Source organism: Oxyura jamaicensis, chromosome 1 (genome assembly GCF_011077185.1).
Source record: "Oxyura jamaicensis isolate SHBP4307 breed ruddy duck chromosome 1, BPBGC_Ojam_1.0, whole genome shotgun sequence".
Classification (NCBI taxonomy): Eukaryota; Metazoa; Chordata; class Aves; order Anseriformes; family Anatidae; genus Oxyura; species Oxyura jamaicensis.
The window spans coordinates 183,579,153-183,650,103 of NC_048893.1; the positions used below are offsets into that span (position 1 = coordinate 183,579,153).

A 70,951-nucleotide genomic window follows, 5' to 3' on the forward strand; every position below is an offset into this window, starting at 1 on the left:
AAAAATCATTGTATGAGCAGAACATGCAATAGAAATACACCTCAGCTCTCTTCCACCCATCCAAATGTTTTCATGGAATACAGGCACAAATTTCCTTTGTTTGTCTGCTGAACGTCAAAAGTGGACTCTATTCATAAATCAGAAGTTATGTCTAGACATAATGCCTACAGCACTGTGTACAAACACACACGTCCCTCGTATGTGTTTACAAGCATAGGATCACAGAAAAACTGGTATGATACGAGACCTCTGGAGCACTAGTCCATGTAATCCAAACCTCTGCCCAAATCAGGACCAACATCAAAGCTGAATCAAGTTTCTTAGTTCCTTCTCCAGCCAGAGTCTGAAGCTCTTCATGGACTGGGATTCCCCAGCCTCTCTGGCCACCTGGAGAACAGACCTTCTCCCGGGGTGTCTTTCAATCCAGAGAGCTGCCTTAGATATTTCACGTCACCTTTGCTTGCATCTTACCTTCAGGTTTTAGCACACTTACAACAAGGTCAGTAGGAACTTTGCCCGCCTTCATAAGGACCTTTTCCTCCACACACAAGGAGCTTTGTGCTGTTACCTCTTTTCCAGTTTCCAAAAAGTTCTCAATCAGGCCCCTCATGAAGGCCGTCGCGGAAATGGAGCTGTCACGAAAAATCCTCCTTTAAGGATTAATAACTAATCCAAAGTGGTTAAAAGATATGAAACAAAGGATGGAGAAGCTGAGACCGTTTTTCACAATGAAGGAGATAACCACGGGGGAGCTGTGCTGGCCAACATCTTCATAAGTGATTTGGATGAGGGGCGAATAGCAAGGTGGAAAAGTTTGCTGATGCTGCAGAATTGTCGGGGAGTAACAATGACAACCGGCTCTGAGGAGCTGCAGGAGGATTTTAGGCTGTTGGAGTGACTTTGAGGATGAAATGGAAGATGAAATTCAACATCGATAAATGCTAAGTAATGTGCATGGGGGAAACAATCCTAACTATGTATGCTCGGTGATGGGCTCTAAATTAGCTATTATCACTAGGGAAGAGATCTTTGAATAGCTCTCTGAAATACCAGCTCATTACTCAGTGGTGGTCAAGAAGGTAAATAGGATGTCAGGAGTTATTAGGAAAAGAACAGAGAGCAAAATAGAAAACACCATTATGCCATAATACAGATGTACTCAAACCTTGAATACTGCACGCAGTTCTGGTCCCCTGTCTTGAAAGCACGTGCTAGGGCTGACAAACAGTGAGGGGAGGGGAGTAAAGGAATGGAAGGACTTTTTAGGGGAAGTAACTGCAAAACTCAAGTCTGCAGACAGCATGATTGAAGGGGAATACTGTGAACTGTTAAATTATGAACGGCATTTAGAAAAAACAACAATGAAGAAGAATGGTTATTTGCTATTTCTCAAAGACCAGTTAGGTGTGCGGAAGTTTTAAATGAAACAGAAAGGTACTTTTTTTACTTATCTTGTGATAACGACTTCCACAGTTTATGAGAGATATAAAGGCACAGGTGAGCTCAGGTATGGATCAGATGCAAATGACATTAAAAAAAAAAAAATCAAGTTAAAAACAAAGAGGGTAATGCAACCTCCAGCTTAAGGTTGCATTGGAAATATGGGCATTTTTCCAATGGAAAAAAAAAAAAAAAAAAAAGGAAAATTATATTTAAGCATGAGCATATAAGCAGGAATGGATATATAAATATAAACACGTGCAAGAATGCACACAAACAAGTACAACAAGGAAGAACAGCTCTAATTGCTCTGTTCATCCAGTGTTCACCCACCACTAGCCACTGTCAGTCTCTCCCAAGACTGTCCTAAGACCCACTCACGTGCCCATCACCTCCTTGTAGGATCGCTGTCACAGATGCCGAGCACTGGTCTCTGCTTTCAGGTCCCCAGCCGGAGCTGATGCTCCACACACCATCAGTACCTGGTGCTGGGCCGCTGACAGCTGGCTTGAGCTTTCAGGAAGAGAAGCTGCACGAGCGTGTGAGCATCTCTGTTCAAAGAACGGCATCTCTGTGCAAAAAGAAATGCAGGGTTAAAAATGTCATGCACAGTTCCCATCACTCTGTCAGAAGGGAACTAAACTGCAAACTCCTGGAATCTTTTCATATGTAAGAACTTTTTATTTTTTTTATATTTTTTATTTTTTTTTCTCCTGTCCTTTTATTAAGATTGGGAATGCAGCATGAGAAAAAAAAGTTATTAACTACCATGTTTATGGAGGAGCTTGGGTTGGTGAGCTGCTGGAGGAGCTATGGAGAAGCTGCTGATATACGCTAGTTCTTATGCATGCTATGTGAATGCTTTGAGTCTAGCCATCATGTTATGATGCCTAACATGAAAAGAATAGCAAACATTTCACTTTTCCAGGACTGCAAGACTCTGACTGCCTCTAGAGTCAGTGATATGGCCCAGCCCAGCACGGCACAGCCCTCCTTCCCCAGCCCAGCTGTGCTGCTTGGATCCAACATGCAAGGGCAGGATGGGTGCTTGCGACCCAATGTTTTAATGTCATGCTCCTTAGCTTGTGTTACAACCAAAGCGAGGGTCCTGCTGCTGTCCTTCACTTTCACGACACACAATAAACAGAAGGAGCAGGCGTGCGGGGCGCACACGTGTGGACCTGCTCTAATGGCACCGCGCGTTCGTTCCTGCCTCGTGATTCAATGGACAGGGCTAGGAACAGGGAGCATATAAAAGGACGCCACATTTTCAAATTGTCGAGAAATGAATAATGCATCGGGAAGCAAACATAAGCATTATTTCTCTTCTAATCAGTATCATGAAGCATTTTACAAATTAACCACTTTCCCCAGACACTTACCATATTAAGTAGCTCTAGGCAGAGCCCCTATCCGGGTGGACTGTGCCATCTGCATTTAGAAAATTGCCTATACATTTATTAAAGTGAAATTCACCCATTAATTAATCCTGTCAGCATTTTCCCTGGAAACTCTCATTAGCACATTGAGCTAATTACTACAACTAGCAGTACTAGAGGTGTGCGTGTGAGGGTTGGGAAGGAGGGAAGGTTATTTTAACATAATAAAAGATGTAATATTCTTACATTTACATTAAATCAATTAGACGAAGTCAGAATAACTTTGTACTGAGATAAACTTGCCATGTTATTTTTCTCCCATATGGGATCTTTGATTGCTGGAGGAAAAATATATTCAAAATATGACAGAAATCTGAAGCTGATAACAGTTATAATAGCCACAGCTGCATACTGCTACCTATGCAATTACATGATGTTAGGTATATTTTGACCTAGTAAAAGAAAAATGCATTTGTGTAGCAATACTGCTCAGTTCCTTTTCTACTCTTTCTTGGCTCAGGATATTTTCTTACTTGCTTGTATGGCAGCAGCACCTACAGACCTTGGCTGGACAGGAGGGTTTGGATGCACAGAGTTACCTTGACCTGCCCTGTTTCTTCACTGAGGTGAGCCAGGGTGAATGTGATAAGATCTTGACATGTCCAAAACAATAAACTGCATTAACTTGAGCCTTTTGCATTGAGGTTTATCCCATCGGTCGGAAGCAGCTGCACAGCCAGTGCCTGAGGCCCCGTTGATGGACAGTCCTTTTTTACACCACCATAACCATAACCCAAGGACCAACATCACTGAAGGAACATCAAGTGAAGTACAAAGAAAGCTCACCAGGGAGCCTGCTGGCTACCCCAGCGAAATAACATGTGGGAGGGGAAATGGCAGCACAGAAAAATGAAATGCCCTCAGCTGAGCATCTACTGGGGTATATATTACACCAGTCTCAAAAACAGGGGTCCTCTCTTCTCCAGATACTGCAGAGCACAGGACTCATTTTGTAAGCAAGAGACTCTACACAAGGTCATTGTGAAAAACATCCCATCTCAATTAAACACGATTTGCTCCTACTAATTTTACTGTAGTACAAGACTTGTAACTATAATTATCCAAAGCTCCAAGCAACAGTACACAGATACTTAACAGTGATCACATCCACAGCCCCAGTTCTTTGGTACTCTACTGCATATATAACTTTTCTGCAGCCTTTTATCCTTTCAAAGTCAGTAGGACAGTCCCCATGTGTAGAGCAGCTCTTACGCACACGCGCCTTCAGTATCAGACCTTAAGTAATGCTCTGTAATCCCAAAGGCATTCCCTGTTTAATGAGGAATAATAAAAAGTGTTCCCTGCTCAAAAAGACAAAAATACTTTTAACGACCTCAAATAAAAAATGGGTTATTTCAACTTGCTAAGGTTTTTACTTAGCTTTTTTTTTATCATATCCTTCCTTGCCTTTTCATCTTGATAGATTTCAGCTGTATTCTTCTAGCAACAAATGGATTCTCCTGTGGCTAAAATAATTGTATAAATAGGGATGTTAATGCTCCCTTTATCTGATTAGTATAAAGTTAGGGGAGACTGAGAGTTCAGATTGTATTTGTATTATAATTTCTTTAAACTTCTGTCCCTATATAAAGACACTCTAGCAGAGATGTAACATGAAATAGGCAGGATGTGAAGCAGTTCTAGTGTTAAAAATGAAAAGGAGAAAAATTTAAAGAAAAACTTCATCTCTGCCACTCATAGCAGACGACTGCTTATTTAAATAATCAAGTTAAGTAAGATGCATTTAGGAGTATCTTGTTTAATTTGGTTATTTAAATGAATAAACTGCCTGTGAGGCACTGTTTTTTACAGACACTATCAGGTCTCGTTCAGCTCTGGTTCCTATTTGCTGATTTTGATATGGTTAGATCCAGAATGGATGAGCTCATCATTTCTCCCCATGGCTCAACTGTTTTGCTTACATGGGGAATGTTTTAGATCAGATGAGAATCACCCTGACGCGCCGATTGATATTATGTTAACGCCTAGCAGATTAATGCTCTGTCAAATTTGCATATAATGAACGTGGCCCGTGACCCCGTTGTTGAAGTGCGCATCCCCGCGTGCCTGCCCCCAGAGAACAGGACCTTTCCGTATCAACACGAAGCCAAGAGGGGAGGAAAAGCGGGTTCCGAAATTCTTCTTTTCTGCATTCAGCAAAACTACCACTGCACCTGCAGAGTTACCAGGTAGTTACTGGTACGGGAGTGATTATGCAAATGGCGTTATGCAATTTTAGCAGCTGATCTACCACCACCCAAAGACTTGTTCAGTGTAAAGAAGGCATTCCCAGCCCATAGATGCTTCAATAAAGGTAAGGGCTTTTTTACCTGGCAAACGAACGGTGTTGTTCTGCCCTTGTAACTGGCTAACTTGAGCAGCGCTCATTATTTACAGCTTTGCCCAGATTTTTTCCACTGAAACTGTTTTTGTGGAAAGCCTCTATTTAAAACTGAACAGCTTTTCGTTGTTTTTGAGAGGATGCCTTCTGCCTGCGGAATATTCTGCCCCTCTCGTCCCAGTGAGCTGTGTTCCAAGCAAAGCACGTTTCAACCCGGGTATTGGCAGCCTGAATGCCCACCGGGATCCTTTCCTGGGCTCAGCTTACCTGCTGAGGCACAGCTTACTAACACCAGTAATTTGTGCACTTTGTGAAATGCACTGTGCCTAGAAAACCCAGCCTGGGGAGGGCAATGAAGGTAGGAACTACCTCAGGGCATGTCCAGGTACAAGCATGCAGGGCTATAAGTTAATGAACTCTTTCTAAAAAGCCAAGGGAAATATCAGTAGCTTTGTTCACTAAGAAAAAAAAATATATATATATCTTGACTGCCTATGAAAAGCCAATAACTTAATTTCATTGAAAATATCAAGATTTGGAAATTTTGCATGTTTTTTTCCTGTCTGTCCTGTGGTCATTTTATAAATGGATGGGGAGGCCTGTATGGGAATGTGGAAAACTAGGATCTGGAGTGATGTGAGATGACAAATTTTGATATGAAGTTAATGCAGAGAAGACTTGGACCTGCCTTTCAATCCTCTTGAGCCAAGATCCCACAGTAAAGCCTTTGGCTTCAGTGAAATGCTACATTTTTTCCAAAATTCAATTTTCATTAAAACGAAAATTTTCCAAAGGGTCTACAATAAATACTTATAAAAATAATACAATGAAACAGTGGGACAGCCTCTATATACTTACTTAGACATTTGTTGGAGTTACTCTATATAAATCACTTCGCTTAGCTTATGAATGTTTTTAGACATAATTAGAAGAAACCATTTACCTTTTAGAGCATCAGTTAATTATATTTCAAGCTTACAAAATACAGTTGTTTTTCATTACCCACATATGTAACTGTAAAAGCAAAGCAAATGTTACTGTTATAACCCAACATTCCTCTTCAAAGTTTACAAAAGCAGGGTGAGCTAATGGAAAAATAACTACTAAATAAAGCACAAACTGGCCTGGTTCTAGGCCTATTTTATTTTTCCCCCTTTTTTGGCCTTTTAATAAAAGATACTGCAATTTTTCCACTTCATTTTCACACAGACATGAAACAGCTAACAATAACTCTTATCTTTTTCAACAGCACGTTGAAACATATTGGTTGAGATGAATGGCTATGAGATTTGGATGTTAAAAAATATTCCACCTCTGTTGTTCTGTTTCCTTCTAAACAAGTAGACAAACAAGAAGGTTGAGTTCCTGCAGGTATGCTAACCGCCTTACTTGTTAGGACCAGGCACAAATTTCATACTACTCTGAACATGGAAAAACACTACAGAGCTGCAGATCAGTGCGTTATTTTTTCTAAGATGGTGTTATGTTCAATAACTCTTACCAAAGTTCTCATTAGAACATTTTGCAGAACGCTTTTTGACAAACTTAGATAGATTGAATGCATCTTAGCTTTTGCAGTATGAACAAATCCTATTCAGTCTCTCTAATACTACTTACACTTCTGAGTTACCTGATCAGAGTGAATGTGGGAATAATTTGGTTCCTTTCTGAGTAGAATTCTATGTGCTCATGCAGAGCTGGTTTCTGAATTTCTCATCAGAAACCATTACCTCCTGCTGCTCTTGATGGAAAAAAATACGATTCATTTATTGTGGTTCCAGCATCTGTGTTTAATTTACGTAAATAACTTATGGTCTGATACCATGTAAATATAACTGGCATATAAATCCAAATAAATACTAAAATTGCTTAGAATGGAAAGATGTCTCAGCACAATTATAGTGTTTTAAAATTACTAACAAATAAATTCTTAGACTGCCACTCGAATATGTAATAGTTCTTTGAATTTCAAATGGACTGAGCTTGTTAGGACTGTAATTGCTTGAAGAAAATGTAAATATAAAATCCCCAATCCTGCATCAGAATGTAAAAGAGCAGAACCTGAAAATCATTACAGTCCTGCTGATTTCTGAAGTTATTCACAGGAAGATAAGGGTTTTTCATCCAAGCTGAGGTCATAATGCAAAATTCTGGATATGCCATTGGAGTAGATGACCCCCTGAGGTCCATTCCAACTTGACTGAAGCTGTGATTCTACATTTCTATCACAAAGTAGTAAATTCTCTCAGACAGCTGTCCCTCCTGGAGCTAAAATCCTTATTCCTATAACCCTAGTGCATGTGGAGGGAGGACAGAATGGAAGAGGACGAAAATTGTTGGAATTAAACAAGAAGTTGACAACACACTGTGGGTTCTGGAAGTCACCAAAGTACCAAGTCTGGGAACACTCAATTTACACAGGACACTGAGATTTGGCATAGCTGTGAGAGGTTTGTTGGATATGCCTGCTGAGAGTAAATCTGATATAAAGACAAAAGACATAGAATTGTAGGAATGCGTAAAATGCAAAACTCTGGATGATGAGTTTTCCGTATGTATCTCCTAGAAGAATCCAGTCTGAGTTCTGGTTGGGACAGAAGGTGCTGTAAAGGAAGGCGTGGATCAGTATGAATACTGTGTTGTTGAAGGATGACAACTTTTTTTTTTTTTTTTTTTTTTTTCCCTAGGATATAGTTTGTTTTTATTTTATTTTATTTTTTAAGATGTTGACATCTTGGATGGACGTGGTAAACGAGCATCCTCATTATGCATAATGAAAGCAGAAGGAGGCTTTGTCCCTAATTTCAGACACATGAGGTTAAGGAAAACATATCAAAATAAGTAAGATACAAAGCTGCAAGTTGTTTTAGAATTCAGTTTGACAGAAAATAATGCACAGTGAAGTGTTGAAGCTAGCACTGACATTTCAGGAAGAAAAAACCTGGTTCCAATATTCAGAAAGAATAAAATACTGTAAATCATTATTTTCTGACAAGCCAGGTATCATAATTGATAGTTTTCCATGTTCCAGATGCTACACAAAAAGCAAGCAATTGAGCATCAAGAAAGAACCCTCAATCTTTTGAAGGACTTTTATTTTATTAAGGCTGCCAGCCCTGAGATAACAGGAGAGCCCTGGTGAAGTGCTCAGCGCAGTATTTCTTTATTGTTCGTTTAGATTATAGCAGCACCTAACCTGAGAGCACAGCTCCGTTGTGCTCGGCATGGTGCAGACATGTAATTAGGGAAAGACCCTGCAACAAAGAGATTTTAAGTGGGTGAAAAGATGAGAGGAGAGGCACGGAGATGAAATGGTTTATGCAAGCCCACAGGCCACGGCAGTGGCAGAACCACAACCAAAGCTCACGTCCCCTCACCCCCAAGCCAAAGTCACCCAGCCAACATGAACACGAGGCAAAGCATGTAGGGGAAATTTAGGCTGTATGGATCAGAGCTCTTTGGGCCACACTAACTCTTCCTCCCTGCTGCTCCAGCATTAATAAAAAGTCACGATCGGTGACTCTCAATGAGCAAATAACCTTGCTTTGGTGTGTCTGCAGCCTCCACCCACACAACTTTCTTTGTAGTTCTCCTCTCCAAGCTTCCTCACACCCTGGGCCATCTGATGCCTGCTGTTTTCATGCAGCTTTTGAAATGATTGCTTTAAAGCCTGGAGGAGAACCTCAGAAGGAAAAAAAAAAAATATGGCATTTTTACATTTTTTAAAAGATGTTCTTATTCTTCTCACAGCTGAGTTTGGGCCGCAGCTCATGAGCAGAATAGTAAGTGGGAGTTCTTGTGTTTTTCCAGGCCAGTTTTTCTGGGTTGTTGCAAGTCATACCTTTTCTTGTTTGTTTTTTGTTTGTTTGATTGATTGATGTTGTTGTTTTGTTTTGTTTCATTTTGTTTTGTTTGCTGCAGGCAGGTCACAAGGAAGTCACCTCCTCAGTGGAGGGTGGCCTTGTTCATGGGTGGACCAAAGAGAGAAGGTACATAGGCCTCAGCCACCTGAGCCAGATCATGTCCTCATCCCCAGCTTTGGGGATAGAGAGGGCCCCTACTCCCCTTCTTCTCTCCTTCCCTATTCCTTTGCTAGTCTGTACAGTATGCCTCCAAAGTACTCCTTTGGGACCAAACACCACCCACTGGTGTCATGCTAGTATAAGTACCAGTGTCTGTGAGCTGAGCAGACTTTCTCCAGAATAATTCAACCTATACTGAATGTTGTCTCTCAGTTCCCACTGTAACAATTCCCACTGTTCCTCCTAGCTCTGACAATAAACCACACAATACTGAACATCGTAAAAAATATCGATACACCCCAGCATGTCCCCTCTCCCTTGTCCTCGAAATGTCCTGGTTCCAGCAGTTCCTTCTCCTGTCTCTAAATCCCCCACAGCAGCACTCTCTCATCCCGTCATATCCCCTACACAGCCCTCTGGCCAGCCAGCAAGGCAAGGGGCTCTCTTGGACTCTGTTTGATCTGACGAGAGCTGGCTCAGACCAGGAGACCTCCAGAGGTCCCTTCCAGCCTAAATAGTTCTGCGGAGCCCTGTGGGATAACTGGGCAGTCCATATACACACTCCGCCTGGTCAAATGGATGAACAAGGTGCTAGTTTGAGCGTCTTTCCTCTGTTTAATCATCAGTTTTCACAAAACTTGTTAGAAATGTATATTTATAGTTATAACTGTACACTAGCTTTGAGGGGCCACCATCTCTTCAGCAAACTGGGCAGGAGAGTTGGAGAGATTAAAACCGTACTGAGTGAACTTGTAGAAAAACAGATGGACAGGCAGATATGACGCATAAGCTTTTTTCCCTTAGACTAACATGTTACAAATAAAAAGAAAAAATAATAGTTTGTACTTAAGAATTCTTATCAGATTTAATTATATTCTGTCTTCAGATCTCAGTTCTTTACTTTGTAGCAAGATAAAACAAAAAATTCCAGTGAACTTATGAATTAATTTTGAAGAAAAGATAGATTGGCAGAAGATAAGCTATTATGTGTAAACATGTGAAACACCCTACTGCACTTATTCTATCTATTTTTCTTCCACAGTTTTCAGAAAGATTTCAACTTTCCTCCTGTTTGTATTCCAGGAAGCTGAACGAGGACTTCCTGAAGGAGCTATCCACCAAGTGCGTTTTGTAGTTTGTGCTTGTTTACTGAACTGGAGAAAAAAAAACACCCACAAAACTCAAAGAACTATCATGATGTGCTATACACTAAAATATCTTGAAGGGAGATGATCGAGACTGTTCTAAAGAGCATTTGACTTTTATCATCTTTAGAGGGAGATAAAAAAGCAAATAAGATAACCTTGGGAAAAAAAAAAAAAAAAAAAAAAAAAAACAGTCCTTTTTTGTGGTTCTTATAAAACACTTATTCTTGGCAAGTTACATTGAAGGAAAAAAAAAAAAAAAAAAGGCAGCAGCTCCTCTGTCCGTAATGTGCATTTTTTTTAACATTTACAAATTATTTTTGACTTAGCCAGGCAGGGAGCCTACTTTCAACCCTCAATTTGAAAATCATGGAGGCTTTATAAAGTCTTCCACCTGCATCTCTTTTTTGCATCACAGTTCTTTATCCTCTAAAGGATGAAAACCCGGGCATATAAAAACTTTGTTAAGCTGTCACCATCAATAGAGTAAAAAAAAATAATGGTTGACAAAGAAGAAACAAATTGCATCTTCGAATAAGTTTCCTTCATGCTCTTGTTAAAAGCTATAACCTCTGATGTTAACTAAATTTAACCCATTCTGACCCTTGTGGTGGCCCTTAACCTTTTCTTTATTCTGCTTCCTGTGGTTGCTGAAGAAAACTGGCCCAGTCCTTGGAAAAGCGCTCTCTGTTGCACACAAAGACCCAGCCTCGCTGCTAGTCTGTCAGGAGGGATAGAATAGACGGGGAGGTCAGCACCTGTGCTGAGAAGCAGGTGACAGGGAACTGCTTGGACCATTCTAGGGCAAGTTGTAATAGTTTCTACCCTTTAAATATCGCACTGTAGTTTCGGGTATTCAAGGCAGCGAAGTTCACGTTTTCTTTGTGAATGCAGACTTTAAACAAATTAATCTATTGCTGTTCAACTGACTGTAAAATTAGTAGATTTACTGTTGCAAAAAAAAAAAAAAAAAAAAAAAAAAAAAAAAAGAGAGAGAGAGAGCTTTCACTTCCACTTTAATAAGGTCACGGATGTGTCCTAGGCTGCCAACAAAAGCAGCTTTTAAAATCTTCGCAGCTGAACCCAGCAACTTGCAAAGGCTGCAGAACAATGTCTTAGATGTACAGTGGAAACTCCTCTCCCTACAGTCAAGATGTAAAACTAGGCATTTAAAAAACTTGCTACACTGGGAAGTTTTAACTTTAATTGTATCTCGCCACAGGGACACCCAGGCTTGCTTTATGATTACCATTTTAATAAATTCATTCAGCCTTCCTTTTCAGGGAGAAAAAAAAACAGCTCCTTGCCTGGCTTCAGTTAATCAGTTTAAGCAATTTAACGTCAGAGCACACATCTTCAAAAGATTTATTTTAATTCACGTAACAGAGGCGGATTTCTGAAACCAAACAAAACTTTAGCTCTTTCGGCTATCCTGCGCAGAGCTCAGTTAGCAGTGACCATTTATGATTCAACACAATTTTTGGTTTTGCTTTAATTTTTTGCTGTGTTTTGTAAGAAACAAAATAGAGAAGTGTGCGTAATAAACAGCTTTCAAAAGCTGGGGATGAAAAAGGAGTAAATGAGCTGCTGCAGAACCCAGGAATCTGTACCTGCGACTTACCCACAATGTCTGTATCCTTTAAATATGCATTTACTCCAACGTGTTCTGCAGCATAAGGCAGGGCTCAGCTCAGCACAAGAGAGTTTTTCATCCGAGTTATGTGAGAAAGTCTTTTATGAACACTAACAGGAAAATATATACTAAGGAGCACATATGAGCAGCTACAGCCCCTCTCCAAAACGGGGCTGCAGAGCCATGTGGCCATGGTTGCAGCAAAGCGGGAAGGTGGAGGCAAGCCATGCCTGCTGATGCCAGAGAGCAGAACAGAGGAGGAGAATGACACAATCTCTGAGCCCTTCCCAAAGCTTCCACACCAAATGCCCTGTGGAGGAGGGAATTATGCAGAAAAACAGGAAAACAGAGGTGCACAGGGTGCAGATGCGTGGTATTTTGGCAAGCACAGCTGTGCAGGAGGGTAATCACAGATTTAGTAATATGGCTTTGGAAAAACTGCTGTCCCACCCTCTGGAACTGCTCCATGACCAAGAGCCCCAGGCCTTGCATAAAACTAGCAATATCAATAATAAATTCCTGATGAGCTTGTTTGGCACTTGAAATGTTTTGGACAAAGTATTGAGAATGAAAGCTCCAGCCGAGAAAGCATCAAGATGCTCACCATGTGCCAATGCAAGATCTGTCTTCCGCTCAGAGCCAGCAGGGATGAGCAGCCCCCTGCAGACGCACGGTGCTCCAGCAGCTCACTGCTTCTTTCCCAAAAATGAACAATGGAGTTTCAATGGAAATCAGTACCAGAGCCTTGAGTGTCCAGGTGAGCACTGTCATCCAGCTAAGGGCATTCTCACTGCTGGCTGTCACTAACAGCTAACCATACGCTGAGCAAATGGCCACAGGGCCAGAACCACCCAAAAGACAGAAGGACTGGAATCAGTTTCCCACTCCCTCAGGGGACAGTCAAACCCTTGGTCCCCCAGAGATTGGTTGTGAGTGTGAAGGAAGCTTCCCGGTAGCATCTTGAGTCTTGCAGGAGCATGCTGATCACACCTGTGCTGGTGCTCGTGCTGTTCATGAACAAGGGCAAGCAATCCCTCCCTCCACCACCCTTCCTCCTTCTCATACACTTGCACTTGGAATTCTCTGTGGTATGAATTATCTGTGGTTTGGCATGAGGACGAGCAGAACAGGCCTTGATTTGGCACAAAAGAAATTAAAGTGACTTTGCTAACTAGCTTGGGAAACTAAATATCAAATGGATAAAAAAAAAAAAAAAAAAAAAACGCCAGATGCAGATTTAAGAAGGAAAAAAATAATCCACAAGTAAATAAATGACTAAGATAATTGTCAGGGTAGGCAGAGGATGATGTGCATCAGACAAAATAGAAAGAAGAAAGTTATTATTTAATGAACTTATTCTGATAGTGTCTTTCAGATAATTAAGACTGCAGTCCCGACTGTGATAGGCACTGTATAAAAACACAGCCCCTGGACTATTACAGGGTAAACAGACGAGACAAAGGACAAGGAGAGCGAGTACAATGAGCCCCCAGAAAGATCAAGTTAATTGAGAACAAACAGCATGAGAAGGCTGCACTATTTCTTGGCAGACTAAATTTAATTAGAAAGGCATGAAGTAAAACAAACATCAAGCTTAAACTTAACAGAATTAAATAAAGGGTAGAGAGAAGGAATGCAAATACTCCGCTCTGAAATATCTTGCCTTCATGCAGGTAGTTTTTATCACAGTGAGGATTATTAACTTTATTGCTCCTACTAACACTGCTGAAAATTATCTGTCTTGTGGGGACCGGTCTCAGAGAGGCAACAGGAGCTCACTGCAGCCCAGGCCTCTGAACAGCTCTCCTCCGAGGCGTATTGCAGAGTCTGAAGATGAAAAATAGTATCTCCAGGATTTGGATCTCCCAGAACTTCCCCTCATGGTCATTCAAATACCACACTTGATTTCCAGACCATCAAAGGAGCTGCATTTTTTTTCTCCTTATTGTGGAATTTTGCACTCTCCACAACTGGATACTGTAGAATTTCAATGATTTGTTTCAAGAGCATCAAACTGAGATCCCGTTTTGTTAGGCACTCCACTGCTACACTGGATGGCAATCCCCGTTCCCCAAATGCTCACAACTGTAAAGGCGTAAAGTCTGAAATAAATCAAGAAATGAACTAAAGGATGGAAAAAGCAGGAGCCATTTGCACAGCACAAGCAAACCTGCAGGTCTCAGCCTGGCTGTTAACACCAACTACCACCTATGCAGGCAACTAACTGGGTTAATGGCAGGTTTCCATGGCCATTAGTGCAGACAAGGTGTTTTAATGAGAATACGGTCATGTGAATGAATTTCAGATTTTTAACTCCTTTAGTGAAGTTCTATGGTTTTGCACACAATTCAGTCAGCCCCTCCTCACACCTTATTGCTCTCTACAACTACCTGAAAGGAAGGTGTGGGGAGCTGGGGGTCGGCCTCTTCTCACAGGTAACTAGTGATAGGACTAGAGGGAATGGCCTCAGGATGCACCAGGGGAGGTTCAGGTTGGAAATGAGGAGACATTTCTTCTCAGAAAGAGCGCTCAGGCACTGGGACGGGTTGCCCAGGGAGGTGGTGCAGTCACCGTCCCTGGGGGTGTTCAAGGAAAGGTTGGACGTGGTGCTTGGGGACATGGTTTAGTGGGTGACAGTGGTGGTAGGGGATGGTTGGACCAGGTGATCTTGGAGGTCTTGTCCAACCAAGTCACACAAAATGAAAAAAAATATATATACATTTTTCTGCGAGCAGGCAGGCGGCGGTACGAGGCCTCCCTCCGGGCAGCTTCCTGCGGGCTCGAACCCACACGGGCGCGGGGTGGGGGTGGAGGGGGCGGGCAGGCGCACGCGTGGAGGGTGGAGGAAGAGGAAGAGGAGGAGGAGGAAGGGGAAGGGTGACGGGAAGGGGCAGGTGGCCCCTGTGGTCCCGGCGGGCCGGGCTGCCAGGTAAGGGGCGCCCATGGGGCCGGCACCGGGCTTCGGGTACCGGACACCGCGCACCGGGCAGCGCCGGTGCCGTTTTCCCCGAAAAGCCGCCGTTTTCTCCCCAAAAAGCGCCCTTCTCGGCCGGGGTTTGGCGGATCTGAACAGCAGCACGTAACGACGGGGAAGAAAGGGAAGGGCAGGCGGCCAGCAGAGCGGGGCCGGCGGCTCCCGGAGCTACGCGGCTGCTGCCCGGCCGTAGGGGCGGCTGGTGACGGGGGCTGGAGCCTTGGGACGCGGGGTAAAGGCGATTTATTGTGATTTGCGAGGCTCCCAGGTGGAGCTGCTCCTCTGACAGTGCTTTGTGAAATCATGTTAATAACTGGGAGCTTAGAGCAGCCTGACAGGACCCCCCGGGGGCTGCAGGAAGGGATGCTGTCAGTGGGTGTAGCGGTAGGACAAGGGGGAATGGCTTTAAACTAAGAGGGGAGGCTTAAATTAGATGTTAGGAAGAAATTCTTCACTCAGAGGGCGGTGAGGCCCTGGCACAGGTTGCCCAGAGAAGCTGTGGATGCCCCGACCCTGGAGGTGTTCAAGGCCAGGCTGGATGGGGCTTTGGGTGGTCTGTATTGGCTTTGTCCCTGTTGTTAAAATTGGAAGTCTGTTCCAGGCTCCAAAATTTCCCTGTTTTTAGGTTGTTTGTTCACTGGCAGGTCATTTTATTTGGTCCTGTTCTGAACATTGCTTATAAATAGTTCCTCGTGCTTGCTTATTGCTTGCATCTTTCCATGGGTATATGTGCGTACAGACACACGTATTTACATGTATGCACACAGAAACACCTTTACACAATGATATACATATGTATGTATACATTTACATGCTCACACAGCACAGTCATGTTCCTTGCTAGGCAAAAGAAAGTCACACTCTTCCCAGCTTACCAGGCAAGCTTCCTGTATCATCTTTGGCTTTCTCAGTCCTTGCTGCATTTTAACCACGGAATACCGAACCTGCAGATCATAGTCCACAGTTTGCTCCTTGCATCTAAAGCTTTTGCAGCAGTTGGAAAGCAGATGGCTTCTGAGGTTTGGAACAAAATGAGAGGAGCGGTCAGGTGCACCAAGATTCCCAGGGGGATTACACGGACCAGGCAGGAATGGGGAAAAATGATCATGGAAGACGTGTCCAAAGAGCAGTTTCACTATTTTTCAAATTTCAAGCAGTGATGTACTTTGAGGCTTGTTTTGAAAGCATGAAGCTTCATGAGTACTGTGCCAGGATAGGTGGCTGTAAAAATTCATTTAAATTTTAATTTACCTACAGGGATCCTAGACATACAAATTTGTTGCTTATTTTCTCTTCCAAGTATTGCAGAGAAGTCTTCCTTATGCTTTTATTTTTCCCTCTTTCCTGCAAGCTTTTTTCAACATCATTCAAGAAGAAAAATCTCATTGTCAGCATTTTTACTAGATGGTTCTGGTGAAATGTCTACAGTGAATTGCACTTTCCAAGTAATTCATGCTGCTTAGGTGCATGTATTTTGTATGCAAGAAATCTAAAGTTTTGTTAACTGGAAAAAAAACAGCTCAGCTCATTGTAAACAGGATTATGCCACACCAAATGTAATGTTTGTGGAAAGTGGAAAAGGTAATTGATACTTTAAATGCCTGATAAAATGGCATGTTGAAGTTCCAAACCCATACAAAACACGGCAGCAGAGTCAGGCAGTAGATGCTGGGAAGGCTGAGCAATTACGGTGAGGCTGAAGCAATGTGGCTTGAACAGTACTTTCCAAAGAAGAGTACCAGAAGCAAAAAGGAAGCCCTAGTGTTGCATATTTCATGAGAAAAATCAGGACAGAAAATACATGACTTGAAAAGTGTGACAAGCCTTTTTATTTGACAACAAATTCTCCCTTGTAACCATTAGCTAATTTCTCTACACAGATGAGCTGTGTCAGGAGAAAGGAACTAGAAGTTCTGGAGTCTTCCAAGTTGGAATTCAAGCTCAGATGTTAAAATACGAAACAAATTCTACACGTTCTGCCCCATTGTCACATTTTCTCTCTGGTTTAAAGCCACCTTTGTTACTGTAAAATTACTTACAATTGATTGCTCGTTCTGTGTAACAATGCTATGCATCTTTGTCAAAGAGTGGTTTAATGGATGGGGGTTTAGTGGAGTTAGGTCTAATGACAAGTAGAAGAACCTGACTGATGAAGTTAACTTGTTTATTCTTCTTCCCTGCTTTATCAGAATGACTACCTTTTGTGTGATGAAACTTTTATGTCAAGCAACCAGAAATGAGAAGGGATATACAAAAAGATTCTTTGGTACTCTCCTGACACAGACAACACAGAATGGAGTCTTTTCTTCATTCTGCATGGCTGGACCCGACCCTGGAAAGACAACTGTGTTTGGGCTTGCTCAGCCATTTTGTACAGCTGAAAAATCTCACAGAGAACCCAAACGGAATGCAGCGTTTGGAAGCGTTGGGCGGAGAATTCCGCATCGGATTTTGCACGTCATCAACCAGGATGGAGAGAGCTTAGGAAATATGCACCGAGCAGATGCACTCAGACTTATGGATCAGCACAACCTGAAACTAGTTCTGCTTCGTGAGAACGTTGTACCTCCTGTGTACAGGCTAATGACTGGGCAGCAGATTCATGAAGAGCAGCTTAAGCGTGCAGAGAAGAAAAAAGCAAGTTCAAAAACAGGTACCTACATTGTTAACCTTACAGCAATGACCACTGAAACATGCCATACTAAAAGTGGTTTCAGCAGATTAAATCCTCTTACTTGCATTTGTGTAAATCCAAAGCAATGTCACTGCCGTCCATGCTATTAAGGATTTGCACTAGTCAAAATAAAATTTTGGATTAGTTTAGTCTTCTCCAGAGAAGCCTTCTATTGCTTTCTCAGGATTTACTATTTTGGCATCTGCTGGTTTTTGTTTTGTTTTAATATCTATTATTATTTAATACAACTAGATTCTGGTTTTGTAAGACTCGCTGAATTTCTGTTAATTATTAAGGCATAAATTACAGTTTTTACAAATTATGTGCACCAGATACACAAATTTAGTTTCATCACCAGTAATCACAAAACTTTCTCTTCCTGGCCTGCTGCTGGGACAAAGTCTGGAGCCCTTTCTTTTACAGAATAAGAGAACAACTTTTCCAGTATTGAACATTTTGGAAGCTTTTTTGTCTGCTCCAGCAGTTTAACAAAGAGTTTGGGAAGAAAGTTTTAGAAAAGGCATCTGACCTTGTATTGTCTTTTGTTACCCTCAGGTTAAGGAAGGAATCTGTGCTTTGGGTATCGTTTTAGAGCGTACTATTGTGGTAGTGATTTTTTTCTGTTCCAGAAGCTAAAAAATACCATTCACAAGGTAACTACTTTAAAGAATTCTTAAGGAGGAAGAGACCAACTTGTTTAAATGTATTGTAACATGTTGTACTTCCACTTTAATATTGTACTTTACCATGTAAGAAAATGGGCTTGAGATGAAGAGGTGCCTAGTTTTAAGGCTTTCACATTCAGCTACGTAACAAGCAAACTATAGGAATTTGTACCCTACGTCTTTAAGTCCAGATCTGATGCTCACCTATTTGTCTGTTAGGCCTGCATTGTGGGTGGTACAAACAAAATTGCAGTTGAAATAAAAACACTTGAATTTTCTGACCCTGAAGAGACATTCCTGTGTGCCCCAAACATGCAGCCAGTCTTCCTGTTACAGCACTGAATGTGAGGTATCAATTTAGGCACAGCCTAAATAAAACAGCAGTTTGTCATATGCTATCCCAACACGATCTTAGTTCTGTTTTAAACAGGGCTGGTTCAGAAGGAGTTATCCTTTTCTTCAGCTATTGCTAAGAACGACTTGGAGACCAAGACCAAGCAGATAGCACACTGGATTGAAAAGAAGTACCACGTTAAAGTTACCATCCGCCAAGCGCAAGATAGCAATACAGACATGGTAAGTGGACGGTCAATTCCATTACATAGGTGTACTGGGATTAACTTCCCCTCTACAGGACTACCTTCTTTTAATGTATTGTTCACTGCTCAAATAAGTGTAGGTCCCACGAAAGCAGTACTTGCTATGTCTGTTTAAACACTGCAGTCCTGTATACACAATCCTAGTACTATGCTTTATTAAGAGTACCAGTGTAATACTGGTCTTGACTGCAGAGCTTAAGCAGTTGCTATTTCTTTTCAGCACTACCTTAACTGGGCTGGTAAAATTCTCCCATCTACACCTTAAGCCAGCTCACATACTGAGATATTTTGCAGTAAGGTTTTTAGCAGATTCTATTTTAGCTGGATTATTTCAATAACCTAACTGCTCTTGCGAAGACTCATTTGTGCATCCCATGGATGAGGTTAGTTTTCCATTGCTGTGTTCAAAGCTACTGGAATGGCAATTTAGTAGTATAACTACAGGGCCTTCAGACTTGTCACTTGCACAAATGACTTTTTTTCCAACGACTTCTTTTTTCTTTTAGTGTGTGCAGTGAATTGAGTTTTTCTTTGTTGATTCTCTCCAGTAAATTGCTCGGAAAAAAAATTATGATGCCACTTCATTCAAAAAGAACAAAACTTTTTTTGTAGGAAGTTGAATTTACAGGGAAAGCGTTATCATGTGGAAGAACTGGATATGGGAGGGAACACTTCATGCCAGTCCACATTTAGGTTTTCCTTAAATTTAAAAACTTAACTATGAGCTGAGAGTTCAGCTTGATAAACTTAACTGCTCAAACTAGGGCTGAAGTGATTTTCTAACCATGTTAGGGTAAAATGCACAATTTTCCCCCCTTGTTTTCAGTTCATCCTTTTTGATCGGATTTTGGAGACCGTGTCTGACAAAGCCACCTACCTTTCCAAGCCAAAAGCTATCAAAGAAGGAACAAGTACCTGTATTTTGAGACATATGTCTGACAAAGAGTTGCAAGCATACCAGAAGGCGGAAAAGCAGAAAAACAGTACAGTAAACCACGATGGAAGTGAAGATCAGAAGTGAGTTGCCTCAGTGATTTTATGAAGAGGTATAAACAATATTAATTTCTTATTTAAAAAAAAAATAAAGTGTTTTTTTTTGTTGTTGTTGAGCTTTGCACTGGTCATTCCATGAAGAAAACTGTCTCAATTAACCTTTACTGCAGAGTCAGAATTTCAACAGTTGGTATTTCATTCTCCACGGGTTTATCCACTGTCTTGCTCTCTGTCACAACCGCACCTTTTCCTGGCTGTGTTTTAGGAGGAATGTATCCACTCAGACGAGAGGCTAAGCTCCTCTTAGGACGAGAACGCTTTGTCTGGCAGAAATAAATACAGAATTAGCAACATATGTATGATGCAAAGACTAATGAGAGAGGTAGAAGAAAAAGCAATGAAAAGGCTAGCACTACATTTAAAGGAGCTTCAAAAAGATCAAGAATCCCTCAAATTAAATAGATAGCTGGCCTGTTTTGCCACTTGAAATCACATTCTAAAACACTTAATGTTAACCCTCCTCTGTGAGATGACAGGATATGGATGAGAGGATTTCTTTAAACTTACTTTTAATTTCAGCTTTCTCTTTTCAGGATCATGGTCTACTATGTGCCTTCTTAGGCTCTGCTGCAGTTGCAAAGGAAAAAAGAAGGAGTTTAATTTCAGATTATGCAATTCAGATCAGGACAGTGTAAAGATACATACCTTCATTGCAAACACTTTTCCGCAGCCTGGATGATCGCAACAGAATGGCTTTTTTTCCTCATGAAAAGAGAGGATATGGCTTTGGAGGTTAAATACAGTTGTGTAAGTTCTCCCACATCCTTCTCTTGGGCAGCGGCAGACTTCCCTCTCCACAGCATGTGTTTTTTGATGCTGCTTGAGGTAGTCTTTGCGTTTAAAAGTTTTGGAACATTCACTGCAAACTATTGGCTCTGAGGGTGGGGTGGGGCAGAGAGAGAGACATAGAAGCACAATATAAGTTAACAGCTTCTTGCTGGAGCTTAGAATCAAACCCTATAATCAAACCTCTACCACTAAGCTAAAACTCACATGAAGTGTAGGGAACACTGATGCGGAGAGAATAACAAAGTGTGAGTTACCTAGATCCAAAATCCTACGTTATACAATTCCTCATTAACTGGATCACAAAGCAAAGTTAGCATACTGATTAACACTTTCATCAATTAAAGGAAAGGTCTAGCCAGACTAAATCATTTTACCATTGGAGTGCTAGTAAACAAGTTTGTCTAGGTACAATGACAAGGGGGCAAGTTAAGCAAGGATTACTCTTCAAATGAGCATTTTGTTTCCCATTCATTCAAAAGGAAGTTTGGTTTACTGATACATTTGGAGTTTACCTGTATGACTTTCTTTATTATGTTTCAAAAGCTCAGTCCACGTTTTTCCAATATATGAGCAGTTTTCTTTCTTGCATGCATAGCCTGTTAGAGACAACAGCTGTTTACAATCACAAAGGGTCTGGCAAACAGTTCATTTTTACAAGGGCAAACTCCACCTTCAGTGTTTGAAAATTAGAGGCAAATATTCCTCATCTCCTCCCATACTGCACAGTAGGACAGAAGGCAACAGGCACATGTTGTTCAGAGAGGCTGGAGAATCCTGCCCCTGGAGGCATTCAAAACCTGGTCTAACCAAGCATGGATTTGGACCAGATGACTTCCAGAGGTCTTTTCCAACTTAAATGACTTTATGAAGCTCTACCTCTTCTTGTCTTCAGAAAAACTACTTTCTCACCAGCGACATACTTTCATTCAGGTATATAACTGCAATAATGGATTTCTATATAAATATTTGTATTACATATTAAAAAAAAAAAATAAAAGAACTTTACCATACAGTAATACTCAAACCTAAAGAGACTCATTTTATCAAACAGACAAGATGGCTTTTAAACAAACCACAGAAAGCTAATACTGTTCTTTGACTGGAAAAGGTCAAAGAAATGTAAGCAAGCGCCTGTCTTAAGAAATGAATGCAGTACAAGTCATAGCTTTTTGGATATTCTTCCTAGTCACAGCTTTTTATTAACACTGGAAAGCAAGTTAGATGTCAAGAGTACTAAAAGGATGGATAGCAGTGTAGCAGAATAAGCTCAAGCACCTGTATGACCACCTCCTGACAATTCCACTTAAATACCTTTCACATAAATACATTAACAACTTTAAATATGCAAGCCTGTATGGTTTTGCCAAGGTTACGTAAGAAATTTGTGGCAGAACTGGGAACTGTTCCTAACCAACAGGATCAAAACAGGCTAGTGGCTTAACCATTAGCCTGTATCTTCTCTCCAGGATATGGATTATTGACGAGGAAGCGTATCAGGAGAAAAATAAATAACTGAAAGGCATCCTGAGCTCAGTTCAGCCTGCCACAGGTACATCACAACTGAATGCTGCAGTGTCCTGCAATTGTATCCCATTCAAAACAGGTATTCTTACTTCGTCTGCATGGATCACTAGGCCCAGAAAACTTTCATGTCTGTCACACGTCCGTGCATACCATCTGCACCAGAAAAAGTCCTTTTTCTTTTGCTAAAACATAATAGAAGTAAGAAGAAAAAACAAATTACCTTCATGTATCTTCTCGTGCCGTTTTAGTCTACTTGGAGTAGAAAAGCTCTTTCCACATCCTTCATGACTACATCTAGGTATAAAGTATACTGCTTTAATTTCTTGCACTGCATCCACATTTTCTGTTAAGTCAGGCACAAAGTGTGCAAAATAACCCAAGTTTTCCCTTGCCCAGAGATTTGTTCTATTTCCCCCCTTGTAAAAGTAAATTATATAATGCTTCCCATGTGTACAGCAAATTACGCTTTAGCTAAAGAATCAAGCTTCATATCCTTCATACTCCGGCTCTCCAAACAGAGAGACAGGAAGTGGAAGGTTGAAGAGATTTGTACAAATCCAGCAGTCAGAGCAGCAGCAGAGCACCAACAGCATTTTGTACTGGTGACACAGCCACGCTACCGCACTTAAGTGGAACACTCCTGTGAAGTGTGTTCCACGTGTAAGAAACACAGGATTCTTTCAGCAGATCTGTACCAACATGTGATGTGAATAACGGAGTTGTGATGCAGTGTCTCAGACTGGTGTCCAAGGCTCTCACCTTTTTTAAGCCACTGCTCAGTTCAGCGTTAGCCAAGTTCCTACTTTTCACTGGAAAACAGAGGTAACTGCATTTTTCATTACTGTGCAATATTTTATGTTTGTGTTTCACACTGTGTGAATTCAAGACTAGTTTGTTTTTCCTGTGAACCTGCAATAAATACTAACAAAATACATGGGAAGTTGAAGTTACAGTGCACCATGATGGTTGCTCAAAGCAGACAATTGATGAAAGAGCTAGCACAAGAAACATACTGACAATCACGACTACATTCATGCAAGTTTTTTCAGGTATTAAATGCCACATCAATGAAAAGGTTGAGAGAAGGCACATGTTTTCATCCATAGTGCTTAAATGGAATTCTAAAGTTCATTAGTAAAATTATTCACCTACTTGAAGGGAGGTTCATTGGTGTGGTGACACTGGTGAACTTTAAGTTGTTGATGTTTCTTGAAAGACTTGTTACAGCCTTCAAAGTCACACTATTTAGGAAATTAAGTTGTCATTAGAGGCCAAACAATGACAGCCCAGTCCACCTATGTTTGCTGAAACCCCAGTTGCAGTATTTAACACATACAAATTCTGTGTAATAACAGGTTCAAGGATCTCAATACACATCCTAACAGGAGCTTGTTTAGCCTTCATTTTGCAGTACCAGATGTAGTTTAGTTACTCACCACATACTGCTTTTGCTGATTTTCATGCTTGCGTTGAATGTGTTTCTTTAGGTTTGATTTTGTTCCAAATTTCTGATTGCACCCATCAGCTGTGCACCTGCAAATAAACTAAATTATTATCACTCTCAAACTCTGTACACTAAGCAAATACACTTATCGCTGGACAAGAGGCACACAGGAAGAACAACCAAAATTCACAGCCCAAATACAGAAATTTGGCTTAAAGACATGAAAAGCCAGAGACCGTTACCATTACAAGCCACTGGCAAACCTGGTAAGCGGAAGGGATTTTAGTAAAACATGTAGGAATTTCTTACTTTTAATCCATGGCATGCAGCTATTAAGCACTAATATGAACCGACTGCCTTTCCTTCTTTTCCTCTCCCTTCTAGGGAGAGCTCTGCCCACTCCTGTAAGCACCTACATGGATCGGTGCTAGATAGAATCATAAAACCATCTAGGTAGAGTAAGACCTCTAAGATCACCAGGTCCATCCTATAACGGGGGGCTCTCTTGCATTAGGCAGGACAAGTATCCGTGCCCGCCTTCCCACCGAGCCGCCGAGTGAGACCAAACCTACAAAAGGCAACGTGGAAGAAGCGGCGGCAGGCTGCAGAAAGGCACGCACGCTGCCTGCACCCTTCCCACACGCATTTTCTGTTTGGAAACACGATCGTCGCAACTTAAGTCCCTCCCCCGTGCCGCCCCCCGGCTCCCTCAGGATCCCCGTGCCTCACCCCAAGAACCCCAAATCCCCCCCCAAAACCCCGGTCCTTACTCAAACGGCTTTTCACCGGTGTGCGTGAGGAGGTGCCGCGCGCGGTGGAACTCCCTCGTGAAGCCCTTCCCGCAGCCTTCGTGCCCGCAGACGTACGGCCTCTGCAAGACACAAGGCTGGCTCGGAACCCACGCACCCCACCGGGACCGGACCGGGGACAGAACCGGGACCCCCCCCCCACCCCGCACCCGGGGACCCGGCACGGCGGGCAGGGGGAGCCCAGCCCCGGGAGGCGGCTCCTCACCGCGCCCGTGTGCCGGCAGAGGTGCGCGTCCAGCCGCCAGCCCTTGCTGAAGGCGGCGTCGCAGCCGGGGAAGGAGCAGATGAACGGGCGGGCGGCGGGCGCGCTCCCGATGCTGCCGCCGCCGCCGCCGGGCGGGGACGCGCCCGCCGCCGCCGCTCCCTCCACGGCCATGCGGGAGGGTCACGTGAGCGCGCCGCCGCCGCCACGGCCGAGCGACGAAATGGCCGCGGCGCCGCGCGCGTGCGCGGTGCGCCACTAGGGCGGGCGCGCAGGGGGAGCTATGGTGGCTGTGCGCGACGCTGGTGTGGGGCGGGGGAGTCTCACAGAGACAGGTTTCCCCCCCCCCCCCCCCGCTGCAGTCTTCCCAACACCTGCCCTGTAATTTAACTATTTGCAGCCCAGACGGAGGTGTCTCTGCTGTTCGGGACACCATGGTGCCAGTGGCTCATCACCCTTGGCCATGTTCTGTCCCCATGCAGCTGGAGGTCACACCTTGGGGAAGATGTGGGGCTGCACGGAGCTGAGGGGCTCTGATACCTCGCCAAGCCATCTCCATGTTTCCTAACTTGTGCTATTGAATCGTCTGCTTTGATACGCAGCATTTGAGCCACCAAATTTACTTAGGGAGATGCTCACTGTCTGCTGCTACCCCCCCAGAGAGTGAGGGGTATGGGCAGAGAGCCAAGACCTGATGGTGCCAAGGGAACCATCCTGAGGTGAAAAACTCCCAGTCATAGAAATCCAGAATCACAGGATCATGAAGGTTGGACAAGACCTCCAAGATCACCTGGTCCAACCATCCCCCCACCACCACTGTCACCCACTGAACCATGTCCCCAAGCACCACGTCCAGCCTTGAACACCCCCAGGGACGGTGACTCCACCACCTCCCCGGGCAACCCGTCCCAGTGCCTGACTGCTCTTTCTGCGAAGAAATGTCTCCTCGTTTCCACCCTGAACCTCCCCTGGTGCAACTTGAGTCCTATCACTAGTTGTGGGAAGCTGCTGGGCAGAGTGAGCAGTCCCTGTGCAGCCAGCAGCAGATCCCCACAGCCCTGAGGAACCTCTCTGATCCTGGTCATCTGCAGAGGGATCGAAGGCTGAGCCTGTCAGTTAGACCCTCACAAAGCAATGGCAAGAAATGCAGCTCATTTTCACCTTATTTTTGGAAGGGAAGTCAGTCTGAAAAAATCTCAGTTTTTAACAAGTACCAACCCAAACACTTGGTAATAAAAGCTGCCACTTTTTTCTTTTCTTTTCTTTTCTTTTCTTTTCTTTTCTTTTCTTTTCTTTTTTTTTTTTTCCTTTTTGAGACTTTGCCTGTTAAAACGTGCTATTACTTCAGTCTAACACACATGAATAAATAGCATGCAAGGAAGAAAACTTTGGAAAATACCACTACTGGCTATGCAGAGAGCAAATACTCATCACATTGGGTTTTGTTCTACGTAATGCGTTACAGCATTTTGTGAGCAATACACGTACATCAAGCTTTGAAACACAATGGTTGCCCAACTCTTTCTGGGGGGCCTGGTCACCCAGTCAGAGATTTCAGCAGAGTCCTCGGGGACTTTTCACACAATTTTGGATATATTTAAATAGAGGAAGAGTACAGACCCGAGGGATGTTCACTGTGTTATGCTGTTTATGTCTTCTGAGGTGACTACAGAGCGAGGATTTCAGAGTCCTTCACAAGAGCTGGAAAGAGCCGTGGGTTCTGACTGAGGTTTGATCTCACATGTGGGAAAGATCTTCTGTAGTTTTCAGCACTGGAGACTTCTAATATGTAAACAAGTGCAGTGGAGAAAAGAACACCTGAAGATGTAAATTTCCAACATGAGGACCACTTTTCCACTGATAAATTTTAATAATCTGCAAGCTGAAAAGGGGCAAAACGAACCAAACAAAGAGAAACAAACAGAATTGAGGTAGTTTTTCCCCTCAAGAATAAAACATCACACAACTCCCCTTCCCACACACACACACAACCCGGAGGGTAATAATCCCTCAGACTGATTAAAACTATTCCTCTAAGCCATCACAATCTAGCCAGAATTAAGCAGCAATCTCAGGAAGGCTGCACATGGGGCTGGGGATATTCATTTTCCTCCAAAGGCCTTCCGAGTGAATGGGCTGCATATCTTTGTCTACCAAAGGCGTTTTCGTTTTCTCACCAAGTCATTGTGCAGTAGTCAAAGTCATACTGACTGTATGTCTGACAACAGTCATTTCTCCTTATGTTGCACCATTGAAGTCCAAAGATTTTATGTTTCTTTATGAAAATTGCACAGAAATTATTTCAATGTGTACTAAAATAATAATATGTAAGTACATATTTTAAATGTACTTACAGAATAGCTGTGGAGTTGCAGGAATGATTCCCCCACGTGAGCAGCTTTGCAGACTGAAAGATGACTTTTTCCTATACACTTCTTACAAGCTAAGTGCTTGCTGTTTGAGGCACCATATCGAAGGTGGCTTGGTCTGACCCAGTGGAGGTGGGAAGCAGAGTGGCTGTGACTTGGTGACATTAACTGCCATTTGTGTGTTTTTACCTGGTGACCATGACTGCAACTGAACTGTCAGCAATCCTGCAACAACTCCCAAACACCATAGATACCTGAAAGAATAGAAGTAATAAAGGTTTTTTTGGTAGTTGTTTGTTCTTCCACGATTGAGAAGGGAATAGACTACTGTCTGATCATTTCCAAGATCGTAAGGAAGCTGTAAAAGGTAAAATTAATGCCTTGCAATCAAATGTTTTGACTTTAACATTGTATGGTATTTTCAGCTAATGATGTTAAAAGTTCATGGAAAACCAGAAGAAGTATTTCCTCCTACATATTTTTTCAGCTCATCCACAGCATATTGCAGGACAAGGTGTCACAGATAATTCATTATTTGGCTGCAAAAGCTGTGAAAGAAGTTTTCAGTCATTTTTTCCTGATTAGCTACAAGGTTTCAGGATGATGCTCCTTTTTGGCAAAACTGGGAATGCATAGGAATGTTGAGGCACATGCCCTCAGGATGATTTCCAGTGTTTTCAGCTGAATGGATGTCAAAATTACCCAGATGTTGGTGCTCCTGGAAGACATTTAGTGTGAATGCCTTGAATGCCTTGTTGGAACTGTTGTGTCCTTCAAGGCTGACAAAGGGGGAGGTGATGAAGAGACTTCCAGTGAAGCCCTTCTCCTTACATCTTTCCCTCAGTGTGTTCATGAAGTCTGAACACAAAAGCAGGTTTTGCTTCTCCTCAATTTTAAGGCAGTGCATTAATTGAAAGGTACCCTACAGGAACTGTGACCATTTTTGAAGGTTTCAGGCTTGATGAAAGACAGAATGTGGATAATTTGAACAAAGAATACTGCACAGTGAGTGGTCAGTAAAGCTCAAGCTTCAGGAGCCTGGCTGTAGGAAATTAGCTACATCACAACTTAAATTCCAGTTTTTGAAATTTCTTAAAAATTGGGGGATTAACTATGTATGTCTGTCCAAAAGGTAGCAGTGAACATAATGGTTCTTTGCATAAATAAGTGTGGGAAGATTGAAGAAACTCATTAAATGCTATGTTAAGCCAAGCTCTAAACTGAAGTTATTTCCAACTGTACAAATAAAAAACAATATTTGATTAAAATGCTTTAAACTGTATCCAGGTTGCTTAGTACTATTTAAAATAATAAATTTTAAGTTGTTCTAATTGAGGTATACATGCCTCTGTACACAGAAATGTACACTTGTATGCAGAAATGTACCACCGAGGAGGAAAAAAAGGCACGTTCATGATGGGAAATGTTTCTTTCCCTAACACAATCCATAAAATGACATGTTATTTATTTGCCAAGTTGCCACCGAGAAGACAGTCTCCCTCGTGGTATCGGGGACAAATTTGTCACTTGATACCAGACTTGAAGTCAATGCCGCGGAGAGAATAGAAAAGGCTGTTATTCTTAAGCATTTTCATCCCATAGGATTACTCAAAACACAAATGAAAGAAGACAAAAAATGTTAAAAAAAAAAAAAAAATCAAGAGAAAGCCCCAGAAATCTGGCTGCTTTTCCTGTTGGGGTGCACGTGGATGAGAGGAGCAGGGGTTTGTTCGCATCGAGCAGCATCAGCCCGGCCACACTGGAAGGGCCTCTTGCATCCACTATATTGCTTTAATCTTCTTTGTCCTTCCCCCCGCCCCTGCTCCAGCCTATTTGCAAGATCCTAAGGACCCCAGCCCTCATTTCTTCTTCACATCATCAGCCTTATTCTCTCCTTCATCAGAGCCTGGGCTCTTCCTCTCTTCCTAAATTAAAGCTTATCCCACAGCTAAGGGGGAGCAGATGCAGTAGGTGTGAATTATGCAACCTGGATGCCAGAGGTAAAGTGCAGTTGGAATAACGTGCCCTAGATCTCTCTGTTTACAGAATTATAGCTGGCTTTTACTGGTGCTGATGTCCTCAGGAGCCCTTTCTGGGGATTTCTGGTCGCCACAAAAACATGCTAGGAAGAGGATGGAGTTAATCAGTTGGGCTTTCCTGCTGCTATATTCAGCCTAGCAAGCTGACTCCGACAGATGTTTCTGCTTTTAGGCCACGAGGAACTTTATTGACTGTCTTTCCCTGCACTCAAGAAGCATGTAAAGCTATCAAAGACTTGATTTCTCTAAGAGCATTGTCTTGTCACTTGATGCTTTTTCTATTTCTGGTCTAGCAGATTTTAATGAATTACTCAATGGACTGGTTCCCCAACAGAAGAAACAGAGGAAATCCACATCGCATTATTTTCTCTTCTTTCTGCAGGGGGCACAGGCTGCAGGCGACAGCGAAGTTGCAGGGCAGAGCTGTGTGAAGCAGAGTTCGGAGCCCCCTGTTCCCAGCCAACCTCCCGTTGGCTGTCCCTGCTGATTTTATGCGGTGAGGAGTCAGACCTTGAACAAAATTTCTTGCACAGCCATTAGACAAGATCAGATAAGACCAGGTGAAACCAAAAAGGACCAGATTTTCTTCTCCATTGAACCTCTGTGTTCCCCTGACGTGAGCAAAGTTGCTCCAGGACAACTCCAAGAAGGAGCTGCCTGCCCAAAGGACATCTCAGGGGTATTGGTCTATCCTGGCTCATGGCACAGCTGATTTTCAGAAGGGACACAATGCCCAGAATCACATCTGTCCTCAAGATGGTACTTTTTTTTTTTTTTAATTAGTCACAATTATTTGTGCTCACAACGCAGGCCTCTCGAGGCATCAGGTTGCATGGGTCAATAAGGAAGGAGGTTATCTGTCCAACCAAAATTGCAGGTGCAAAATTACGCCTGCAGCTACCTGCAGCCATAAAAACCAGGCATCCTCCGAAGGCCGGTTACAACAGACGTTGCCACACAGCAGCTGTGGGAGTCCTTCCTCCCCTGGCTGAGCCCTCGGGGCATTTCTCCAGCACGTAGTCTGTTTACTTGGAAGAAGGAGAAACACCATTTCCCCCATCCTCTACAGGACAGCTATTTTAGTGGACCATAACGTTATTGTAATAATTGCTGCTTCACCAGACAGAATTATTAGTTTGCCAGTAACATGTCACGCATCAAGGCTCATCTCAAATGCCTGTTAATTATCTAAATAAGCAAATTTGCTTCCTTTCCCACCATGGCCCCTAGTTTCATGTATCGTTCGTGCAGCGGAGGCTGTGATCTTGCAAACAGCCCTGCCAGCAGCTGTCATTACGAGGGTTGTCTCATGGAAGCTGCCGATGTGAGGAAGGACTCGTTCCCCAGGGCCTGATTCAAATCCTTTTGAAATCAGTAGAGAGTTGCTCGCAGTCTTTAACAGGTTTGGATTACATCCTCAGATAGTAACTCTTTCCGGGCAAGAATTTTGCTTCAAACATCTCTTGAACACACTTGAGAGATCTGTCAACTGATAAAATACCCAGCCTTAAACCAATACAGCCAGCGAAGCCCCGGAATATGTTGTATTTTCTTTCAACCTATAGTTTTTATCCTTGGAAAAGCGATAGTCTCATGTTCTTTCTTGCCCAGAATCAGACTTGCAGTAGCTTTTCAGTAACACAGAGACATCCAAACCTGAAAACACTTTTACTCTGAGTGCTTGAGACTTCAGACATCCCCAGGGCTTCGGTGTGTGCCCTCTGCCTCTTGTACAGCAAGGATTTGCCTTCCACCCACCTCCCTGCACTCCCCCTGTGCACAAGCATCCCCTCCTCCCTTAAACACAAACTCTTGCAAGAGTGCGGTGCACAGGGCTGCCGGTCTGCTCCTGAACTCCTGGCTTTGGGGTGTGCAGTGCTTGATCCCAAATTATCCACAAATACCAAGTGTTTGGGGTGGGTAGAGGAATCTACGCCCTTTCCCAGTGATTTCATAGAAGAACTCAGGTTTGGTCCGGCAGTTCCTACTGCTGCCATTTGCACTTGGTGCAGATGCTGGGGAGTTGTCCAGGCATCCTCGCCCTCTGGGCCAAAGGTGTTACCTCCTGGTAGGGGAGCAGCAGAGGCAAGCACAGCTGGTGCTGGCAATCCAGGCAGCAAAGAGGAAGAGGAACTGAGATAGCTTGTGTGCATTTGTCAGGTAGCTGCTGGTGGTGATGCAGGGTCCCTTGGGCAGGGGTCCCTGGGGGTGGTCAGTGGCACACAAGGAAGGCATGGTCCCACCAGCTGGAGTCACCTTGTCTTGTGCTGGGAGCCACCACCCTTAGCCTCCCACTAAACAAAGGATGAAGGAAAGGAAGCTCCCGACTCTCCACTAGTCTGCACCCAAGTTAAACATCCACCAGACATCCAAATTCCTCCCTTTTTGCTTCAAATCTGCACAAGTGCTGGAGGAAAACCCAGACCTTGTCCCCGAGGGGACTGTCACACAAATCTCAAAACACGAGATTTCTCACAAGTGTTTGTTTTATTCAGGGATGTTAGCAGGAAACGAAATGGGGATGTTAGCATAACGAAAACTGTCATCCAAACCCAAATGAATTAGCCCACCCACCAGCGATTTACCTTCCCCACAAGCCGCTGATTTGGGGATGTAAAAAGAAAACCGTGTGTGTTTAGTGAAGGCGGATAGAGCCATCTAGTGACAAGAGAAATGCGTTCTTCATTTCACAAAGTGCAAAACTTCCACAAGCCCCCGAAGGCCAATGTTCACCACCAGCAGGCAGGAGGGCCCCTCGCCCATGGGTGCATCTCATGGGGTTCACGCAGCCGGAGCTTTGTCTGGTTCCCAGCAGCCTGTGAACAGCAAAGGTTTGGGGAGCTGGGAGCAGGGGTGGCAGTGCCAAGAAAAAAAGTTACTTTGGGTCATCAACAAGGTTTTGGTTTGGGCCCCGGGAAGTGGGAAGAGCGTGGGATGCCAGGCTTGGCCAGAGCTTGGCCTCAGCTGCAGAGCGCCCTGAGGGGGTGGATGGGGCTCTTGCATTTCTTGGGAGAGTTTCCCCAAACTGATTTTGAGCTGCTTGAGCCACACAAGGAAGAAAAACAGGGCAGTGGAGATGCTACTTAGAAAAGAAAAATGTCCAAATATGTGCTTCAAAATATGTATACATTTTATTTTTTTTTTAAAAAAAAGGTCCTTTTTAGATAGGGATATATTTGAAGTTGGACTGAACATGGCCTCTGATCAAAATGAAAAACAAAATGAAACACGTCCATAACTTTCTATTGCTAATGTATTGAAAAATATCGGTTTCTTGAAGAGGAAATTTTGCTTTTTTCTTCCTCCGTTTCCTTCTGTCTTTGTCCAGCAATAGTCCCCCTCTCCTCTGAAGCAGTCACACAACTCAGTTCATTATCAGTCTAGCTAACTGCATTGCTGCACTTCCCAGCAAATTAAGATCCAAAGCCTGATGTTTTACAGTAAACTCCCCAAACGAAGGGATAATGAGGTTACTGAGGAGGTTTTGCTCCTCAGGTAGCGTCCATAGGCTTTTTGTTTTATAAAGGGGGAGATAAGGTAGCCAGTGTGGCTTTCATGTGAGCCTTCCCAAGCACCCTCCAGGCCTCATACTGCTTCTGGGAAGGAAGGGATTCTCCTGGTGGAGCACGAAGGTGAGACCGTTTGCCTTAGGGCAGAGAGAGACCAAAGTCAGCCCTGTCCCTGTCTGTGCTGCCGAGACTATTTGGGGGCCTTAGGCTGTATTCACGCTGCTCAGGGCAAACCGGCTGTGTCCCCATCACAGAGCCCTCAAGCCTCAGTCTCCTCCTCACCCCAAGAGGTTTCCCCATGGCCAAAGGACAGGAGGACAGGACTGTCACCCTGTGCAGGGGTGAGGAGTGGGAACCGCTTCAAAGCGCCTGAAATGGGTGCACCAGGGTGGTGCTTTCACAGCAGGAGGGCAGAGGTACCTGCGGGAGCATGGCATGAGGTTGGATGATGATGTGGGGCTGGTACCACCACATCAGGGCCGCAGTGAAGAGGGCTGACTGCTGTGCAAGCATCACCTTCATTCAGAGCAGGCAGAGATGGAAAAACCACACCAGGCAGTGAAGGGAGCAGGAAGGGCTTAAGCTCCAGTCTGGGGCAGAAATTCCAGCTTCAAGGTTTGGTTTGTCTTGGGGCGGAAACAAACCCAAGGCTGTCTGCATCACAAACCGCCCCGAAGCAAAACAATTTGTCTGGGCTCAAGTTTACATGTTTGGCTTTGCCTCTGCTTTCTGCTTTACTTTTGAAAATAAGAGGCCAAAATGTTCCTTTTCTTGCTCCCACGGAAAGGTTTTGTTTCTACCAGATGACACAGCTCTTTGAACATATTTAACCAGTTCTACTCAGTAACCTGTTCATACCTGCAGTCTCAGCCAGGAACTCAGCACCAGCATACCAGGTATTTTGCACATCCTTAATTAAGGCAAGGTGAAATGAGTGTATGTAATGAGCTGCTAGGGTGAAGGGTGTGGAAGGAGAAAAAGGACAATGCAGCCATCAAAGGAACAAAAATGCTTTTGCCTAGACTTATAAATGAAAAGAAAAAATCCCTTCTGATGAAGGTGACTCCCTGCAACACTGACCTGGTTATGGCTGAGACTCTCCCACTTAGCTTTGTTCATTTTGGTATTAGTTCCTCTTTCCAAATCCTCTCGGCTCCATTTGGCCAGTCGTGGCTGAAAATGTGCCCTGTGTTTTGTGCCTGCTCATGAATCTACATGCTAAAATCTGGGGCAAGAGGCCGTACTGTTTTCTGTAGGATTTCCAGTCTTTTGCTGGACAGTGTAAGTGCAGCACAAACATCTTAACGGTGCCCAGTTCTCGTTTACCCTCTCATCTGAAGGAGCTACTCTGGTCACGGTTAATTGAGTGTGAACCTGGGAGTAGCATGTTAGTTGACTCAAGTAGCTTTAATCAGATGGAGTCAGCTCCAAAACCCACAGCTGCCTCACAGCGCTGGCCGGGACAGCACGTGGCGTAGCCAGAGCCAGCCTTTAATTTAGAGGCCTGATTCCTAAAATGTGTTTGAACAGAAAGCTTCTGTGAAGACCTGTTCCACCAGACCCTCTGAGAGTTGGAAACTGACCAAACGTCCACTGTGCTTTCTGCAAAGGACTCCAAGCAAAACACCTTCCTGTTTTATCTGCAAGCTTTCCATGTCTCCAGTGCAGTGAAGAGAAAATCCGAAGCCCTTCCTCAGCGCTGCATCGGGCTGACAAAATCAAGTATTTTTCACAGTCCTGCCCCATACCTACTAACATGACTGTGACTACAGCTGACTTAGAGGAGAAGTCATCAGGCAGATACCCTGGCAGGCTTGCTCCTCTCCCTCCTCCATCCCTCCTGCCTTCCTGTCGGCTGGTGCTCTGGCCCTCGGGGAGCAGGCCATATCATGTGCCAGCACATGTGGGGTGCCTCTGCCGGACCCTGCCTCTTCCTGTAGGAACTGATTCTGGGGGGTATAGGACTGAGTCACTTGACTCAGGCTCTTGGAAGTCTCCTTTCCTGATTGAGAGAGCCAACTGTCTACTTTTAATTGTAATTGGTGCATCTGGAAGATACCCTTTCTCTCTTCAATCTCCTCTTTGTCCTGCTGACTGCCTCCCCTTGTGCCATCAGGATGTGCACCTCTCTGCCTGATTTCTGCATCCACCAGGAGCCACCAACACCACCACCTTGACGTCAAGACCTGGAGAGCTGCGTGCTGCCATCAGTCCAGGGACACACTGCAGGCAGAAGGAGAGATTACAGTAATAAGCTAATGATACACAGGGAGATCAGTCTGGGTGTGCTTCCTCCCTGTGTCTTCATGAATCAGCCGATTACGAATTGGTTTAGAGGCACACTACACATTTGTCATCCTCTGAAAGCGCCATGCCGCTGTGCTGTGCACGCAGACCTGTTGTGGCTGCTGACAATCGCCCTCATAAAACTGCCCGTCCGTGGAGCTTGGATGTGGCTGTTTCTGTATTTTGGGAAACTGGCTCGCCAGCAGCCTTCAGCTCTACCTAGCACTTGGAGCAGCCTCGCTAAACAGACCTCAGGGCCTCTAATTAGGCAGATGAAAGAGTGAGGAGCCCAGCACAAACACCTTTGTTCAAGAGTTCTGATGGCTGAGTCATCTGTTTTCAGGGGAGAAAATGATGATGAATTGATTCCTTGGATCTGGCTCTCTGACCGTCCCACGAAGCCCAGCAAAGTCCTACGAGAACAAGCCAATTTAAGCAGCAGAAGCCCTGTGGGCTTTAACAAGGGACTCTCGATGTACACCCCTTCCCCCACACAACTTCTGAAGCTCGTAGGTGGTTTCACTGAGGTTTTATGACGACAACTGGGGAAAAACAGCTTTGGGAACTAACCTTGCTCAGCAAGACACAGCCTGCAGCATGTTTTTTTATGGCCAAGGACTCACGGCGTTCCTGGCTTCATTTCCTAAATGCTTGCAGCAGTCCCCCTTGGTGGCCGGGCTGTCCCTGCCGACGTGTGCTGCGGCGGCAGGACGTGGCTCAGACGTGATGAAGCAAATGGCTGCGGAAACAGAGAAGTTGAAGAGGAATTTGAAGAAACAACACGAGTTAAAGCAGGTGTAAGATGGGTTAGGCAACAACTGATAGCTTGTTCTTACAGCCAGCATCACCAGGGCTCGTCCCCAGTGCCTGGGCAGGGTAGGGGTGGCTTTGAGTGGGTGGTGGGAAGGGGTCCCCCGATGCACAGCTGGGAGCATAGGCAGGTGCAGAGAAAAGCTGTGCCCTTATCGCTTCCAGCACTTCAGCCAGTGTGCAAAAGTCACCTTCTGCAGATGCATGGAAAGCTGCTGTCACCAGTATCACCAGGGTCAGGTTTCCTGGGCTGGTAATGAGGATTTTTTCCATGTCAGCATGTCGTTTATAGTGTAACACTCCTGCTCACATCAAAAGGAAGGAAATATATAAATACATTCTCAAAGAAAGGGATTTGTTCCCCAAAATCAGTGAGATTGGTACAGGACCTAAGGTCAGGATCTAGCCTACAGAGCATGTGGTGAGAGTGATTTGATCATGAAAATGCAGCATTTCGTAGGAGCAGGTAAGTCCCTACAGTTCAGGGAATATTGTACGAACCTCAGAAACCAGAAACACATTCCCGAGCTTGTTTTCTCTTTTGACCTTAGCCTTTCCTAAACTTTGCTGTTCCTCTGTCATTTCAGCCCAGATTTTCCTACCAACTGAGGTTTGGTTTTTGAAGACATGCTGTGTAGCCCACAAGATTTTCACCTTGCTATATGAAAGCACAAGGCAAGCAGCAGCTTGTGGTTTCATTACTGATTATTTACCAGAGGAAAAAAAGCTGCCTCTTCTAAGAACATGTTATTTTCTTTGTGGACAGGAGATGATGTGGGTAATGAATGGCCACAAGAATGCAGGAGTGACTCTGCCACCACCTGTGTTTAGACCAAGGGACAAAAACACAGTTATTCCCAGTCATAAAGCCTGACTGAAATTAATATGAATTTTGGCCAGTTAGTGGCAGCAGGATTAGGTCAGTGACCACTGCCTAACGCAGCTGGAAGGGCTGGCACCGAAAGCTACCATTACCTGGTGCTACCTTTGTGCTGTGTGAATCCTCCTTCCCCTGCGTGCAACCTGAGAGCAGGACCTAGCACAGCAGCGCCCAAACCGTGCAGCATTATACGGGCTCTATTATTCCCTGCAAGATAAAGCACTGTACCAGACTGGGCCTTTCTGATGTGTCTGTTGTCACCAAGTCACCAGAAATCACGTTAGCTGTCCCTGCGAGGAGCCCTGTGTGTGCCCGCCCAGTACAGGATCGCACCCTGTGGCCTGCAAGATCTGGCTGTCCTGAGGGCACTGCCCGAGTCACGGCAGCTCAGCTCTCACATATATATAGTCTGGCCTTTTGAAAATTGTCCATGCCCTCCCGACTTGAGCTGGCCATGCCTGAGATTTAAGTTCACAAATAACTTGGTAAGAGTGTGCGTCAGTGACAGGATCACAGAGGTTGGAAAAGGCCTTCAAGATCACCAAGTCCAGCCCTCAACCTGACTGACTGTGTCCCACCACTAAACCATGTCCCTTGGTGCCACATCCACACACATATTAAATTCCTCCAGGGCTGGGGACTCCACCACTTCCCTGGAAGCCTGTTACAAAGCTTACCCATCCTCTCTGTGAAGAAATTCTCCCTAATACCCAACCTTAACATCCCCTGGCACAACTTGAGGCCATTTCCTCACATCCTATATCTTGTCACTTGAGAAAAGAGCCCCACACCAGGATGAAACCCTCCCTGTTCCACCATGCTGCACAACCACAGGCCAGAAATACATGCCTTTGAACTCAAAGCTCCTTGGCTATCTCGTGCTGACCATCTTTCCATTTTCTTCTGTGTGGAAGGGACAACAGCATTTTCCCACAGGCATCACAGCAAGCAACTACTTTTTGCATAGTGGTTTTGGTGTCAGAGCTCTGGAAAATGGCTTTGCTTCTGTCACAGGAGCACAGAGGGCCCACAGTTGGTGCCTTCAGCTTGAGCTTTAGATGCTGTGTAAAGCCACAAGCCCATTTCACCAGCAGGGATACAAATTTCCTCCTGTACCTCTTGTCACAGCCCAGGAACTAACAGGAGGGAAAGAAAATAGCCATTCCTGGGCAGAGGCCTTATGGAGCCAAGCATCCTATGGCTGCTACGAGCACAACACAGAAATTTGCCATCTTTCTTCTCCTTTCTTACCTGTAATTACATCAGCTTTGCTCCCTGGTCATCTGCTCTCATCAGCCAGGAATCCAGCAGGCATTCCAGCCCCGCCACCTACAAGCACTTATTTGTTTGCACAGTTGGGAGCGCTTTTTCTTCTGCTCTTTTGGAAAGATGTAAACTGCCGGCAATTGAGGTGGTGACTTAACACTGATAATGTGCCTCACTTGGGAAAAAAAATCTATAGTTACTTTAAGTGTGAAGCATATGGGAACGACAGTAAACATGCTCTGAAAGGCTCAGGACACCAGTGTTGTATGTGAGGAAGGCAGTAAAAGATTCCCTTCCACGTAGTACATTTAGCAATGCCCATCTCTAACATATTTAAGAATATATAAAGTTGTAGTGTCCTATATGGTCACTAAATTGTCTTCAGTAAGCGACTGTGTGTATTTGACTTTGGCACCTTTCTAGCAGTGTAAAAAGCGCTTGTAAGGAACCATAAAAAGTCATTACATATGCAGAACAATTGAACCTCCTCAGCATCTGTGGTAGGAAACACATCTGTCTTCTGTCCGCCTCTTTCCTAAATGTCTCCCTGAATCAACTTTTATGGGAGGGCCGTAAATATCCCTTTCTATTTGAATCCAGGAGTTAACAATACCCCCTGTGACCATAAACACAAGATGGTTCATTCAGGAAAGAGGTGCACTCAAGTAAGCAGAGATCTTTGTGACAGTTGCTGCCAGTATGGTCCACATGCACCGCTAATCACATTAGCGCGAGAACACGGAGGTGGCCAGTAGACAGCAAAATAAAGAGGGAGAGAAAAGCAAGACTAATCTCGTTAAAAGGGAAGCAAAGATAGACGCCACTCTTACACAGAAGCTTATAACGTCCCCGCTTTCCCAGGGCTGGCATCACCTGGATGCTCTCCGGGACGCGGTCTTCACCATCTTGCTGGTGTTTGCAAAGGGATGCTTTTTCTTATGGCTCTTTGCCATCACTGTTCTCTTGGTTTCTGCACAGATGACCTAAAATCCTTCCTGAACGAGGGGTTTTCTTGCCTTCAGATGACCTTAAAAGCAGTTAGAATGTTTCTAAGCCCCTGCACGTGATCCTTTCCCAACAGAGGAAGACCTACAATTGATTACAGATGAAACAAGCACCTAATGTACAACATCTCTGTATGTCATTGTTCCCCCCGGGGAGGCAATATTTGATCTTTTAGGGTGCCTGCTCCCTGAATTAAGTTTTTCACTCTCTGGCTGTGTGAGAAAAATGCCCAGATCTCAGACAAGACACACATCTGTGGTACTTTTCTTACTTGGGGAGTGCCAAAGCACCCGCCAGGCTGGGAGCTGAGGATTAGACAACCAGTCACATCATGCCCACTAGCAAACCCCACAGCATGGTGGCAGTGCTTTCCGTGCCCTAACCAGGATGCACAACTTCGCCATCCTTTGCTTCAAGAAGGATTTGGGCAGTTTCCAAACCAGCAAGCTTCCAGTTCAACTGGGTGAGATGTGATGTTGGGGGGAAAAACTATTGTCCACTTCTGGGGGGAACCACACAGGGCTCTTTTAGTGTCCCCCCTCATCCCCCAGGGTTTAATATTGGAAGGGAAAACAGTGCCTTGTTATCTGAAAGGAGCCTCAACCTGGCTTTATGCCCACGGTTGTTTGATCAGTATCATCCTACGGTGATGAGGATGGAAAAACAAAGCACTTGCGTCAGTGGGTCAGCTGTCCGCCGCCGCATGTGCTGGGCAATTAATCAGCCAGGGCAAGGGAGGGAAGATCTGACAGACAGGAGAAATCCCTGATGGAAAATGTCCCTTGGGGTTACATTAGGTAGCAGGGTCTGGGTAGAGAAAAGTGAAGATGAATTCATTCCGCAGTGGTGGTTGGAAAGAGTATGGGCAAGGTGTGGATGGACCCAGCATTTCTGAGCTGCTGGGAGCTGCCCACAGGTCGTGAATGAGGAGCTGCCAGAGCAAAAGGGATGGAGGGGAGAGGGGCCAAGGGAGGAAACACCTAGTTTTTATTCTCATGGATGTGTGTCTTGCCCTCAGTCACAATTCGCTCATCTCTTCGGCTAAGCCAACATATTGATCTTTCTCTCGGGCTCTGACCCTTCCATGCCTTCTCTGTTTGCAGAGTTATCTGCAGCATTCCTGCCTTCTCACCGCTGCTCGGGGACAGCAAACAGTTCAGATAAAATTGATCCGGTGGATACAAGGCAAGACGTAATGAAGGAACCCGGGGCACGAGGCCATTCACAGCCTCCCTGCCCTCACGTAAGCTGGCTGAGGGGGGTTCAGCATTACCTGGCTCATGAGTCAGGCTTTTCTAGTGGGCAGTGCTGAATGGCTCTAAGCAACACCCACAAAATGCACACCGGGATGTTAATATGGTCATCATCATCGTTGCTTTTATGTGCTGAATTGGACAAACTCTAATCCCACCTCTCCACAAACATTACATACCCGGTAGGTTTTGAAGGGTGGACAAGTCATGGAGACCACCCAGTCTGACCTGTGTGGTGCCAGCCAGAGCCTGGGAGCCACGGTTTCATTTTCAGGCATGTTTTGTGCAAGTGGACAAGTGTCTGAAAGAGGAACAAGAGTCTTCTCAGTGTTTGCCAAGACCTCCTGGTGTCAAGACCACCAGGTTTGCAAGGGCTGCTCAGAACAAATGCCCTCTTTTTGGGGGATGTGTTGTACCTTCTCCATTTATAACCACAGATAGGGTCAAGTACACAGTGGTTATATTGAAGTAACTACTTACAGGGCTACAGATCCCATACCCAAGGTGTGTGGGAGCCATGCTGTGCTCAGGTTGGGCAGTGGGGAGTGTAGGAGGGGAAGAAAAGAACCCCCAGTGCACCCCATGGATCGTAGGCAACATCCTTGTTCTTACGAACAGCTGAACCTGTTAAAACAGGAAAACTTTACAAACTGACAAGCAAATAATAACAATAAAAAAGGCCCCTGAACTCATGTTTTGGCCATTTTAGGTGACAGTAGCTTCAAGCATCATTAAGTGAGAGCTCCGTTTCCAGCAGCTGCAGACAACTATTTGCTCTCAGGGTCTGAATCAGCAAAGCCACTCGAGCAGCATGCAGCCTGGCAGGGCTGGTGGTGAAGCTGCTGACTGGGATGAGGTCAGCTGGAGCAGCTCGAGGGCTCTTTACTCACTGGTTGGCCTGTGTCAGCTCATCTGGCTGACTTTCCCTGTTGAAAGGAATAAAATGCATCTAAGGAAGATGGTTGCGTAGGAGTCTTTGCTTCATATTAATTCTCAGTGATTTCTCTGTGCCTTCTTTATGTACAATGACTATTTTCTAGAGCAGCCTGCATGAGAGGAAGGCTGTTTTCGAAAGTGTTGCCCTGGGAGAGCAATTCTGCTGGCGGCAGACTTCTCCTAAGGGAACGCCAGAGCAGTTTAAACGGGGCTAGGTGGGTAAAAATGGACTTTGTGCACCCCACCCACAGCAACCTCCAGCTATGGAACATCTTTGGAGCCCTGCTGCTCAACATATGGGAGCACCTTTACTGGGGGAAGTGAGGAGAGGCAAGGACAGTACTTCTGGCTGATGGGGGGACTGATCCAGATCAGTTTGAATGGAGATGTAAGTGACTGGGTGTCATGTAACCAACCTGCCAAACCAAAGTGGCTTTGTCACATCAGCTCAAAACCTTCATGTTCACTAACGTGATGCCCCTGTGCACGCCGTTTGAGGCTTTTTCTTGTCCACCACCTTTCAGGCAAGCATGTCAAATGCAGCCTGGAACAAGCCCCTGGGCAGAGGAGCTGATGCTTCAGCAGTTATGAGGCAAGGAAGATTCAGGCAATTCTGAAATGCAATTCTCTCGACTGACTTAAAAAAATAAAGAAAAACAATGACGAACCCAGGCACTGAGGTGCTTGGGGGAATGAGACCTGTGTTGGCGTTCCTCGTGCCAGGCACTTTCTCTAGCCAGAAATTGACACTTTTCTCCCCAATTCATGCTTTTCTAGAGCTGAAATTCTGATATTTCTCTTTGCTTCTTTGGTGTTCCTGGTTGTATCTGTATATGTACCTCCAATGAAGTAAAAAATTATTTGTATTTGCAATCAGAGCTAGTAAAAATCCTCGGCTTGCATAGCTTGGTTCCTGAGCAACTTCTCAATATATATGCATGCTTCCAAAGGCAGCTCTCGCTTTTTCAGCTATCTTAGTCTTGAAGAGCAGCTTGACTGCATCTACCTTGTGTTGTGAGGAGAAGGCAGTGGCCACACTGGCCAGCTTCAACAAGTCTCCATTTTATCCTGCCCTACTAGACGTATCAACATGCTCCAAGTGTCCCTCGACATACTCCAAATGTCCCATTCCAGTCTGAAGCACCTCTGCTGGTCCCTTGACTTGAATGGCTCTGCAAGGTTTGGGGCTAATGCAAAAACAAATTGGAAGGAGCTGAGTGCTTCTCTGAGACAACTGTATGTACCCCTGTGCTGCCAGAAGCCATTCTTGGCTCAGGACGTTGCTGGCACTTGTCTGCAATGTGCTGGAGGAGATAGGAGTTCTTCTGGAAGCTCCTCAGGCCTCCAGAAGTCTGACGTTGCAGACGTTTGCTAAATTTCCTGCTAAATTGTTTCAGATACTGTACAGAAAGAAGAAAGCTTTATCTTTAGTGTCCTTATAGACAAGACAGCTCAGAGGCAGGGTGGTTTGGATGGGCCAAAGCGGCTGGTGGGCAGAAGAGATGCTGTGCTTCACCCCAGCACAAGCAAAGGCAATGCCACAGTTTCATGGAGCAGTGAATCACGCAGGCTGTGCTGATTTCCTTCTCTGCATGATACTCAGCGGTCTGCTTTTGGCATTGCAAATACATCTGAGAAAAACAAAAAGGAAGGATCAATACATTTCATGAAACTGTTCCACTCTGAATCATGTGGCATTTCCCAAGCTGGCTATGGCACGTCGCTGAGTAATTTAGACTGTGATCTTCCTGCAGTCTTCCAAAATAGTAATCAAAATCTGAAGTTTAATTCACTACGCTTAATTTATTGCTGGTTTTAAGCCTTTGTTTACCAATGCTAATTAGTTGTCAGAAAGCAAATTGCTTGCATGAAAGACATGTTACATTTCAGACCCTAGCATGCCTTGGGCAAGCGACTTGTGTTTTTATGGTCCTGCTGATGGATCTGGCACAGTAAAGCAGGGACAAAGCCATAGCCTTTCACCATGGGTCCAGCTCCTGGGGCTGCCTGTGATGCTGTGTGAAAGATGCTCTGGCCATTTCAGGAGGTTCTACTTCTGTAGTATCTAGAAGGAAAAGCCTAATTTCAGTTATGTGGAAATCTATGGGCTGGCATGCACTTGATTAGCTAGTAAAGATTTGAAAAAACCTGAGCACATCACTACCAAGGCTCAAGAAAAGGTGAGAAAACCCAGAGTAAGGATCGTAGAAGGGTAAAGAAATACATCAAGTGTTTTAAATCACAAGCAAAGGCATGATAAGGAAAAAAGACGACTTTATATCTTTTCAGTTAAGGGTGATTCAGTGATGGGTGTGTCATAAAGGCAAGAAAATGAGGCTTTAAAAGACCACAGCAGCCTCTCCAGGAGAGAGCATACAGCACCCTCTTGCAACCTCTCCACTAGAAAGTATACACCATCCTCTTCGTGCTTTGGTACAGACCCCAGCTGCCACCCACCACCTGTGAAGCCTCCTTTCACCACCTTGCGGGGTTAGTTTTACAGACTTTTACATGGTTTCACACACATGCCAAAGGTGAGGACCAAAGGTGGTTCCCAGCGTGTGGGCACATGTGGGAACATATGAGCAAGCATGTGGGAGGGGAACCATGCTACGCCTCGGTGGCTGTGTGGTGCAGGGACTGACCCTGTGCAGCACAGACACTGCTAAATGCCTACCATGAAGTCTGAGCTGTAATTTAAAATGTCACAGGAAGGCACTGTGTTTGATTCCCAGGTGCCTGATGGGTCTACGCAGAGGGAAATCAATGCCATTAGTACTGGAGCACCACTCTGTTTTCTCACTGCCTCTCAGCTCCGATCAATCATGACAGGCTGCTGCTGTACCATTCATCTGGTCCAACCATCCCCCTACCACCACTGTCACCCACTAAACCATGTCCCCAAGCACCACGTCCAACCTTTCCTTGAACACCCCCAGGGACGGTGACTCCACCACCTCCCTGGGCAACACTTTTGATGTGCTTTGGTCTCTCATCCCTGAACAGACGACCATGGGCGCTGGTTTATAGTATGCACCCACTCTGCAGGTCAGTAGGAGATGGGGTAAAGGCACTTCTCCAGCAGAAACCCTGAGGGACGACATACAACCAACTGCCAGAAAAGAACCAGTTAATTCCCTCTGCTATGATGCATCTTCCTAGACTATCTTCAGAGCATCACCCAAGCACTGCGTTATTTCATCCATTACATGTGAAAATGTGCAGTTAAATACTAATAGACTCAGCCCTGTGTTTAGAAGGGTGTTCATGCCTCTTCTTGCATTGAGATTGGCATTTTTCTCTTTAAAGCAGCAGATTTGAGGATGATGAAACTTGCTGTGTGGGTATGTCAGGTTTGGAAGGAGGAGGGTGTTAAATGTTAAGTTTCACAATTTTTAACCTCAGCTGAGAGTCCTAAAACCCTCCTTTTGGTACTAACCATAAGATTTTGGGTGAGGCTGACTGTGGAAGCTTGAAAACTCAACCAGAAACATGGAGATTGGGTAGATCGAAGCATAGCAACTACAATTGTTCACTTACTAAAGGTAGAGAAAAGCTTTCTCCCTCCCCCTCAGCCCCTCTATCCCCCTCTTTTAGAAAGCTAAGTAATCCAAACACAACCACACTCACTCACTGAAGCAGATTAACAGATTTTATCTACTGCCCTCGTGATGTTTCTGAAACTTCCTTTGATAGCCATTGTCTGTGAATGACTTTAATCATACAAATCAAGGAAAATAGTAAAAAATAGCAACATTTCTGATGCTCCGTGTCTTTACCTAATGTGATGGAAATTAGATGGCATTTCAGTAGTCATTAAAGGGATTTACTGGCCTTAAATTATTCTATGTAAGCATTTATAATCTGTAACTACCAAACTTCCCTTTATTATGAAAGAAGAAATCATTCAAAAATCAATGTAAAAGATTCCTTTCCTCTCCGTTACAGAGATAGGTCCTATTAGTTTAAAATTGAAAGCCTGTGGTTCACGTTTTAATCTTTTTGCAGTCGTGCTGTAAGTTAACACCAATGTGCAGTTTCCATATATTCTTTTGGATGCTGTTTGCATCCTTGTGGACAACTAGCTTAAAACTTCACCAGTCACTTTTGTGAAGGGCTTCTTGCATGAAGACATCACCTTCCATTCCTTTATTCTTGTGGTTGTTAATACAAAGTTTTCATCAATGATATTTACGTGTCATTTTGCCAGGTGCTGTTCAGACACATAATAAGAGACATGCCCTGCCCATGTGCATTAGATAACCAAGATTACTCAGTAAATATAACTCTCCTAAAGACTGTGCAAACAGTTCGTGTTTCACGTTGCACTTTCCTAGTTCTTCATTCTCCTTTTCTGGATTCATTGGTTCCTTTTAAAGCCTTTCTTTGCTACTGTGCCTGTTGCCACGTTCAGCCAGCTTTCTTCACTGTTGACTATCGTGTCAAGCTGAATTGTCGCATCCAAAGCAAATCCCAGCCTGATAAGAAGTGACAACATGGCAAACAGGTTTTGTGTCTCTTCCATAGGCTGCTTGATTGAGCTGATACTGCCTTAAATTATGATTGGCTCAGTTTCCCTTGGTTGGTCATCTGGTTAGAACGTCCCTCTGATGCTCAGTCAACTTAACACGCTTGAATAGCGAGAAGAGAGTGGTAGTAAAGACATACAGCTATTTCTCTTAAAACCAAACTAAAACTTCCCTGAAAAGGCACCAACATGTGTTGAAAATGAGGCTACATCTAATGGATATTTTATCCATTGCACAGAAACACAATCCCTGGAAATGCACAAAGTCAGAGCTTTCCAGCTGAGATAACCTCTCTCAGTAGATCAAGAAATGCCACATGACCTATGCAATCTCACCGCACTGCTCCTAAAAAATTCCCTTGTTGACAGGGTTAGGTATGTAAAGCAGAATAAGTCCTTGCTAACATTCTCCAGCCCCGAGGGGTCCCAAGTGGGTTGGAGCTACAAGCTGCAAGCCTCTACAGGTAGTCAGCCCATGCTGAGAGCTGGATGGATCACCTACGAGTACCAGCTGTGATGGCAGAGGCTTGTCTAAAGGGAACTGTATTGAAGACTCTCTGCCTTCATCAGACAGCAAAAATTAACCCTCTTTACTGACCCAAGTTGCTCTAAACTTGTGGTGTTCAATGAGAAATTATTCTGGTTTGCAGCTCGGGCCCCATTCAACCTGCCTAGCTCAGCCACTCCATTTAGTAGGAGGTCAAGTCGCTGTGGTTTCTTCCTGGCATTGGGTGATCAGTGCAGAAAAAGCCTTTATCATTCTGCCATCAACAATCATTCGTACTCCGGGGCTCAGCCTGACTCCTAGCATAGCTCCAATGACCTGAGAGCACCCTGCACCCAGGGCTGTACCCAGGGCTAAATCCTCATCTCTCAAGGGACCATGGTTAGAGGAGGCCTCCAAGATAACCTTGGCTGGTTCAGACTGCCCAGATCAGTACCCCTGGACGTGGAAATGACTGTGGAGTTATCTGAGGGCATGAATCGCTGCTGTAACAGCTTTGCATGTGACTGCTGTCAAGGAGATGGGGATGTGTCCCCTGCCCAAGATAGGCCAGAGACAACAGCTCAAACCACTGGGGATGAAGCCAGAGACCATTACTGTGCTGCCTTTTTGTGTGTGGTGGATGTATAACATTCTTTACTCGTGTAATGTCTGCTTGAATGGCTTCAGATAGTATCTAGCCAACGCACGGGGTGGGGTCGCTACGGGCGCTTTCCAGGAAGAGGACCATGTCTTCTGGCCTTCACGCCCTCTGAAGCTTAAAAGCACCTACGGCCAACCCTCTCTAGCTAAAGGGCAGTGGAGATCTCTGACAGGAAACTCAGAGTGAGGAAAATAATGAGTTCTGAGAAGAGACTGTGGGCACTGACCGTATGGGACGACTGATCTGCCACGTCTCCATGAAGGCTGGGCCTGCCCACGGTCACCTTCCTCAAGCACTGCTCTGCCAGGGGGATCTGCTTTGCTCTGCCAGGAATCTGGGGCCAGCTGGATTAGTTGCAACGGGCACAAAGCTGCTTTATCCTGGACACTGACTTATTCTTGTGTGTGGATGCTCAACAGCACCCACACCTGCTCTGGCTCACCCAGATACTCTGCAGAGCTTTAAGACTCCCCAAAATAAGTGTAGGGAGAAAGATGTAATGGCTTCTTTAGTAAGTCATCTGAAGAATCTGATCTAATTAGATTCCAGATGGGTTAGATGCATCTAATCTAGGCATCTTCACAAAGAAATCTGGAGAAACCTTAACTTTTTTCCATGGGTGGTGATCAATGCTCTGATTAACCCCTCTCAGCCACCTCCTCTCCAGGCTTTGTAGGAAGGAGGTTCCAAGAGGTGTTCTGAACCTCGGTTTACTGGGATGCTCACAGTAGATGCCATGAAGGCCCCTTTGGTGTTCCTTCTTTGTCCACCTCAAAGCCAAAATATTCTGTGGCATGTCTCCCATGGGACATCCACACCAATCTTCCATGCTAGAAGCAGTTTCTCCTGGACACCTGCCTGCAAAATGGACACCACTACTCAGGTGCTTTTCACAGAACATGATTCCACTTGGCACTCAGTAAATACCACCATCCACATGGGAAGTCACGGTGGAGATGTTTGCTGTTGGGTACTGACTGGGGAGCTGGTGACCTTCGTGTTTATGCTGCTGGGGATAGGTAGCAGGTGTCAGAATGGCGTGATTGAAGAGCTTTCACCCAAGGCAAAATTAATAACTTCTGCTGCTTTCTTTCACACTTCTGTAAGGCTTGTGATTGAGTCTTGATTGATGGCCATGATTGATGGCATGAGCAAATCCTTGTTGGCGCCGTCTCGAAGGCAGGTGCCTATAAATGAAACAAAAAAGACAAGGAGGAAGGTGTCTTGCAGGGCTCACAGCTCCCCTATCAGTGCTGGAAAGTTGACGTGAGTGGCTTGTTTAGGGGGGTATATTTGCTGACAAAAGTCTGTGCAAACAAAGACCTTGCGAGAACGTCCAGGGAACAGCTGCTCTGTATCTGGGAAAGGTAAATGCAGTTTGCAGAACAAACTCGCTCTAATTCAGGCAAATACTGTTACAAGCACTGTAGCTGAAAAGAAAACATGTTTACTGGGATGTTAACATGGCTCATATCGAGTGCAAGGAAACGGGGAAAATGCCTGTGTCTGTATGCTTGCTGCCTGAAGCAAGTAATTCCTGCCCAGAATACCTGTTTGCATGAAGCATCTTGACCTGACCGAACAGCCCCAGTACCCGGGATGGAAAGGTGCTCAGCACGTACCAGAATCTGGCTCCACAGACCCAGGCCAAGCACCAGCCCAGTGCTTGTATTTGCAAAGAGCACTTTTTACTCTGGTTGCTCATTTTGAGTTGCTCCAAGGGCTGTGCTGTGGAGGCATGGGGTGCCAAGCACCTTCTGGAAATCAGCGCCTGTGAGGCAAAAAAAAAGTCTCATTCATTATAGTTCACATATTCAGCTCTTGCATTTCTGCAGACCCAGAGAAGCCCTCTTCTGCCCTCAGCATCAGCCCAGGACAGGGAGGTCACCTGCAGCCCCTGTGCCTGGCCAGTGTCCCCCTGCCACAGCAGAGGCTGACACACTCGTTTCTATTTCCTAGACCTGTCACCACGCTGGGACGTGGCTATTGAGCAGGTTTCCAATTTACAGACAGCTGGTTGAAGGCCAGGCCACACATTTAAGGAAAGAGCAATTAGGTGTCCTTTTATGTGATTAATCTGGGCGGCAACAGGAAGGCACCAGCCAGGGCAGAGCTGAGCCGTGCAGACCGAGGGTTTTCCCTGCGCTTGGCTCAGCTTCTGAAGGAGTGCTGGCTTGGGAAACAAGAGGGTTACAGCCCAGGAGAGGCTGCAAACCAGCTTTGAAGCCAGGTACTTGCTGGAAACACAGGCAGGGGGGCTGTGTGTTTGAGGAATGAAGTCTAGGTCTGCCATATTGGGCAGAATATAAGTCTTTCTTTTTCTAAACCCTGTTTTTCTCTCTAAGAGCAAACAAAACCCAGACTTTTCAGTGACAGTTGCATCTGACATGTAACTGTGTTAGTGTCATATAACAGAGGCTGCTACCTGGAAGGGGGGTTAGCTAGAGTCTGCATGGGAAGAAATTTCCTTTCTATTTGGTTGACACAACATTGACAAACTAGAAACGTCAGTGATGTTTATCAGTGAATCTGCTATAACAGGGGATGACCACATCTCATTTTGCTTCCTGCAGCAAAATTCACCCCCAGCGCCAGACGTGGGAGCAGTGCAGGAGGTGCTCAGCCAAAGCAGCCATCCTCTGCTCCACCACGGCAGCAGCAAATTCGGCAAAGCACACATCTCCTCGTGACAAGCAGAGCAGGGCATGGGAGTGGCTGTTTCTGAACCTCTTGCAGTGAAGCCGAGGGGCTGAGCAGCACGTTTGTCTTTGGAATTATTTATAGACACTTAGGGGTGGGGCTCGGGGAGGATTTTTTTGTTTTACGGAAAGACTGAGCAACCACCAGTTCATAGAATCATAGAATCACAAATCATTAAGGTTGGAAAAGATCTCCAAGATCATCTGGTCCAACCACCCCTCTACCACCTATGTCACCCACTAACCCATGTCCCCAAGCACCACGTCCAGCCTTTCTTTGAAGACCCCCAGGGACGGTGACTCCACCACCTCCCTGGGCAACCCGTCCCAGTGCCTGAGTGCTCTTTCTGAGAAGAAATGTCTCCTCATTTCCAACCTGAACCTCCCCTGGTGCAACTTGAGGCCATTCCCTCTAGTCCTATCACTAAACAGCGCTAATTAATAATTAAGCTGGGTAGCAGCGAGATGTTTACAATTGATTTTTAGAAGAGGGAAAAAAAAAAAAAAAAAGAAATTTCATTTCCTTAAGAAACGAGGAGTGACATGGGGCTGGTGGTCTCAAGCCATCAGATGCAGAAGGAGCCAAGCCCTGCAGGGACTCTTGCGGGGGTGCAGAGGGGGATTTTCTGCTGGGACACCCCCAGCCCTGCCCTGGCCCCCCAGCATCAGCGGGGCCAGAAAACCCCTAGGTTTTTGTGCCAGGAACGTGCCTTTGGTGCGTGGGTGACATCTACCGGGGTGACACCGAGCAGTGTCCGACTTCCCGGCTTCTTCCGGAAAAACAGCTGGAAAAGTGACATTTTCAAGGCTTTTTGTGGACTGCGTCACCCCCAGCCGGTGGCTTTGCGGTACAGCGCCCAGTTCTGCTCAGCCTCTCAGCACGTATCTTCAGCTCCATCAGGCGCTTTTATTGCTGCAAATAAAACCGTGCCCATAAAGCCGTACTCGAGCTTGCGGGCTGTTGTAACTGCTTGTTTACCTGTCCCAAGGTGAAAGCCGATAATTTTTTATTTATAACTGCATAAAGGCTGCGTGTGCCATGTCAGGAGCGTGCTCCTGGATTTCTGACAGCTGGCCAAGAGCTGGTGTTCGATGGCAGCGCTGCGACTGCAGGAAATCTTTGAAAAGGAATGGAGATTTGTTCCTCTGTAACTACAATTAGAGCTCGGAGATGCTGCTTTAATTGAAAATTCGGAACCCGTCCGGAGCTACTGAATGCGTTTTCTGCCATTAGTCTTAGGATTCCTTTAAAAATGACAAAATAATGGTCATTTCTCTCCAGTTCATTCGCTTATTTATTTATTTATTTTACCTTTTGAAGGGTAGAAAGTAAAATTAACAAAGTGCTTAACTTAAAAAAAAAAAAAGAAAAAGAAAAAAAAATGCCAGTAAAATAATCTAAGAAGCAATAAGCAAAATAGAAATACCCATGTCCTTTCAACAAGCACATAGGTCCAGGCTGGTGGCTTCTGCTGCCATGCAATAACCTCGTCCTGTAGTTAACAGAACCATCCTCAATGAATTGCCCTGGCTGGATGCAGCCTGCTGAGTGCACGGATGTGGGCACAGAGCTGCCAGACACCTGCAGCTGGAGCAGTGCTGCAGCAAAGGCTCTTGCAGGAGACTCTGAAGCCTCCTCTGCTTGACTGCAAGCTCTTAACCCATGCAACAAACAAAATTAAATAAATACAGTACTCAAAGGCTCATATTCCAAGATGAATAGAAAGCAAACAACGTTCATTCTTTAAAATGTTGTGATTTTAAAGCCTTTTATTATTTTGGCACCTGCCCTACAATTTGTGAGTGTTTAGGCAAGGTGAGGCTGCCGTAGAGGCTGTACAAGCAGCGCCTTGGCGTTCACACAGAATAATACCACTCACAGCCACTGCAATATTTGCAATGCCATAAACATTGATCCAGCTCGTCCTCTCTTCCTGCTTTATCTCCCCACAGATACAGTCAATTCCTAAAGCGCAAGACTGGGGCAGGAGGAGTCCTACTGGAATAACAGCAAGATTCATGTGCCCACTTGTGATAGGGGCTAAAAAGCAAGCTGTTGGTGGGAGAGCTGGCTCAGGCTGGGCGAAGGCAGCCTCAAGATCAGCCCTGAACATGGGTGTAGACGGACTCTGGGATACCTTGTCTTTTTCAGTGTTGGCCATTCCCTAAAGATGGGCACTCTTAATTTCTCTACATTTCTTATTGCCTCTTCCCAAGAGTGTGAGTTCCCATTCAATACAGCTCAGCACCATCACGCTGCTGCTGTTCCAGTCTCCAAGGCCACCAGTCCTTTCCTTACAATGATCCTCCCATGTGCTGAGCGTGCATCTGCAGGTACCATCCCAAGCAGGTAGGACTTGTTTTCTGCCTTGGACACCAAGGAAATTCTGTCTGAAACCAGTCCTTGAGGAATTGTGCAAGTTACCTGCATTTGTCCTAAGCCTCAGCTTACACACACACCATGTTGGAGCCTATTTTCAAAGAGTTGCCTGAAAATTTCTCATAGACCATCCAGCGAGATGCTTTTCAGATGTCCACAGAGATTAGGTATTGCTTTTCCCCTATAAAAAGATGGCAAGTCAATCTGGCATGACCATGTTTTTTGCAGATCCGTGTTCTTTTTTATTTCTGTTTTACATCCACTTCCTTGGTTTTCATTATTTAGCCTTTCATAATTTTATCTGAGCTTTTGAATGCTAGCAGGTACAACTTAATGGACCCATAACTTCTCTAGTTTCCCTTACTCCTTATTAGTACCTTTGTCTCAGCCCTTCTTCATTATATCTTCTGCACATTTAGGGGTCTCCATTGCTGCTGCTAAACCCAGGTGATTTGCCTTTATAAATTCTATTGTATTCTTTTCTAACCTAAATATCTACAGAGTGCTTCCACCTGACTGCCAGGAAAGCTTCCCTATGCTCCCAAGCAGAGCGTTAGTTCATCTATTAATCACCACTCCCCCAGAGCTACCAGTCAGAGCTATAAATCAGAACACCATAAGCAAGCACAGTATATTTTACATGTGATACAGATGAGTAATGTTATGCCTCGTCTTGTGAAATGTAAAATAAACCCCTTCAGGATATACAGGAATGGCAATCATGCAGAAAATGATTTTTTTCAGACTGTCAGCCATGCGGAAGAAGAGTGTTTAGCAGCTTTAATGTCTGATCTCAGACACCAGACTTGCTGAACTTTAATGCAGATTATTTTGAATAAGATCCTATAAGGAAAAGTCTTTCATTTTGAGATCCTGTGCTATTTTTTATTTATTTATTTATTTATTTTTTGCAATAAGGTTTACCGTATATGTCCTTTGGCAAAACTCTCACTTCTCCCATTAGGTGTTCTGCTCACCTACACCCAGCTGACACCTTCCTGCCCAGAGACAATTTAATGGTGCTTTACAGTTATCGCTGTTAAGGTCCTTTGGAATTTACAGCTGTATAAATAAATGTCTGTGGTATTCTGTAAAAGAACAGTTATGTGAAAACCTTGGAAATCTGCCCAGCCTTGATATTACTAGGAATCTGGATAAAAACGTGGTGTGACTGGCTTGGGTAGGGAAGAGGCTGAGAAAATTTATTTTGATTGATAGTTCCTAATGATCATGATCTGAAAGACAGAATAGTTTGTTCTGCTTTTGCCTCGTCCAGTCCTTTTAAGCATTTTCCTTTTCTGCGGAGGAAGAAATTCCTTGTACTCTGCCAGTGAGGCGGCAAGATCGTATGGGAACAGAGCATTCGCCTTTGGTGCTGCCTTGCTTTGGGATGACTGGTAGTTCAGAAACCGCAAGGTGGAGCCAGCAGGCAGGAGAAACGAGGGCAGGACGGGACGCGGAGATGGAGCTGACTGCAGGATGAGCAGGGTTATTCAAACACGGTTGGTCCTCTGTGCCTTCCGAGGTCTTCTTTTTCAAGGCTGTCTGGCACCCGAGCAGACCTCTTTTCTCTGGTTGTAGTAAGGGATTTTAATTAAAAGCTCTTCTAACTGCTCTTATTTATTTTTTCATGTTTCTGATCTGCACTTAATAAGGATGCTGTGGGGCAGTTGGCGTTCCCTCAAAAACTTAGCTTTTATAAAAAGACGAGCACTTCGGTTGTTTCCTCTAGTTCCTAACAACTGTTTAAAATTGAGTGACGTGGAAAATGTAATGATCTCTATGTCTTATTTCTTCATGCTTCATTTCTTTTGGATTAGTGATTGGCTGTGACTATTTTTGTTACTTTGTCATTATAAAATCAAAGCACAATCCAATGTTTCTTTTCAGAAATCATTTGTTCTGCGTTCTGCATTTTCATCACAGGCAAAGGAAAGCATTTTTTCTCAAAGAAAAATGTTGGGACCCTCCTGGCAAGGTGGACCACCGTCTTTCTGCTGAGCAGGTATTGAGCTCACATCCCACTAAATTGTTGTTGAAATATTTCCGATCTCAAAGATGGGAAGATCAAGTCCTGCTCGTACTTAAACATTAAAATTCAACTGCAGTTTCGTTGGGAAGCTTGGGATGTAGTTGTAGGGCTGCTGTCACCAGGGGATGGAAATAGGGCCAGGTCTCTGAGTCAGGAAACACCCTGTAATTGATCACTCCATACAAGCTGGGCTCACAGACCGCTCCTCAAGCTTTGCTTGTAGGGGCTGAAATGACACAAGCATTGCAGTGGATCAAGGGAAGGGTTAGACCACATCTAAATGCTGTGTCCAGTTTGGGGTTCCCTGGCACCAGAAAGACATCATCTGGTTGGGGTGAGCCAGAGGCCACTGAGATGCTCACAGTTGGAGTACTGCCTTGGGAAGGAGCTGGGCTTGTAGAAATTAATATACAGCCCGTGACAACATGCAACTAACATGGTCCAACACTGCGCCCCAGTAGCAAAATCCAGGCTTTGCCAGGGTGCTCATATCTGCAGAGAAAATCTTACCCTTTGAGGCAGTATCCCTGGAGTCAGGAGCTCTGGAGTGTTTCTCTCTCCAGTGATGACTAAAGTTAGTTGATACGAATCCAGTGTGAGGTCAGTCCCTAAAGGTCATGAAGGAACCTGCACTACACAGACTACAAGCCTAGATTTCTTGAGAATTTACCTTCTACTTGAACAACTGATTTGTTGTTGGCCAACCAACTGGTCTTGGTTTTAAGCTTTTCCCAGTAGATGACCAGTTTGCCAGGCCTTTGTCATTGGCTTCCACTCATGCAAAAGTTAACCAATACACAAGCTTTGGGTTATTCATTCAATACATGTAAATCCCCCATATATACACCAGCTTCTTTCAGGTGATTCCATCACTTCAACAGCAATGTTTGCATCTATCCAAAGAGAATAAGTCTTTTAAAGCCCACGGTTGTGTCAGACTTTAAAGAAAACAGGCTCTGTAGACCAATAGCATCCCATAGGGTCATGTGTAGTGCTGAAAATGACATGGGTGTGTTCAGCAGTTCCTGCCCTGAGATTTGCTTTTGGGTGCCCTGCTGATTGATGCTGTGCTGCTGAGGTAGCCACAGAAGCTGATATTTCCTGCTCCCTGGGTCAGCTCCTGCTCCTTGGTCAGGCAGGGATGTAATCACACTCGTGGAAGCTGAAGACGCTTGGCAGTGCAGGAAATAAGACCTCTTGTGCAAACCTATAAATACAGCTATAGATGCCAAGCTGAAGTAGGGAAGAAAATTGTTAGAGCTGTCTCTGACATAGCTGCTGGCCTATAGGCTCCTTACAGACCCTTAGCACAGCTCTTGTGGTCCATGATGGTGCCAACTGCAGAAGATAAGCACCCTACCATTGTCCTGACTACATCTGCAAGCCATGGGAAGGGATGATAAAGATTTTACATTCAATTTTTGTCTCAAAGACACAAAATATGCAGTGAGAGTTTCACTTTCCTCAAAGAAGCTGGTATTCTCTAAAGTTTAAGCAGTTAAAAAGCTGCTTGCATGATGTAGCCACCTCAAGAAGGTTTCAAAATTAAAAAAAAATATATAAAGAAATTATACTTTTATTTTTTATTATTATTTTATTCTGCTTAGTTTGCTGTCCCTGCAGTAGCTCTGCACCAATGGGGTAATGTCAGAGAGAAGTGTGACATTTGGGAACAAACATTTAAGAGCTACCGCAGGTTATATTTGATAACAGAGGAGGAGCCAGGCAGTCTGTGACCTTTAGTGTAATAAAGGAGTGGGATAACAAGGATCAAAATCTAAATCCTGAGAATCCACAGGGAGCACGGCTGGTGCTGGGCCTTGGCGGAGAGGCACTCCTGGAGCTGTCTGCCACAGCTGGATGTGACATATTAGCATCTTTGCTGTGCTGTCCCCACCGAAATGTCACAGCCCGTTTCTTCTAGCCAAAGTATCCAGCACCATGTGCTTGTGGCACAAGGTTGCACCGGCTCTGAAAGATTTCCCATCACTTGGCCTAACAGCAGAAGATAAACATGGGTGCTCTCTGCCTCCCAGCTCAGCGTAAACACCTGTGTGTGTGCTTGCTTGTGTCAGTGTTTAGCTGAAAACAGCATTTCCCAATGTGCTTGCCTTCAGAGAAGCTGAGGGAAGACGCATGCTCCAGACGACTGGCTGAGCACAGTGCTCTATGGGGTTCAGTGCAACTGCACGAGTGTTGGCGTAAAAACCCACGCAGAACAGAGTAAAGCTTTTCCAACTCTTACATTAGCCTAATTTTTTGAAAAAGAAAGGAGAAAAAAAGAAAAAAGAAAGAAAAAAGAGGAAAAAGAAGAAAGGAAAAAAAAAGGAAAAAGAAAAAAAGAGAAAAGAGAAAAAAGAGAAAAGAGAAAAAAGAGAAAAGAGAAAGAAGACTTTTTTTTTTTTTTTTAAAAAAAAAAAAAGGTGCTTTAGAAGCATCCATAAACATCCATAAACCAGAGGCCATGTTATGTCTGTAAACCTTGGTGTAAAATTTTCAGTGCAAGGCAATAAACCTCCTGGGAAACAGGAGCTCAGTGTCGTTAAAAGAAAAAAAAAAAAAAAAAAAAAAAAAAAAAGGAAGAATAAAAGAAAAAACTCCCTGAGTTATTTTAGAAATCTGAATAGCACTGCACATAAATATATTTTCCTCCTCCAAAAGGCAGGTCACAGCAGCCTTAATTATCAGAGGCCGGAATGGAAACAACATAAAAATAAATCCTTTTAAAGTTTGCTCTCATTACCACATTTGGCATATTTAAACACAAACACCATCTGTGTTTATCGGGAAACGCAGCGATAACTGCCGTCCGATCTCGCGGAGACACCAGTGTTTATGGAGCATTACAGTAAGGGGCACATGCAATGCTTCCTCGGAAACTGAGCTCCCCCGAAATTATTTGCTCAGCCGCCAGCTGCTTGTGTAGATGGGAGGCGCTTTTGCCAAGGGAAGGATTGCCATGGAAGAAAAACAAAGCCTCCGACCTTGCTCTCATGGCAGCTTCTTCTAGCAACCCCAAGGAGGCAAATAGCAGGGAAAACTTGCAGCAATGAATCAAGCTATAAAAAAAAATAAAAATGCCTGGTGCTTTTAATGCCAAAGAGAGGAGGAGGAGGAGTGCCTGCAGAGCACTGGGGTCACGCCGCTGGTCTGTGCCCAGTCCTGGCACCATGTCCTTGTGGTGGTCCCTGCCACTCGACTGTGGTGTGACATCCCCAGGAGGTACACAGGAGTTTTGTGGGCAGATGGGAGCTGACGGTGCTCCCCGTGGTCCCACAGCATGGGCTGCTTCTGGGGAAAAGAATTAGAACAGAGCAATTGGAGCAGAACCAGGACATGTCCAAGAGGTAATGCTGCCAAGGGATGACGGCTTCATCACCAGCTTTTCTAGACACCATGATGCTTTTGGAGTCCTCCCACTGGGACCAAATTTGTCCCATGGATCTGGATCCAGGGGATGAACCAGCAACACGTCCTCTGTGAAGACAGAGCTACCAGAAACACGCCTGTGGGACAGTGGAGGGCCCACCTTCACCCCTGGCAGCGGCACTGGGAACAGGATCTGGCTCTCCCGTGACGACGTACAAGATTTCAGCAGACTGCTCATATTAACGTCTCAGTGTGTGGTTTGCTCCACCACGCGAAAGAGCTGTTTGAATAACTTTGTAAAATGTCAAGTATTTTTAGATGGTAGAAGTAATTATATGAAGATATAACAAGCTCTTCTACAGTGGAAGATCTAAAAAAAAAAAAAAAAAAAAAGAAAACACAAAAACCACACATGTAGACATCCAAAATGTGTTACATCACCTAAACCTGAACAACCTGGAATGGTGTTTGGTGCCCACTGCTCTCACATCCCTTGATCCCTTGCCCCAGACCAGTGAAGGCAGTGAAGATGGATGCTGGCGTAATTCAGAGCAGAATTTGGTTCGTTATCTCCCTTCTTGCAGAGACTGCATCGAGTGGCCTGATGTGTAACTGAAATACATTGGACCAGGCAAGGACATTTGGGTTAAAATTAGAACAGAAGCGAAAGCCCCAGAATTAATGTTAATTTGTTCAATTCCAGACTGATGAGTTTATGAGAAGTGGAAGTGCAAAAGTTAGCAAAACTGCAGACGGCAGTTTCACAGTATAAACTCCCCCATCAATAATATGCTCCCAGAGCTTCATTTGAATTTTCCTTTTCTTAATTTCCTCTCATTTACCCTAATTATGTTGCCAGTGTGTTTGCCTAAGCAATTTTTCTCTATCAATGGTGTTTACTCTCTCCTCAGATATCTACAGACTGTTTTCACTTCTGCCCACACACTGTGTTATATCTTCGACAAACCCTATTTATCTCCATGATTTTCACTGCTCAGTCAGTCCCTCTGGTTTTCTCCCAGCGTTCTTGCTTTACTCCAGACTCTGTCACCTCTCCACGACAATGGTGTTGGACCCCAGGGCAGCCAAGCAGAAGCTGTGAAGGCACCAGGGACAATCTGCCTGGTGAGCACCCAGCCCCACAGCCAGAGAAGCAATTTTCAGCCTGTGCTTAACTCTAAGCACATGAGTAATCCAACTTGCTTTAGTCAGATTACACATGCCCTTAAAATAAAATCTTGCTCAGCTGCAGTGCTGGAGTGGGACCAGAGTGTTCTGCCTATTCTGCATCGAGACCATTAAAAAAAGTTTTTTTCCACCATCTTTTCCATAATGCACGTGTGTGAGTGGAGTTCCAAGTGTGCTTCCTTGCAGACATTTGTCTGAGTTGCTGCCCACTGTCACTCCCATGTCTGCAGGTGTGTTCTTCCATCTCTGCTTCTCTGTCCTACAAACATCTGGGGCTTATGTGGATTCCCAGAACTTGCTCACGTTCTTCCAAGCCAAGCAACATTTTGGTTATCCTCTATCCAGATTAAAAAGGAGCAATTGGAAACGTGGGGAGGTGCAGATAGCTTTGGCAGTGAGACTGCTCTGACAAAGCATGACTTAGGAACATGGGTGAAGAGCTCCCATCAGCTAGTACGAAGCTGGGAAGCATGGGGCTGGTCTCACAAGGCGGTTCTGCAGTAACACTGGAATATTTTGTGCAGTCTCCAAGACTTTTCCAGCAGCTGAGGAAGTCCTCACACAGCTTCTCCGGTGTCTATGCAGACATTAGTCCTCTCCTGTTTAGCCCACAGAGACATTCACAGGGTCTCTTTTTCTCCTATACCTAGCCATTTATTTTCACGGAGCTTGTAAAAACCAAGCTCTGTGACACATTGGCTCACATCAGTCACAATTCAATAGTGCAGCGATAATGAGGAAGGCCTGCACGCATGCCTGCCTACCTGAGCTGTACTGTAGAAACCTCATTTCCTTATCAAACTGGGCCAAAAAGAGATGTGTGTGGGGAAACAAGGACCTACCCAAGATAACTGATGAGCTGTAGAGCTGTACCATGCTAATCACATTCAGGTTCCTTTCAGCTAAACAGCTCTGACAAAATCAGGGAGATCTGAGGTACTAAGTGCCCATGAAGACTGATCTGCTCTCTTTAGATGTCCAAGCACAGACTCAAGGACTTAGTTCTTCAGATTTATGGCTTACGCCATGTTTTCTGATGAAATGGGGCCTGCAACAAAGGGCTAGGCCTCTCCACTTCTGGTGGTACAGCACTGGTAAGGTAGACAGATGTTGGCAGCTGGTTCGGGTAGCACAAGATCAACATATGACATTCATGGCACAAGGGAAAAACAGTAGCAGTGTGTTTGAACTCTAGGGGGCTTGGTTGCTCCCTTTGCATCTTCTGTACAGAACAGGTTGTGTCTGGTTGTCTTGAGAGCAACCAAGTGTGAGGGGAGCAAAGAAGAAGGACGGGCTCCACTGACTGCAATTTAGTTGTGAACAGAACGTGTTGAGGGCATCTCCTCTAGCCTTTGAGGGCAAGTGGCACAGCACAGCTTGCACCAATTTCACCTACAACTAAGGTATTGATCTGTCATCTGTTGGGTCTATACATCCATTGGGTCTACTGGGAGTCCTTGGTCTATGCTGTCCTGGGTCCTTGGTCCATGGTCTACGCTGTCCCGGCACCGTGCCTAGACATTTGCGTTGCCACCATGCAGGGATCGTGCTGGTGCTGCATCTCATCAGGACAGCTGCAGGCTGGTGGTCAAAGTTCATGTCCTGTCCCTGGCCTGTTTACTTGCATAGATGTAGCAGGAGACCAAAAAGGATGTCCAGGAGGAGATGGGCTGTGCTGGAAACGGTGTATGGTGGAGGTGAGACAGGTAGAGCCAAGCCATAGCTGGAGTCACAAGTCAAGCCACCGTCCTATATGTTTCATTTGAGCTGCTGACCTTTGAAGAGTGATCAGGAGGCACCAGGCCGGGAGGAGCAGGCAGGGTGGAGGAGGGATGACTATACACAGTAGGGCTGTATGGACCAGCCATGCACATGGGGACAGTAAGGACAATTTCTTTAAGAAAAACCGTCCTCTGGCTCAGAGCCCAACCTCTCAGATTTTGTCTGAAGCAAGCCACCCCCACAGCACTGTACATACCTTACATATTTTTTTTCCCTCAAGTGTGTGTTTTGTGATGATGAATGAATGATGAAGGCCAACTTCTGGGTCTTCAGCTCGCACTGGACTCCAAAGAAAACAAAATCTGGAAGAGTTCCAACTAAAAGTGTCATAACAAATGCATCCAGTTTACTTTATTTGTGATGATGTTCACAATGGACTTACTAAGTCCATTCTTTAAATAAACAGAACTTGAGACTGTTTGTGAAACATTGGGATTTTCTGTCTTAAAACATCTGCTGCCTATTTCTTAAGGGATATTTAGATGAAGCTAGAGCACATCCAGATCTGTATCGATTTCCTGAAAATTGCTTAAACATCCTTTTAATAAGCTTCTGTCATGTGGGATCTAGATCTCCCATCCCATTTATTTATACTATTACTTTTCTTTTCCAGAAGGAGACAAAGGTCCAGGGGCTCCAAATACATGCTGGAAGCATGGCTAGACTTCATGAGTGCCTGCCTTTAACACCTGTTAGAGATACCATGATATAATCTGTCTCTTTTGCTGTTTTTTGTTATTTCCACAACATGGACAGAGCCCATAAAAGGTTGTGAGCCTTGGGTTAAAGCTGCCCTAGACTACCATTTCCCTCTCACAGAACTAGCACACCTCATTGGAGACTAATCCCCCTGCAGACCTGGGGAAAATAAAAGAAGAAACAAGCAGCAGAGTTATAAAGTCTGGCTTGCAAGAGCAGCTTGAGAAACACACTTAAGGACTTTAATAAGGCCACAATTGGGAAAAGCCTTCCCAACCACCCTTTTGTGGCCTTAAATGATAACCACATGATCCCAACAATGAACAACCACCCAGGTGGCGAGTCTTTAGGATGTGTGTCTTTAAACGTCCGCCAGAGTCCACAGATCCTCATGGCTGCTCACATCTGTGCCCACCACACGCAATGTGTTATGTACATGATATGTGTGCAGAGGGCAAACTGATATCCAGATTGTTTTATATTTAGCTGGAGAAATAACTGAGCATTATCGGAGCCCCTTAAGGATCATCTTAATTATTGCAAACGCACAGATTCAGAGCACCTGGAATATAAAATGCCGCTTTGTACTTAGCAGTTCTGATTTTGATTCCACAGTTTCTTTGGCGTTATCCTGCAATTAGCCACTTAATTGAGACACTTCAGACTTCTTCCTTGCAATGTCGAAAGAAACAAACAGCTGTATGCCAAACTCTCTTATTCCTGCAGATGAATAGGATTTGTCACTTGCTCAGCCAGCTAGCCTCATATACAAGATAGTGACGTCTGGTTTTATGCTGGTGATTGACAGCACATACCTTTCTTCCTAACTAGCGTTGTCTCCAGAGTCACCAAACTGGCTGTATCTGCCAAACGGTGCACACTGCATGCCCTCGCTGCTGCTGAGCTGTACCAGAGTGTAGGTACCTCGACCTCTGGGCATCACTCCAAACACTTCATATCCTGGAAACAGCTGCAGTAACTTGCACATGCGTCTTGAAAGAGCATCAGGCTGTTTCCTGTGTTGTCTGGATTTGTTGCTAATGAAAATGCACTGATTCTACTGAAATTTCTTTTCTTTGTTCTTGTGTGGCTGACAGGGAAGATAAATCTGGGCTACAAAGTGTGACAGCATGCTTGATTGTTTGTATTAAATAACTACATGAAACTGCAACAGGGGAGGTTGGATATTCAGGAAAGGTTCTGCACCCAGAGGGTGGTCGGGCACTGGGACAGGCTCTCCAGGGCAGTGGTCATGGCCCCGAGCCTGCTGGAGTTCAAGAAGTGTTTGGACAGTGCTCTCAGGCACATGGTTTGGCTTTTGGGTGGTCCTGTGTGGAGCCAGGAGTTGGACTCCATAATCCTTATGGGTTCCTTCCAACTCAGGATATTCTGTGATTCTGTGATGCCTCCGGGCCCTGATGTATTTCTCCTTCTGCTGTTCAGGAAAGTTATTAAATTATTCTCCAAAACATCTGAGTATTCTTAATTCTAGTAAAAGGGCCTCTGCCTCATGTAGGCACAAATTAGCAATTCCCATTCTCCTCTTTACAAAGTGCATGGCAGAAGGAAGGGGAAATCTGCCAGGAGCACTGCCTTCCTTGGCTTGCAGAGAGATAAAAGTTGGTGTGATCCAAAATATGCAACCTGGAGAATGCCCACCTTGTCAGAGCCTCAGAAAGAGAGGCAAGGGTCCTTCCCTGGATTAATCTCATTTCAGCATAAATTAGAGGGGACCTAAAGCAACTCTCGTGTGAGCTGCCAGCTAGCAGGTAAGAGGCATTGCTGCATCATCCAGGGGTCAATGGAAGAGAGAAAACTCCCTTGTCTGAGGGACTTCAGCAAGCTGCCAGCTGGGACACTCCTGTTTTCCTGGCAGCAGCAACTGATGGTTGATGTGACTTCTGCCTCACCTGCAAAAAGAAAATAGTAGTCCTCTCTTGGGCTTTTTTTTTTTTTTTTCTTTTCCATCTGTGTCAGAAGTTGTGATGAAGAGCAGAACCAAAGTCAGGAAACCTGAGTTTTTCCATCCCCCAGACGGAAAGTGAGGGCTCTTCTTCTATTGTGTGGATCAATGCAGGGTGGGCAGTCCTGGGTAGGGGTTAGCTCGTGGCCTCGATCCCTGACTGACAACGCCAAATCGCATCCATGACAAAGTGTACAACACTGTTAGGGATAGCTAAAAAGGTGAGAGAACAGGCTGGGCACAAGAGCTGACCTTACAAAAAAAGATCCTCAAAAGAAAATGAAACATAATGTCTTGATAACAAAATCAAGAAGGTTTTTATCAGGCTCATCTGGATTTATGGGGTAGGAAGCGTTTGCTCCGCTCTGATTCAGTTAAATAATGATCAGTACCAGCTGCCGCAAACTGGGTGAGTTCACCTCTTTGATTCAGTTATGCCTACGCAATCTGCAGCCAGCATCCTTCTCCTGCACAGGGCGACCTTCAGCAAGTCCTTACCCCTGTGGGGGAGCTCACACGGACACTGCCTGCCACCCTGCCCCTCGTGCATACATAAGGCACAAGTACCCACAGGGAACAGCCACAGCTTGCAGCGAAGGCTCCCTTAAAAACTTGTCTTTGCTCTGATGGCTTGCAAGCTGTCTGCACCACCAGGCTGTGAGAGGGGTTGCTCCAGCACCACAATCTCTCTTTTAAGATTTCCGTCCTGCTCCGTTCATTCCAGTCGCTCAGCTGATGGATAGCCACCTCTTTCGGGAGCGACACGTACTTCCCCGAGGCGTCTTTCACCCATGGAGATGTTCCATCATGCGCAGACAATGCTCCTCCTTGCTCCTGGAGAGAAAACCCCTTAGAGGAAGGTCTGTGCTGGCAGATGCCGAGTGCCCTGGACGCAGAGGAGGCAGAGCAGCCGTAGGCAGAGGTCATTTCAATTTGCTAGGTAGGCTCAGCCATCCAGGCAGGACAATGGCATTACTGCCGTCACGACCTGTCTATTTCAGGCCTTTGTGCCCAGGTCCTTGTGACATGTACCACGAGTAAATGTTGTACTTTGGAGACGTTCCTGCCAAATTTACTGACACCATAGTGTTTGGAAGGGTCACTGGTGATTTCTTATTGTGTTTTCCGCTTAGGAGTTGGGATGTCTTTCACAAACCTTCAAAGATAAGAAATACAGCAGTAAATAGCTTCAGGTTCTGGCCTCCTTTTGTTCTTGATTTTAACAGCTCCTGTCCTAATTATAATCATTTGCCATGTGATTTTAAAGCAATTATGAATTGACTGTAATGCATGCAGATTACTGATCTTTTTGTCATGCACAAAATTCATTCACTCTGCCAGCAATTTCAGACACTGAACTTCAGCTTGTGACTCACAGCTTTGCGTAAATGATTCTACGGTAAAACCTGTGAAATAGTAAAGCTTCGATAAACATTTTTCTTTAACAGATTCTTCAGTGTTATTACTCCTTATAAGGACTCTTTGCCAGCAGAAAAGAAAACACTCCCACACAAACATGGGCAATTTAACTGGAAACCTTTTATGAGGTAGGTGATTGTTTTATACCTGAGCAGATATTTATTGCAAATTACTCTTGGCTACAGCAAAAAATTCACGTGGGCAGAGAGGCACCAGGGAGCTGAGAGCAAAACCTTGCCAGGTTCCTTGTCCAGGGTCACTTCCTAAGGTGCTGTGTGTGAATTGATGCAGGTCTAGTAGCAGTGGGTGAAGGATGTCAAACACAGAATGTTCCTTAAAAATTAGACGTCCCTCCAAAACCACAGGCTGTTAATGAACCTTAATTTTACCTAATGTTAATTTTACCTAAAATGTCATTCATCTGGAATTTATGGACATCCAGGAGCCTGGAAAGATGGCCTGGAAACTCAACTCAGTGCCCAAGGCAGTGGCCATCCATCCAAACCAAGAGGGACTGATTGCTTGGTGAAAGGAATATTACAGCTGCTGGCACTACAAGGACTGGGAACCAACCCCCAAACTATTGTTTGCCTTTAACGTTTTGCCATGCACTTCAAGTGGCAGAATTAGACCAGGAGCTTGGGCGGGCTTTGTCACTGCCTACCCAACACTCCTTTTGGCACGGTTATGGTGACAGCTTTACCACAGTTTCATAAAAACATCAGGTACAAGTGCTTGTTCATGAGCCCCATTATGGTTCTTCTGCAGCAGAAACTGGCTTCTAGCAAGCGTGTGCTAATTAAAAGAATCATTTCAATGCAGTCCATGGCTGCAAACACACTCGGTGATTCACGTGGACAAACTCAAATGTAAGCAGGAAAGGAGCTTCACCAAGACCAGCCCCACTGACCAGAGTGCCTAATACCCAGCTCCAAAACAACTGTGTTTATGTGTATTCTATACTTTTGAAAGCTGGGCTGCTTTTTTCTTTGTTTGCTTTTTTTGTGTTGCCTTTGTTGATATAAACCTCAGCATCTGAGGCTTAATTCACATCAAAGCAGAGTCCTACCGGCTCCAGAGAGGGCCAGACCAGGTCCACACTTGATGGGAATTCTTTATTTTATAGAGTGAGCGTGCAGCTGCCTCACAGACTCTGGAGTTGTTAGCAAACAATGAATTAGTTCTATTTTAGCTCCTCATCATAAATGCCTCATTGCAGTGCAGTAAGGGAAAGGAAACACAAGAGTCACTTGGGAGGGAACAATGGCACTGCAGAGCGAACGAAGCCTTCATCGCACAGTGGTCCAACAAAAACAGGACTCCGTGGCTGCTGTAGAGGAGCAGCAGCTCGGTAGTGTGCAGCCCTGCAGTTGTATCTTCAGGCAATTACATAAGCTAAGATGCCAAAGGCTCCAACACAATTAATTGAAGGCACTCGGGGCCCTGACACTCACCCCACTGCGTCCCTAGAGCAAAGCAGAAACTGTTCGATAGCAAAGGTGCTTCACAGGAGCTCCTGCTTTGCTAACTAAGACAGTGCCAAGGAAAGAGGGTACAAGTGTGAGGTGCAGGTGTATTACAGGGGGATTCCTGTGTAAAGGCTGATTTGGGGTATTCAGTGCACAGACAGCTGGTCTATCCTCAGGCCATCGTATCCTTAGACTTGGAAAACGAAAAGGGGGTTCATGACCACACATTCATGCATAATCCTGGAACAGGACCAGGTTGAAAGCTCACAACTGAGTCAAGAAGTGCAAATAGAAGTGAGGTTCTGAGGTGATTCAGTCCTAAATAGGACTTAGCAAGTTTCCTGGGCTGAAAGCAAACACGGTGCTCTGTAAGGAGACATGTACAGTGTTTCTCACCCCTGGCCCAGGAATACATTTTTATTAAGCTAAAGGCAACCTGAGTTTGTTTTTTCTCCATTGGGAAGGAAAATCAAGATGAGGTTCATTTGGTGGCAACTCTTTCTCTAAAATCTCTGGATGGAGCTTACATAAACCTCATATAACATTTTCTTCTGTTCAAGGGAAATTTTTCAGCAGCTGATTTAGTCATGCTCCTCTGCCCAAAATGGGAAGCTGAAGATGACAAACCCAGTTCAAACTCTAATTTCACCTTTAGAGCCTCAGACAGTACCTTGGGTGTGCTCCCCAGGAACCAGGAGTTGGAGAATTTTTGGAAAGCTGAGCTGCCAGCAGCCAGTAAGACCAGGATGAAGATCTCTTCTGTGTGGAAAAAGCCTTCTTCCTTCTTCTTCGTGTTTGCTTAGTTGTTTTTGTTTTGTTTTGTTTTGTTTTTTGTTTTTGTTTGTTTGTTTGTTTGTTTCATTCTATCCTTATAGTTATTAAAAGGAATGTAGGATGCTTTGCCCACCTCTGTGGCATACTTTGGATGACTAAGAAGCAGTCTGTAATTTTATGGCTTAAAAGATGAACAGGGAAGGGCAGAACTACTGTACTTAAAGCCGTAATTGTGTGTGAGTACTTGTAAGTATCAAGGCCACCTTCGGGAACAACTGTGTAATGGCTCTTCTTGCTATATTCCATTTGTCCTGTACAATATAATGGCTAAATCGATGCAAAGTGTCATGTATTTCTTTTTTCTACTCTCCCTGGGGCTATTCTTTTCAGTTATGTATGTTCAGCTTTGATCCCCAGAAAAATCAATAAAGATTCAGTTGTTCTCAAAAAAAAATCAAACCAAACCAAAATAACAACAACAACAAAAAACCACCAAGCTAAGCATTTAAAGCATTTTCTGTCATCTTGGTGTGGATTAAGTAATCCTTCTCTCCCACAGATTGCCATAGAGAGTGCCCTACTCAGCAAACTTTTGTGAAATGAGCAATAGCATGAAAACAGGTTTATACTTAAAGGTTTTTCTTGGGCTCATTCATAACCATAATCAGTGGTGTTTGTACTTGCGTTCTCATAAAAGAATCGTAAAGACTGCTGTTCCAGAAGTACAAAGGCTGTTTTCACACACGCACACACACAAATAATAATAATAATAAAAAATCTAAGTACCATGCTCTGACACTCTCTTTGTGCCAAACTTTGACTTTTCTGTTCAGTTCTACGCACGGCTGTGAATACAACAGAGGTGTTCATGATGCAGTCAGCCCCTGACTGCAAGACGACACAGCACACCTATCCGGGTGCATGTGGGAGTCATCTGAAAATAATAAAAAATGAGAAAGCACATTAAGCACAAACTGAAATTTATCTATGTCTATACAAAAATAAATCTTTGCAGAAGACAAAAATATATTTGCAATAAAACCTTCATTTTGGAACACAGGTCTTCACAGTGGCTTTTGTCTCCTGTGCAACCTTCTGTGCTTTCTAAAGGTCAGATAGCACAGCTTGGTAAAATGATGCCTTACTTCTCAAGAAGCCTTAAGAAGTGGCAAGATTTCATGCTCTGAGATATAATTCTGGTCTTATTACAGAGAGCAGTTTTGGGAAATGATGAAATACCATCAGAGTGCCTCTCTGCAAAGCATATCATAGCCTCCAGGATCAAAGGCGTTGCACCCAGAAGGTCTCAGCACTGCAGCCCAGGGGCCAGCTGATCAGCTAAGAAACCGAAGCAATTCCCTACCATTTTGGAAGGGTCTGACTTAAGCAACTCAAATCTCGGAGTTGACTGGATGTTGGAAAGGAAAAGCCTCCACTTAGGGACATCAGCGGCTCAACAGATAGAAAGTAAAAGCTGTGAACAGTACCTTCCCCAGGGCCCCTTCATCCCCTCCTTTAATTATTCTTCCCAATGGTTGTTTGGAGGTTTGGGAGGTTTTTCTTGGAAACAACATCAGACTGGGGCAGGTTGGACAATCCAGTTCTTCCAGTTACTTGCACTTCTTACAAGGAGGGAGGAAAGAAGCCAAATGTAGGTGTATCATCACACCAGCTGTGTTATTATAGACGTTATTTCCCAGGACATCTGTGATGGCACTGATCACACCCTCCATGCCCCAGCACCCTTGGCTCCCAGGGCACTGAATGCAGTGCTAGTGTGGGGTACATGGGTCTGCTGGGAGGAAAATAATGTGTAGCACTCTTTCTGGAGGAAAAAATAAAAATAATAAAAAAAAGTTCCGTTTATCTGCAGATGCTTGACAAATAATGTCGTCAAGAGCCTGTTTTATTGCTTTAAGTGGAAAATGTTTGTGTCAAGCATCTTCCCCAACGCATGTGTAAGGATGCAGCACTGGGGGTGGAGAATGGCAGGAACTGGTACACCCCCATGGCTGTGGTCGCTGGTGCCATCATCAGCACTTGCTCTTGGCAGCAACTGAGTCAGCAGAGGACAGCAGAGAGGAGCTCCCGAACTGAAGAAGTTTTTCACCGAACCACTCACCTGTGACGTCCTTGCAGGGCTTCTGCAGTGGGCAGATGAGTGAAGAAATGAGGTGGGAGGTTAAGTGGTGCTTGCCTCTGCAGGGAAGTGATGGTGAAACAGCCCACGGCATCATTTCCCAACTTACCCCACTCTCTCCCCCAGCTTCACCATCTCGGTTTTGCAGCTGAACAACAGCAGCCATGCTGCCAAAATCCTGTAGCACTTAACAGCCACCACAATCCAGCTGCAACTCGAGTGGTGCCTACAAAGTAATCCATGGGAAGCTGGAAGTTAAACAAGCACATTACTTACATTCCTCATCTGATGAGCAGAAGTTTCTGGGGGGCAAAGTAAAGCAAACCAGGTGCTACTAACAGAAAGAGGAAAGTCTGGGCTCCAGGACATGCGACACAGCCCTGCCAAAACCAAGAAGTAGCTGTGCTTATCAAAGATGGTTCTGGAGGAGGGGGTCAAGTACACACAAGTAGGAGAAACTGTGTTTAAGTCTGCCTAATGCTTCTGAAGAAAAAATAAACATCAGCCAGCACTTCAAGACTGTACTGGGAGGTGTGTGGGACCAGATCAAGAAGGTCCAAGTGAAGCTGGCAATTCCCACACCTCAGTGTCCCCAGCAGGTGTGATCATGTGGAGGATGGTGTAATCATTTCTCCCTTCAGAAGGCTGCTGGACACTGCCCATCCAGACACTTTCCCTCAGGAAGGGTGAGAAAGAGGTGACCTGAGGACGGAAGCATTGCCTTCCCATGTGGCTGGGTCATCCATCACACGTGTGGGCTGCTGCAGCAGAGACAATCCCAATTACTTGCTGACCCAGCAGCTCCAGATTGGAAAAAAAAACATCAGGCTCCACAGCAAACAACAAAACCACCACCCCAGCAGCTCACCGGGGAAGAATAGGAGGAAAGGGTGATGTCCTGCACCCCACCACAGGGACCAGGATTTAGCTCTTGGCAGGCCTGGAGCCAGTGCCTCTGCTTGTGGGGAGCTCAGGAGAAACCCTTGTGCATACATAGACATTTAACAGAACAATATTACACACTAAGAAATATAAGATAGTTATGAACTACCAACATAATGCTTACAAGATGAGAATATTTATTCCCTATATGCTGGAAAAGAGGGAAAACAAACAAACAAAACAAAACAAAACAAAAACCAGCCTGCATTTTTCAGAAGACCTTGTATCTTTCTCCTGTGCTCTTATGAGCTCAGCCTGATTCCCCATGTGCTTTGTGACTTCTGTGCTGGGTGTTAGCCTAGCACAGGCAAATAAGGCTCAGAAAGGCTATTACAAATTTCTGGTGGGGATGGACCCTGCTAACCATGGTGTAAGAGCCTCCCGTGGTTGTTCCTATGTCATTCATCACTATGGTGCTCACCAAGCTGGTTTTAGGAGATAGGAGTAATGCCCGCATGCCACCACGCTAAGGCTCATGCAGGTTTTCCTCCTCGGCTGCCTGTTCTGGCTGAGCACAATCCTCTGCCAGGTTTTGATTGATAGTGACAAGGGCCTGGTTCAAATTATGGATGTTGCTAGTAACAGCTTGCTCAAGTGTCCATGAACAACCCTGGGAAGACTGAACAAAGCTGTCCAAATCCCCAGTGAGCAACATTTCCTCTGAGCATAAGGGATGAATCAAGCATCTCAGTAATCCTGGAGGAGGAAAAGTCCAACAGGAAAACAAGCTGGATGATGAACAGTAACCAGCCATTCCTTTCCCTAAGCACGGCAGAAAATTCTTCATGTCCTCTGCTGGGATTTCTTGGTAGGGAGACTGCCAGGACCAACCTCTGCCTGCCCCACTGCCCTTCCAGCCACCATGTCCTCCTCCTGCTCCTGGTCACCAACACTTGCAAAACAAGGAGCATGGGCTGCTGCAGCCTCACCTTGAGCACTGTGTGCAGTTCTGGGTGCCACAATATATGAAGGATGTAAAACTATCAGGGTGTCCAAAGTAGGGCTGCAAAGACTGTGAAGGGTCTGGAGGGGAAGATGTATGAGGAGGTCCCTCAGTCTGTGCAGCCCAGAGCAGAGCAGGCTGAGGGGAGGCCTCATGGCGGCCTGCAGCTCCCTCACGAGGGGAGCGGAGGGGCAGGCGCTGAGCTCTGCTCTCTGGGGACAGCGACAGGACCCGAGGGAACAGCATGGAGCTGGGACAGGGGAGGGTCAGGCTGGGGGTTAGGGAAAGGTTCTGCACCCAGAGGGTGGTCGGGGACTGGGACAGGCTCCCCAGGGCAGTGGTCACAGCACTGAGCCTGCTGGAGTTCAAG

General features: G+C 44.9%; 2 protein-coding genes and 1 long non-coding RNA gene across 4 annotated transcripts; 1 reads left to right on the forward strand and 2 right to left on the reverse strand.

The window, feature by feature from the left end:
• Positions 1-214: 214 nt before the first annotated feature.
• On the reverse strand, positions 215-13,057 carry LOC118166575. The gene is made up of 4 exons (XR_004750586.1): positions 12,625-13,057; positions 6,840-6,956; positions 1,822-2,011; positions 215-632 (listed from the first exon to the last, which is right to left on the reverse strand). It is a non-coding gene; the product is annotated as an uncharacterized LOC118166575 (long non-coding RNA).
• A 1,814-nt stretch (positions 13,058-14,871) lies between these two features.
• On the forward strand, positions 14,872-20,036 carry MTIF3 (mitochondrial translational initiation factor 3). 2 transcript variants are annotated; one of them, XM_035325586.1, is made up of 4 exons: positions 14,872-14,949; positions 17,184-17,647; positions 18,764-18,909; positions 19,759-20,036. In XM_035325586.1, exons 2-4 carry the CDS (start codon positions 17,185-17,187, stop codon positions 19,951-19,953), a joined length of 804 nt encoding a protein of 267 aa, XP_035181477.1. In that variant the 5' UTR covers positions 14,872-14,949; position 17,184; the 3' UTR covers positions 19,954-20,036. The 2 variants fall into 2 exon arrangements, with proteins under 2 accessions (XP_035181477.1, XP_035181488.1); XM_035325597.1 differs by lacking the exon at positions 14,872-14,949 and adding an exon at positions 14,995-15,226.
• GTF3A (general transcription factor IIIA) lies at positions 19,938-25,312 on the reverse strand. The gene is made up of 10 exons (XM_035337942.1): positions 25,294-25,312; positions 24,757-24,890; positions 24,513-24,613; positions 23,735-23,831; positions 23,451-23,539; positions 22,519-22,592; positions 21,287-21,370; positions 20,631-20,860; positions 20,493-20,552; positions 19,938-20,248 (listed from the first exon to the last, which is right to left on the reverse strand). Exons 1-10 carry the CDS (start codon positions 25,310-25,312, stop codon positions 20,087-20,089), a joined length of 1,050 nt encoding a protein of 349 aa, XP_035193833.1. The 3' UTR covers positions 19,938-20,086.
• Positions 25,313-70,951: the final 45,639 nt, after the last annotated feature.

What these genes read in the sequence shown, in the direction of transcription:
- MTIF3 (XM_035325586.1), top strand. Translation starts at nt 17,185, where the DNA reads ATGACTACCTTTTGTGTGATGAAACTTTTATGTCAAGCAACCAGAAAT. An exon ending in AAAAGCAAGTTCAAAAACAG is followed by an intron (nt 17,648 to 18,763) that starts GTACCTACATTG and finishes TGTTTTAAACAG; the next exon opens with GGCTGGTTCAGAAGGAGTTA. An exon ending in AAGATAGCAATACAGACATG is followed by an intron (nt 18,910 to 19,758) that starts GTAAGTGGACGG and finishes CCTTGTTTTCAG; the next exon opens with TTCATCCTTTTTGATCGGAT.
- GTF3A (XM_035337942.1), bottom strand. An exon ending in ATCAGCAAAAGCAGTATGTG is followed by an intron (nt 23,540 to 23,734) that starts GTGAGTAACTAA and finishes TTTCCTAAATAG; the next exon opens with TGTGACTTTGAAGGCTGTAA. An exon ending in ACCAATGAACCTCCCTTCAA is followed by an intron (nt 22,593 to 23,450) that starts GTAGGTGAATAA and finishes CTTTATACCTAG; the next exon opens with ATGTAGTCATGAAGGATGTG.